Below are 72089 nucleotides of genomic sequence, written 5' to 3'. Positions count from 1 at the left end.
GGTAGAATTAAAGATGTAGAATATGATCATGCTGAAAATGTATAAGTACATATAAACACATTTTGTTAACAAGAGGCATGCTGACAAACACCTAGTCAATATTGGGAATTTCTAGAGCTACTAAAGTATTAGCATAAAAATTAACGGAAACAAAGAAATCGCCACAATGTTAGTTCATCGTTGTGAAGTAAAGATCTCAAAACGAAAGTAAAAAAAAAAAAAAAAAAGTGTCCTTTTTTGTTCCCCTTATGTCCTTCATAAACAAGTAGGACACAACTGGATCTCTTACACCTTTCAGATCAGCGTTGGCTTTTGTATCATGACAAAAAGGTTAAAACTTAGATAGAAGAAAATGAATCCTCGTGGGATCATCAGTTGGCTGAAAAAGTACTAAAAAACGTCCATGCTGCAGAAAAAAAGTGACATATTGACCCCGTCTTTTCAGTCAAACAATATCCAGTTTTATGTTTGTAAGAAAAAGCCCCAGAGGTCAGGTCAACTAGTCTGATTTACATCACTGAGGAAAAAGAGGACACACACAAAAGGGGAAATTTGTATGTACATTATACTGTTTTTGCCCAAAGTAATGTATAGAAAGGCTCACGGTGCCCTGGAAAAAGAAGAAATGGGTCAAAGCAGGTGCAGGATTCATTAGATTATTAAAGTTAGAGGTGAAAGTGATGTAACCTAAAACACGTGGCCATCAACCGTCCTTCAGGCCTGAACTGAAAGTCTGTTTGGCTTTTAAAATAGGTTATCAGGTCAAGGGTATAGAGGGTGCTTTAATAAATTCTGAACAAAAGACAGAAGTAGGTCTGTGACTAGCAGGAACAGCAGAGTTGGACAACATTGTTCAATTTAGTCAATTCAGGAGATATTAGGAGAAGATACTTAATTTTCAGATTTATCTTAGAGTTCATACAGTGATACCCAATAAATATCTGGAAAATTACGACAACAGCTTTTACTGCCAACAACATACAATCCTTTAGAAAACCCAGGCAGATCAAGAAACCTTTCATAGTTTAAAATATACAATATAGGATTGAAAATAAACGCTGTTGGGCCAGACTTGGGTTTAGTTGGGTCTAATTTGATTAAGTCTGTCTTGAGTTGGGTTTTTCTCAAAAAAAAAAAAAATAAAATAAAATATTTTATATTAAAAAAAAATGGTAACACTTTTGGTCCATTTGTTAATATTAGTTAATGTATTTACTAGCATAAATAAAGTATGCAAAATCTTGTAAAGCATTTATTAATCATAGTTTAACATTAATATGCATTATTAAAATACAGAGTTGCGCTTGTTAACATCAGTATAATGCAAAGCGGGTTAACATTAACTAACATTATAACAAAATACATTAACAAATATGAAGAAAAACTGTAATAAATGTATCACTAATTGTTTGTTAGTGTAAGTAAATACATTAACATTGACAAATGGACCACTATTTTAAAGTGTTACCAAAAAGATATTTGGTAACACTTTATTTTGATGGTCCATTTGAGTATTAGTCGACTGTCTGCTTAACATCTGCTGATACTGCTCCTTCAACAGACATTTAACGAACTATAAGAAACTTTGCAAGAACATGTCAACTCACACTAACCCTAACCCCAAGCTAACAATTTATTTATAATCTAATGAGAAACAGTTGGCATGCAGATGCAATGTAACAAACGGATCATCAAAATAAAGTGTGACCAGATATGTGGGTTAGGTAAACATTTTTACCAGAGAAAAGTAATGTCTACACAGTTCTACTACAAGAATTAAAACAATTTCACCAAAAAGCCAGCCAGAGCTCATTTAAGGTGCTAATTTTTCCTGCACAGAAGCACCTTTCCTTTATTGGAGTGGAAAGATGGCAGAATGACCACTGGTTACTCAGTAGAAATCATGTTGACTGCCTTTTTATCTCTGCTGGCTATCTCCACATTCAGCTTGTGGCTTTCTCAATTTGAAAGCTTCTAGCACTTTCTCAAGAGCCTTGAATGAGCTTCATTCAGGAGTCTCCCTAGGTTAATACGCCACACTGGGCAGTATATTTGTCACTCAGAGTGTGGACCTGAGAGCATTTGGAGGCAGACAGCTTTTGAGATGCCAGTCAAGACTATGCAGAAAGCCAAAGAAACTTGACTAAAAGTCTGTCTAAAAGACATTTGAGGCAGTTGCGTATTGGCGGTTATAAAACACAAGCCACTAAACTGAGCCTCAGCTACATTTGTTATGCTCTTCTTTGGAGCAGCATGAAGATTAGACAAACAGGGAGCCCTGTGCTGTGTACATGCTGTGACAAATGGAATTTCCACACAAAATGTCCTGAATGTGCGGATACATTCAATATAATACACGCTACACTGGTGTTGACAACACAAAACACAAACCCATCCAAAAAACAAAAAAAACAAAAAAAAAAACACCCACATACACGTGTCAAGACCAAATCTTGTATCCAAAAATGTATGGAGAAGCTATATATATATATATATATATATATATATATATATATATATATATATATATATATATATATATATATATATATATATATATATATATATATATATATATATAGTTGAAGTCAGAATTATTAGCCCCCTTTTGATTTTTTTTTCTCTTTTAAATATTTCCCAAATTATGTTTAACAGAGAAAGAAAATTTTCACAGTATGTCTGATAATATTTTTTCTTCTGGAGAAAGTCCTATTTGTTTTATTTCGACTAGAATAAAAGCAGTTTTTAATTTTTTAAAAACTATTTTAAGGACAAAATTATTAGCCCCTTTAAGCAAAATTTTTTTCCAGTAGTCTACAAAACAAACCATCGTTATAGAATAACTTGCCCAATTACCCTAACCTGCCTAGTTAACCTAATTAACCTAGTTAAGCCTTTAAATGTCACTTTAAGCTGTATAGAAGTGTCTTGAAAAATATGAAGTAAAATATTATTTACTGTCATCATGGCAAAGATGAAATAAATCAGTTATTAGAAATGAGTTTTTAAAACTATTATGCTTAGAAATGTGCTGAAACAATCTTCCCTCCATTAAACAGAAATTAGGGGAAAAAATAAACAGGGGCATTAATAATTCAGGGGGGCTAATAATTCTGACTTCAACTGTGTGTATATATATATATATATATATATATATATATATATATATATATATATATATATATATATATATATATATATTAGCAATATTACATGAGTGTAGCAGTGCAATTTGGTTGTATATTGGCAGTGGTGGAAGGTGTACGATGGTTTGAGGCATCAGGCAGAGTGCCTTAGTGTATGCAGCCACATCACACTGCTACTCGTGTGATATTGAAATTATACTACAGTTCGACAGCATAATCGAGTATAAAAAAAGAAAATCCTCAAAAGGAATTTGAGACTCTATTTTTTTGTAGATAACATTTAGTTTTATGTATTTTTCTATATTCCTGACGGTCACTTTTAGGTGCACATGTTCAACAAAGCACCAGCCAACTACATTAAGAAAAGAAAGAAAATAAAATTACTGTTAAAACAACAACAACAAAATCATGCTACTAAATGAAGTGGCCAACCATGGAGGGAGTGAGAAATGGGTGAAGGTTCCAACTTTCCTGCAACATTACAGTTCATAAGATACATGGTTCGGAAAATTGATGCATGGAAACACGTCGCTTCAAATGTTTATAATACATCACTGTTAACTTCGCCGCATGGATGTGCTACATCTCTGTGGTTTGCAAACTTAACTGTGAGTGACAGATTAAATTGTGACGGGTAATGTAATGACAGCAGAAAATCCTTCATTTATTACAAACTGAATTGACTAGATGTGACTGGACTCAGTTCTATCTTGCATAACTCCCTCTACACAGTTTTCATGAAACTCCTTGACATTCATTTCAAGCAAGTGACTTTCATGTGCATGCTATTTTAGCAATATTACATCTTTAAAAAGTACTTTAGTGTCTCTAGTGGCTGCATTAGCTATTCTGGGCAAGTTACTTGTCAAGAAGTCCAGGAAAAGCTAAAAGAGTTCTAGACAAACATGCTGTGCATCTATATGGCCAGATTAATAATTATTTTTCTTATTATATTATCATTAGTTTTGCACATTTTTAAACTAATAATGATCATCCTTTACATTTCATAAGTTCATGTTAGTAATACATTAACTAACATCAACCAAGTATGAACAGTACTTGTACAGCATTTATTAATCATAATTTAGCACTGACTAAAATTCAAGCTTGTTAACATTAGTTAATGCACTGAGATAATGACTATTGACTATTTTCATTCACTAAAAAATGTACACAAATACTGTAATAAATGCATTGTTCATCGTTTGTTCATGTAGTAAATAAATGCGCTAAATAATGCAACTGTATTGTGAAGTGTTACCCTATTAAAAATAGTAAATTAATCAATCCAATGCGATTGTCAATAATAAGCAAAAACATTGATTCATTCATTTATTCATTTTCCTTCAGCTTAGTCTCTTTATTCACCACGGCGGAATGAACCACCAACTTATCCAACATATTCTTACGCAAAAGATGCCCTTCCAGCCGCAACCCAGAACTGGGAAACACTCATACACTCTCAGTCACACAAATACACTATGGCCAACTTAGCTTATTCAATTCATCTATAGCGCATGTCTTTAGACTGTGGGGGGGAAAACAGAGCACCCCGAGGAAACCCACGCCAACATAGGGAGAACATGCAACAGAAATGCCAATTAATGTAGTTGGGACTTGAACTAATGACCTTCTTGCTGTGAGGCAACAGTGTTAACCACTGAGCCACCGTACCATCCAAAACAAACAAACAAACAAACAAACAAACAAACAAACAAACAAACAAACAAACAAACAAACAAACAAAAAGAAAAGTGGTGTGGTTCAGTCCCACACTTGCGTTCCAGCATGCAACATAAAATGATTCATTTTCTGGTTTGTAATTTTATTTACACTGCTGTTTTTTATTTAGTCCTCATTTTTACTAAATCATGTTTTCATGAATTTATTCTTCCATCAAAATCACCCTTTTATGTTTCATAATCATGTCATTTGTTCTCTACATAGAAAAAGCACGCTATTAAACCAGGTTTATTTGATTCCAAGTTAATTATTTATTTATTTATTTATTTATTTATTTATTTATTTATTTATTTATTTATTTATTTATTTATTTATTTATTCTGTTTTCTATTGGGCTCATTTTAAGGGTTATACATTTAACTTTAAAAAGTCTGACCAATTAATTCAAATCATGAATATTTTTCAATTTATTAAGACTTTAACTAAAAGTTTAAATTTGTTTCATGATTTAAAAAAACAATTGCATAATTTTTGCTAAAAAAAGAAAACTTTAAAGGTTCATTATGATAGTTTGACACCCAGAGGTTAAATGAGGTAATGCATTTCTGGATCAAAACAAACACAAGCGCAGGTTGCCAGATTGAGGAGAAAAAGAAGGAAGTCTAAGGATCGAGCCTCAAGGCTGATATAAAAGCAATGGCAAGCGACAGAAGTAACATTTACCATATTAAAAGGAGTTTTTGTCTCGAGTTGATATATTAGAAATGGCTTCTATTTCTCTCAGGTGAACAGCAGAAAACAGACAATGATCCCCTCAGGTACACCTCATGTGCTTTATTCAGTGTTAAAAGCTAACAATGCAAGTTTGAATGTAATTTTACATGACATTTATTGCCATATTACTGAAAGCAGCAGCAGATATTAAAAATAAAATCGAAATTTAACTTTAGATATACAACTCTGTAAACAAAGACATAGTGATTTAGCATGTACATTTTAAAATGTTAAAGAGGTTTAATATGTATTAGTTTATAAACCTTACCACAAGTGAGTACATATTGGCTGTATTTAAGTTTCTGTTGTGTTCCATCTGGTGCAAAAAGCAAAAAATTGCTCAGCAACTGCAAATGTCATCATGAAGCGTGTTGTTATGACACGCAATTACAATGTAACCTGCTCACCTAATGTTTATGTTTGGAATATTTATATTATTTGCTAATTAATAACCTAATGTGGAACTCTGAACCTGCATCTCATTTCAGAGTCATATTTCAGCGCATGCTTTGAGAACCTTCTGAATAAATGAATGAACTACGCTGTTTTCCAACTCGGGGGGCTATAATACAATTGGCTAAACTGGCATTAGTCAGGTTAAAAGAACCAAAACAAAGACAGCGTTCCGGCCCATAACAGACATTTTCAAAGCAGAATAACTGACTTCAGCATTGTTTTTCCAGTAAACAAGAATGTTAACTTGGCATGTTTCTTGACAATTTAGTCAAAAACTTACATACAGCAGCTTTAATTGTTAGTAATATTACTTAAAGTACATTACACTGAACAACAGTGATGCAATTGTCTCAAATGATGCATTGTAAATGTTTCGTCACCCTTCAATGAACACTTTGTAATGAAAACAATCATCGACCAAAGTGCTCAAAGCTGGCCACTTTGAAAGGACTTTTGGGGTGAAGGATTTTGAAATGTACAACCGACAGACACTTTTGAGTCCCCTTGATCTTATGTGCAGGAAATGTGTCACATACTAAATTTCATTTGGAGGGCTCCTCCCTATAATCCTTTTGAAGCAGTCACTCCAGAAAGTAAACCTTTAGGGATTTTCCGAATGGAAAGCATTGCAAGTTAACTAACCCTTCATTCCTTGATATTCATGCTAAACTGCAAATACACTTCCACACACCTCTTACATGTGACATGAGTTGCAGAAAATTCACAGAAATGGTCGTCGAGAAGCAGATTAGAGACACAAAAGTGATCAACAAGCTGACTTCACTGTGGTTCCTGTGGATTGAAAGCTTGGTCACCACATCATAGCCTCCATCACTTGCTGATACGGACACTAATTAAAACTGAGGAGTCTGTCCAGGACCACCTCATTGGACCTCAGTTCCCATCACAACCTGTCTCAGAAATGCTCTTTTCCAACATATTTGGCATCTCTGCTCCACCCTTTATATCTCACTGCTGTCTCCCTGGGTCTTATTTTCTCCAGAAGTCTCTCACCCCTGTCGACAGCAGCTCCGCCTAATTGGAAAGGACAGCATTTCTCCCAGCACCCAATAATTGCCCTTGACGGCCCCAGAGCCTGGCATCCCTCACCGCCCATCCTGCTCTGCATTTCACAGCACTTGCATTTAACATAAACCAGCCTTAATTACCCATAATCTCTCGTGTGCCTACCTTTCAACCAGTTTTATGGGTGGAAATGGGGAATGAGCTATTCTTTTACAAGGATGAGTACAGATTTAATGATTATGAAACATTTTTCTCAGATAACATATTTCTAAAGAGGCAGTTGACTTGGAGATTTCATCAGATGTCAGTAACAACTAAAGTAATAAATACATACAAAGAAAAGTATGTGAGATACAATGAATAGACACTGGGAAAAAGTATGTAACACATGAAAATGGGAGGTGTAAAAAGGCATGGAAAGGCCAGACAGCAGATACAATTTTTGACAAGACATAGGGTTGCTTTCTATATACAGTGAAAATTAATATTCACTGCTTCAGTCTCCACACCTAGATGATGAAGATGAAACTAGGGTGGATATTTCAGCAAGACCGTGATCCCAAACACAGCAAGGAAATTCCCAATTGGCTTCAGAAAAGAAAATAAAGCTGCTAGAATGATCTACCCGACTTGAATCTAATAGAAAATAAGAAGTAAAGACCAGTTTTTATAGACAAGACCCACAGAACCATCAAGATATATGGGGAAACATTCTCAATATAAGACATTCTCCATACAAGAGATGTCTTCAATCTGTCATTACCAAAAAGCCTTTTATACTTACTAAATACATTTCTACTTTCTGCTTTTTTCATTCTGTAGTTATTACACAACTCATTTTTTTGTGTAATTTTATTTGTATGTTTGAATTTTTTGGGGAATTTACCAAAATCTGGGTTAATTTCATGTCAACAGCTCTTTTAAAAATGCACTTACCCTGAAAAATTATGACGCGTTTAACACTTATTTTACCTACAGTATTGTTCTCGAATCTGATTGCCTGAAATCTATGCAATATACTATCAGCATGCACTCTTCCAGTCTCTTCACTTGTGTGTATTACTCCATCTGCAGCAGGTGGTGCAAGAGTAAAAAAATGAATCCCACATTTCTTTTAAATGTATAGTGACCCCTTTTCTAAATGCCAGCCACCCAGACCGTACTCAGAAAGTGGAAGTTAGTTCTCTGTCATTTAACAGATGCCTTTCATTTAACGTAAATTATGGCACGTTAATTGCAGGGAACAGTCTTTCCCTGGAGCAGCCTGGTGTTAAATGCCTTTCTCAAGGGCACAGGACAAAACTCCAGCAGTGAAGTGATGCTATTTCCAGTCAAGATGACCCTGTTCATTAAATCGACAAATAGTTTCAGTAATATACAGCAGTTCTTACAACACTTCATGTAGATCTGCCTTTGAGTTAAAAAATAACTAGTTATATAATTTTTTTCCCTTTACTAATTTTTATACTCAAATTGCTGCAGACAGCAGAATTAACCTTCAGTATGGTCGAGCATTTTGAATTTAGATGTTGAATTTGTTGAAATTGTTGATAGGAATTTTATATTAGAAGCAATTTTTTAAATCTGTAGGATAATACAATAGATAATAGTCATCTGTTTTATTGTATGGTACTGCCTGTACCATAAAAAAATAAATACAAAAATTAAAAAATAAATTTTCAGAAATATGCAAATTACTTAGCTTTAACATATAAAATATATGTCATATTGATCTGTCAACCCTACCGTTTTTCCGGCATTCTCCAGCATTTTACAATTGTATCCCACTATCATCCTGTGAAGATATTTTCCCGTATTTCTCTCATTTTTTAATCTTTCTATGAGAGGTGGCAATAGACATTAAAGAGCCGCTTATCCCTATACGCAACGAAAAACCACCGAACCACCAGAGGACGCCCCTTGGTCTTAAATGTGAATCTGTTCTGTGCTTCCATTTTATCTAGGCATAAAAACTCTTTGAAATAAATATAAAACAGCAGTATTTCCCTAATTTCCATTACAGGCGTTGTCACCCCTCCTATGTAATGCTTAAAACAGTCAGTTCATTTAATGGTGCGTGACTGGTCAATCGCGCTCTATAGTGATAAATAGATATATAGTGAGAAATATAGTGATAAATAGTTTCCAAAACAGATTCTGTAACGTTACATACTATTTGAAGTGGAGCGAAAGTGGACACTCTGGGTTTTGGGTGCGTGTTTGAACAGACATAATAATAATAATAATAATAACAACAACAACAACAACAACAACAACAACATCTAAACATGTCGTTCTTGATGGGTTTTCTTTTAAAAGCAACTAATTTTGTCTTAACTGAGCATAAACAGTTAGGAAAGCACTTGAATGCTTTCATGATGTGTGCATTTTAAAGTGAAACTGCTGTTATTAAAGGTAATAACACAAAAAATCTAAAAGAGAGATGCATTCGCTGCTCTTTAATCAGTAAAGAAATACAGAAAAAAAAAGATTAATGAGATTCGATAACCGGATTAAATCCCTTATTCCTGCACCCTTATTTTCCCATCCCAATGTTGATAGGTATGATCATTGGTAACATATTTTATTATATTGTCCCAAATTACCAATTATACATACATTATTATATAATAACTACTAGGATTACAAATATGAACATATAGGAGCAATTATTTAAATATATATTAGATATAGTTCAACATATGACCAAATATCAGATTTTAACATGAGAGAATGAAACAGTTTTCTTAAAAAATAATTTCCCAAGCAACCTAAGGGTTTTATAAGTTCCAGCAAGCTTTACAGCATGATCCTGCAGCAGTAGGTTAATTATTGTTTCATAAAGCTACACTATCAGCCCCCAGACACAAGACAATTGTTTCTGGGTGGACAATAGAGCTGGAATTGAAGTTACATTTTCTGTTAATCATGCTATTGTTAACTTTCTGACTTTTAACCAGTGTTCAGAGTTTGTCATGATTGGCGTTTGTGATTTAAGGCTGTTGTAATTCTACATGAAAGCAATGCAGCATGAAGCGAGTGCTGTTGTGAATACCTGCAGTCTCCTTGACCTGCATGGCTTACTCTATAGCAGAGAGTCGCTCATTAAAAGACATGTTCTCCCCTCTGTAAATAGACACAGGTGGGAACAAGAAAAAGGACACAGGTGTGCGCTTTGACCACTTTAAAGAGGCTATAGTGGGAATTCTTTGCCTGTAATACAAATCTCTTCTAGCTAGTGATAAAGGCTTTATGTCAACTGAGTGAAGGTCAACTACAAGAAAAAAGCAGGACTTCTGATTTCACTCAATTTCTGATTTAAATTCAAAAGTAGTACCTAATCAAGTAGTATGTAGTTGCATCCCAAATGACATGCTATTTTATTAAGTTTACACCAGTTTGCACTCATATACTCAAGCATGTAGAGTAAGAGTTTAGTTTTGTCCCAACCTTTAATAATACAACATCAAATTAGTAGCTGTGTGTGTCTGGACGAAGCGTCTTATGCAGAATCTCAATTTAAAAACTCATTTGATAGTTTGCACTGCAGGAGTTCCAGGGCTGACTTTATAACTCTTAAATTAAGTACAATAATTGCAAAATGTTCAAGATCCTTTCCATGCCTTCAAGTTTCAAAATTGACAAGAATAAAAGTACTCTTTATTCAGCCCAGTCTTAATTCATGTAATTAAAAAATAAAAAAATTAATAAATGAACAAACAAACAAACAAACAAACAAACAAACAAAAAAGAATAAATGAATAAATGTTAACAGCCAAACAATAAAACATAAAAACAAACAAATAAATTAATAAGTAAACAAATAAATGAACAAATAAACAAATAAACGAATGAATAACAAATAAATGAATGAAAAAAACAAATAAATAAATTAATAAAACAAATAAATAAATAAATAAATAAATAAATAAATAAATAAATAAATAAATAAATAAATAAATAAATAAATAAATAAATAAATATTGTTTGACTTGTCAAACCAGGTTTGATGTCAAGCACTGCTATTTCTAAGGTTTCAAATAATCAAGTTTAAAATAATCTACAAATGAAATCATTTGCAGCAGAATATGAAATAAATAAATAAATAAATAAACAAATTTTTAACCCTTTAAAATGTGTTCTTGTACAAAACTTGCTTTCAAATGGCTTGGGATGGAAAACAAGTCATTTTTACAGCTTTAACATTAGAAAATGGCAAAAGTAGTTTTTTTAAACATATTAAAATGTGTATTTTGATAGAATGGAGTAACCTTTATACAAATGAAAACATCTGTTTTTTTTCCTCCCTAAATCAATTTTTCTTTTATAGAGCTCAGTGGAGGAACACATTTCCCACAATGCTCCAATTTACCCAAAATGAACATAAACAAGTTGGCTCACCAAAATGGAAAAGTAAACAAAAAACAGTCTGTTATGTCCCGTTTTATGTTTGCAAGAGTCTTCTGTGTGACTGTTTTGAATTTATTTTAATCCAAATTGCATAGGATTTCATATCGATTTCCATTTCAGCATCTTGAATGACCAGTTTAATTTAAACTCATCAACTAAAAAAAAGCCAGTTCTTTAATTCAGAATGTACTTCAGTATTCATAGATCAGAGTTTTAAGTTAACAAATGCTTACATCTATTATTATATCTAAAAACATTGCAAGACTTAGGACTTAGAGAAACTTGTTCATGCTTTTATCAGCAGCAGGGTGTATGACTGTAATGGACTCCTCACTGCCTCCAAAAAGACAGTCAGACAGTTTATCCAGAATGCTTCAACAAAGATTCACCAGAAAATCAGAGCACATCACCTGTCTTTAGGTCTTTACATAAGCTCCCAGTTACATTCAGAATAGATTTTAAATTATTACTACTTCACTAAATGGCCTAGGACTTCAATACATTACAGGTATGCACACTGAATACATGTGTACATGTGTGAATACATGAAAGTCAATTAGAAATTCTAAGGGTTCAGTCAAAGCAGGGAGTCCTGAAGAAATTGTCTTCAGCTACTTCCCCCAGTGCTGGAACCAGCTTTCAGAAATGATCAGATGTGCTCCAACATCAGGCCTGTTCAAATCAAGACTTTAAGCATCCGTTTAGCTGTGTCTTTACCAAATGAGCACTGTGCTACGTCCGACAGATTGCAATATTATGTATTTCTTTTCTTTTTCATTATTTTATGTTAACACATTTAATCCGTTCTAATCATTTTTAACTTCATCAAATAATTTTTATTTTTTGGTTTCTTTTATTCTTGTTTATGTAAAGCACTTTAAATGATCCTGAAATGTACTATATAAATAAACTTGTCTATTATTCCTTTGTGAATTTTGGAGTTTATGAGAGCTTAAATAACCATTCACTATCATCATACTTAGAAACGAGCCACTCTTACATTTCTTTTTGTTTCATAAAGGGAAGAAATATCTAATACGGCAACTAAATGACATGACAGTGAGTAAATATTAAAAACTTCAAGAAATTTGACACATTCTGAAAGCTTTGTGCTCCAAAAACAGCACATTCTGAATGATGTACAAATCACAGAAAATTCAATTACTTTTCAATCTCAAAAAACCCAGGAGCAAAAGCACAGAAGGTACTGAGACAGATATGCAACATAAACACAAAACAATATATCTAATTACGTTTCCATTCAGTCATCGGCTTGCTGTCCCAGTTCATTGTGAACATGCGTGTACAGGCTGTGCAGTTGGGCACATTTCTGATGAAAGGGTGATGTGGAAAAGAACATGTCTTCATTCATGTAGCAATAGAAGCGAATATAAAGATGAAATGGAGAAAAAAACAACACTATCATAGTCATATCGTATGTTTGAAGGGGAAATGTGTGTGTGACGATGTGTGTTTGTGTTGGAAAAACACCAGTTTGACGTGGATTTAGGTTTTACGCTTCAAAAGTTTAAGCCAACTGATGCTGAGTGTGTGTATGTGAGTGAGAGTCTTTACACAATGTGAAAGTTAGAGGTGGCGTTTATCCAGAAAGAGCAGATGTGGAAAATAAATGACTACAGTTGTTAACTTACACCTTTGATCTGAGAAAACCAGGGTTGGGTAAAATTCAGAATTTAAGTATTGGCTCTTTTTTTAGTGTGTGAGTTTGTGAACTGGTCACACAAGACTGGAAATTGGAAATTGATATCAAATGCAATAAAGAGTTTACTGAATTGCAGCTCGCATAAATTTAAAAGTGTTTTGTCGATATATTTACATTTCCATAATGTAAGGAATTGCCAATTTTCATATAATGAAAAAATATATAGCAGAAATCTTGAGCTTGTCAATTAGAAACATGCATTGTTCTCTTAGGCGTCTACCTTCACTGTCTTTCTCACATGCGGGAGAGTTATGTGTGGAAAATCCCCAAAGAAGCATGCCACCCAGACTGTATGTCCAGTGAAGAATCGGTGGTGGATCAGTGATGGTTTGACCTGCAGTATCATGACAAATTGTTTTTCTATTTTTTGTTTCTCTTGACATTCCTTTTTTTTTTTTTTTCCATTTTTATTTCATCTTTGGACTGTGGGGTGACACCGTGGCTCAGTGGTTAGCACTGTCGCCTCACAGCAAGAAGGTGGCTGGTTTGATCCCCAGCTGGGTCAGTTGGCATTTCTGTGTGGAGTTTGCATGTTCTCCCGTGTTTGCGTGGGTTTCTTCTGGGTGCTCCAGTTTCCCCCACAGTCCAAAGACGTGCACTATAGGTGAATTAAATAAGCTAAAATGCCCGTAGTGCATGTGTGTGAATGCATGAGTGTGTTTCCAAATGCTGGGTTACGGCTGGAAGGACATCCACTGTGTAAAACATATGCTGGACAAGTTGGTGGTGCATTCTGCTGTGGCGACCCATGATGACTAAAGGGACTAAGCTGAAGGAAAATGAATGAATGAACTTTTGAACTATTATTGTGAGATGTTTTGTTAGATGAGCTCCAGATTTGGCTTCAGTACTGAATAATCTAATGGATATGCACAACATATAAAAATATATTATTGTAAATATGTCATTGTACATATAAAATATATGGTAACACTTTATGATAACTACACACTATATGAATCATCTATTAAGCATTAGCGAATAGTTCATTCATTTTCTGTTAAGCAATAACTTTACATTATTAGACATTAGTAAGCAGTTTATATATACTGCACACAGACACACACATGCACATTTTATTTACCCACGTGGGGCGTGGGCGGGGCTGTGACTTGCGCCGGATGGCTGCTGGACCAGCTGGCTGCCCGCACTCAACGGACTGTTCTCCATTACCCCTGTTCCCATCCCCTCTGTCTATGTTGTGTCTTGCCGGTTTGCTTATGCTAAGATAGGGCTGTTTTTCTCCCTTTTCTCACTTTGTCCTAATCAAGGGCAAGCTGAGGGGGTGTTTTTTAGCCTAACTGTCCAAATATATCTTTCTTCGTTTCTAAATGCTACCTCCTAAGATCTGTCTCCCCTGAAAAGTTGTTTGTGATGTTTTGTGTATGGTCTGGGGGTCCAATTTCGCTATACGAAAGTGTAGTGACAAATAAAGGCTTGATTGATTGATTGATTGATTATTCAGGCATAAAGTAATGGGTACTATGTATGTTAATAAATGCGTTATTAACTCAACTTTATGCAGTTTTATGACCAACACTATTTATGCTTTGTAAATCCCCTATAAAATAACAATAAACGGCTTAGTATCAAATGAACAATATTCTTTGCAATCTTATCTAACAAATAAAATTACTGTAAACTTTAAACATTGCCGAATAACAGGACTGTCAAAATACAATTAGCAATAAATATAATTTTAAAAAATTTGATAAAACAACAACAATATAATAATTGAACAATATATTATGATTCAACATTTTAAAGTTATTTAGCAAAGTTGAACTGTCCTTTCAATTTTTTTTTATTTTATACAGTTTAATATGTGTATCTTCAAATGAATAGAAATTGATAAAGTCGTTTAGTTTAAAATATAGCTGAGCCTTTTGTTGTCGTTTATAAAGCATGAAAAGTCCTCTAGATTAAGGCCCCGTTTACACTAATGCGTTTTCGTTTTAAAACGCATAAGTTTTGCTACGGTTACGGCATCCGTCCACACTACGCTTGAATTCTCGAGCGCCAAAAACGGAGCGTTTTGAAAACACTGGAGAGGCCGTTTTCATTCTAAAACGCTGCTGCTCCGTTTCAGTGTGGATGAGGAAAAATGGAGACATCTGAAATCGGAGGCGGGACAGCTGAGATTCGCTACCTGATTGGGGCTTTTGTGTCATTGCGTATCCTTCCTTTATTCATTAAGTCCCTATCACATGACTATAACACATGGCTTTAACGCTACCGGAAGACATACTTTAAGCAACAACATGGGCACAGAAATGGGAGCGTTGTTTGCACTATTGTCTGTTTTAGGCGCCATTGTGCATTTATTCATTTGTTACGTTTAGTAACAACTCGACCTCGTCATCTGTCCACAAAAATACCTCTCCTGCTTTCTTTGCCATCGCGTTTAATGTTCAACTGGCGTTTGTTGACTAACAATAACCAAATGCGGAGCGAGATGCATGCTTTCTGTTTATACTAGAACGCGCATTCATAGAGTACGTGAACGGTCACGTGATATACGTTTTTGGTGGCGTAATGTGGACGGAGATATGTTCAGAGACGCTAGGTGAAATGCTAGTGTAGACGCAGATCGTTTTTGATCTAAAACACCGTTTTAAAACTAAAACGCATTAGTGTACACGGGGCCTAAGTCACAAAACTGGATGAAGTTGCCTTATGCTGAGTTCATTCCACATGATTTTCAAAGTAGTTGTGTCACAGATGTTTTCACACCGCATGACTATCTGGGTAGCGTTTTGTCGCTACTTTGTTTACACTGCATGATGAATCGGCAACAGGGGCTTTCACATTGCATGACTTTACAATAGGAAGAATCACTGACAACTTCATCCAACCTACGTCTCACAAGCAAAAACACGTAGTATATCGTTTGTTATTAACTACATAGCGAGAAAGACGCCTTTAATGGGGTAGAAAATTTACATATTTGCTCACCTGGGTTTAAAAGGAATAAGCAATTTCTCCTCAACTTTCTTTTTTAACTTTCTGCATGAAATGTCAAACAGACACGGGTGCTTCTGTCAAACCTCCACTAGTTTTTCCTCCATTTCTTGGGTCTAAAAAACCCCGAAAATTAGCACTTTTCCCTCAGCCTCCCACTGGCCTGCAGGGACACACACACACACATAAGTGAATGCTGCTCACTCATTGGCTGTAGGCGATCGGCGATGTTATTTTAAGTCAAAACGCATTTCACACGGCATGATTTGAATCGCCGACAGCTCTAGATATTTAGCATGCCAAATATCTCACAGGCATCAGTGACTCGTAGGCGATTCTCTCAGATCACATCGTTGATAGTTCATACTGTGTGATTGTCACTGACGTGCACCAGCACCGATTTGCCTGTGATTTCAGGCATTTGTCAGCGATTTCTCAAAACTTATCGGCGAGTCAAAATCAGGGCTAAAATCATGCAGTCTGAACTGCATTATAGCATTAAGTAACAAATGAACTATTATTCAATTATTCCTTCATTAATTTTTGGCTTTGTCCCTTTATTAATCAGGGGTCGCCACAACGGAAACATCCATACACTCATTCACACACATACACTACGGTCATGTTAGCTTATTCAATTCACCTATAGCGCCTGTGTTTGGACTGTGGGGGAAACTGGAGCACATGGAGGAAATCCATGCCAACATGGGGAGAACATGCAAACTCCACACAAAAATGCCAACTGGCCCAGTCTGGGCTCGAACCAACGACCCACTGCATCACCATGACATCCTACCTATTAGTATATGCCTGAATAATAAGATCTATAAAATGGTAATTCTTAAATAAGTAGCTTGTAAATAATGCAATACTTTAAGTTAATTCAAGTATGAAAATACAATCATTAAGCACATTATAAATGTGCTTATAAGTCACAGCGTTTGTATCTGCAATTATACACTGCTTACTAACGTCTATTAAATGTAAAGTTAATACTTAACAGATAATGAATTAAATATTTACTAATGATTATTAGATGATTCATAGTGTGTAGTTATCAAAGTGTTACCATATACTTTCCATGAGATGCTTTACAATAATATATTAGTTTAAAAGAGAGATTTGTGAGGGGTGCATTCATAAATGCAGAGCACTGTATGTATTATTGATGTGCAAAAAACATGCATTTGTAAAATATAAATGATCTAATTGAATGTTTCAATTATAATATGTTATATTACTGTTATATCACTATATTGTCAATGTTAGATGGATTTTTTTACATGACTTGATAACCTCTAATATTTTTTCTTTTTTCTTCATATATAGTTTGTTTTTGATGGAAGTATATGTTGCACCATCAGAAAAGAAAAAGCTCAACATGACATGAAATGTTGACTTTCACACTTGTCTGTGTAATCTGGACTGGGCTTTCAAAACCCTCCTTCGCTTTCTCCTCTGACATATAAATTAATCTCCGCCTGCACATATTTGAAAGGTCACCGGCACCGGCTCATTGCTGGATAATGATGACTTCTTCACTTCCTTCTGTGCTGTTGTGTTTTGTGTGTTTCTCTCCAAACAACCACAAAACCACTTCTTCGGTAGAAGAAAACATTTTTTTCATGTCTAGAGGATTATGAGTTGTGCTGTTTAAAATTGTGCTGAACATTTACTATGTTTTACAATGACCACTTCCTTTCAGTAATGAAGTGAAGCCATCAGTTTAATGATGTTTAGGAACTTATGAAACTAAATACATTTTTAGAGCTGCTCCCACCAAGTTTACATAAAAAGTCAAGCTTTTAAAATTTTTTTAATGATTTATACTGTATAAAACAGTTTCTTATAAATAAAACAATCAAGGCAGAAATAATTTATACCCCTGGTCTTAAAGGTAGTCAAAGAAATGTTTTTACTTAATGAAATATTTTTTTCAGCAATGACGTCTCTTGTACATAATCTTATTATTATTATTAATATTATTATTATTATTATTATAATTATTTTTTTTGGAAATAGTCGTCATTTCTGGTCAAAAAACAAATACTTGCTGAAAAGCAACTTTAAGTCAGAATTTGCCAGAGTATGAATAATTTCGGGGTTGTCTGTAGGTACATGGATATATAGATACTGCATTGTCAAATCTATTTATACATCGATTTTTTTCTCATTTATTTTAGTACATTTCTTTTTTGTAGAATGAAGGATATGAGTAGTGACAAAAGTCAAAAATGTAACTGCATGGATTTACTTCTTTTGGTTTATCACCACTGATTTAAAAAAATATATAGTGGACATTTGATTAATTGTTTTACATAAGAAATAAATAAAAATAAATAGCTAAATCCATTGCCTTAAAAGTGACAAGCTGACTTTACATAAAAAGTAAACCCATTGTAACTTGGAACAGTTAAGATGATTATGCATAGTTAATTTACTTGATCATTTTAAGGGAATGGGTTTACTCACTTGCAGGTGCAGTATGTAAGTTTTAGACCCAGTGGATGAATTATGTATTGCATTTCTGGATCAAAACAAACACAATTGTAAGTTGCTAGATTGAAGACCAACAGTGTGCCTGACTATCAAGCCTAAACGCTGATTTAAAGGGTACCTATGATGAAAATCATCTTTTGTAAGCTGTTTGGACAGAACTGTGTGTAGGTAGTGTTTACAGTCATATTGAAGTGATTGAATCACAAGTCTCTTTTTTTAAATTCTTGACGTTAAAATAGGATTCAAACCCCTCCCATTTTGAGGCCAACCACAATGTGACACTGGAATGCGGTTTCTCCGCCCACCGAATTGATTGGCAGCCGCATATTAACATGTCTCCGTAGTAACACATATTATCAAATAAAAAATACAGGATGTCTGCACAGCAACTGGGATTAAAAGATCTGTTCAGCTCTCTGTGATCATCAATCATCATCAAATGTGATCAAGAATGACATTTACAAGTTTAAAATGTTTTTAAAACGGTGCATGTTTGTAACCATTTAAAGCGATTTTACCATCTTTACTTTTTCACCACAACCGCTTGTCAGTACAATACTAAAAGAAGACGCTTCAATCCCGATTAGTGGACGTTAAATCAGGTTTATTTTGTACATTAACATAACGGATATCCATACAGCTGTGGATATTAACCTGTATCCTATAACATTTGCACATAAAAACAGTACCACTGTGTGCGTGTTTGTGTCTGTGCGTGAACTTTGTAACAACATTGTGTGCGACTCATCGAAAGGCTTGAATTAACTCCACAACAAATACATCAAATAATCATTGGGAAAGTTCTCACTGTAGTATTTCTCACAAACGTTACGCGAGATCTGTTCCCTTTATGTCTATCACGGTGCGGTTTATCTGACGCAGCAGAGGCAGAGATTGAGACACACTCTGCCAGCCATGTGGGAACGGTGGGTGAGGACAACTAGCATTAAAAGGCATAGGAATAAAAAAAAAAACAGCTACATTGTGCTCAGAGCTAAAAATTCTATTTTTTTGAATGGTATAACTAATATTCTGATAGGCGTTTTTGGCTAAAACTTTACAGAAACATCTCTTGAAAAAGGGGTAAAATAGGCCTTTAAAGCACTCATTTTGAACACCGTTACTGTCCACCAGAGGTTGCATTTTGGTCATGACGCATGCTTTGAGAGCCTTTCTGACTAAATGAATGAATGTAATACGTGATTTTCCAACAAGGCAAGGCTGAAATATAACTAGCTAAAGTGGCAGCCAGTTTGGTTAAAAGAACCAAAAAAAAAAAAAAAAGACAGCGTTCCGGCATTTAACGCACACTTCCAAGCAGAATAACTGACTACATCATTGTTTTTCAAATAAACAAGAATGTTCACTTAGTAGGTTCCTTAAATATCTGCAAACATATAAAGTACAGCACCTTTGCGTAAATTAGTAAATTTTATGCAGCATAATCCTCTTGAAATGAACTATTTTAACCATCTTTAAAAATAAAACAAACAATGATGAATTGTGAACAATGAACAGTATCTTTTAATATTCACAATATTTTCATGTAATTATATTAAGACATGGATTTTTTATTAGTACTTTATATATCTTAGATTTAAGCCTTGATGAGTTGTGTGAACAGGCATTTAAATTAAAAGTGAAGGTCATTCAAGCATATTTATTTTTTCAGCTTTACACGCAGTCTTTGCTCTAATCTCAGATACACCCCCGGCTGTATTCTCTTCTAATTTTCATTAGGTGATTTGTTCAGGACTCGCACCTTATCACTGCTATTTTTCCACCCACTAGAAAAGAATGAGACCAAGTGAGAAGACAAGAGATAAAAGAGAGTGTGATTGCAGAATGCGTCTCTAATTGTGAGGAGAGCAGATGGATTGATTTTGATTTATCTTTTTTTTCTTTGCAAAGGTGCAATCAGTTTCACAAATAGCCTAAGAAATGTAGTGTTGCTTGAGCTAGACAGAGCTCTTTTTTAATCTTTTAAAGAAACAAAAAGTAACCAACTATCCATTCCACAGAACAGAAAATGTCATTTTGATCATGTTTATGTTGAAAATTACTTTTAAAGTACATCATGTGGACAAAATCACTACTTCATTTAACTTAAACTGTGAGCACACCTTCATTTTTCATTTTTCAATTAGAACAATTTATACAGTGCTCAGCATAATGGAGTACACTCAATTTTGAAAATTAATATTTCAGACATTTTTTTGTTAATATAGGCAATGTATTTGAATATTTAAACAAAACTGATACATAATAATTAAAAATAATATTTTCACTAAACATATTTAGAAATGGAAAGATAATACAATTAAATTTAAGCAAAATATTGCAAAAAAAAAAAAATTACAACCTACAAAATTTCAACAATTTTTTTTTTTTGCTTCTCTTGATTTTTCCCATTTTAAATTGATAATTAAAATATTTCTATAACATATACATTTGGGTGTACTAGTTTATGGAACGTTATCAAGTTATTTTGTTAGATAAAGCTCTAGATTTGGCTTCAGTACTGACTAAACTAATCTATATGCACAAATATATTGTATAGCTTCCTATTAAAAATATTAAAAATATATATTTTTTGTAAACCTGTAACTATTGACTTAAAGTATTTGTGTTTCATACAATGGAAGTCAATAGTTACTGGTTTCTTTCCTTCAAAATCTTCCTTTAGTATTTAGCATATTCTTTAAAAAAAGAAGAACTCGATGAATGAAACCAAATAAGGGTGGGTAAATAACGTTTTTATTTATTTTTTTGTGATGAACTATCCCTTTAAAATGAAACAATAATACATGTTAAACATGCACAAGACGTATACTTGGAAAAAGGTATGTGTTCGTACACATATTATTACATTGTAATTTTACTTGTAGATCTGCTTAACACTATACTCTGAGACTGAATGCGTTTCACAAATTTAATTTAATTGCCTTTCATCTCAACGGCCTTTCGCTCCCTCTCCATTAATCTCTTTTGAATTATTCATGTTGTTTTTTAATTATTTCAAAGCAAAAAATGCTCTCGAATGAGATCAAATATTTTATCTGTAAACACTTTGGCCCATTGCTTTTGTTTGTAAAATCAACTAAAATGCCTAGTTTGTCTCATTTTCTTCTTTTGCTGAGCTCTGACCAGTTTAAAACTAATAAATCATTGCTTTGTGAAGAATATAGTTATTTGAAATGTTTCAAGGTCTTTCAGCAGAACACAAAATGAATACAGTAAATGTTGTTGAAAAAATTTGAAAAACATGAATAAATAACAGATAACACAAATAACACAATCTGGAGATTATGATGCATTACAAGAAAGTACATCTATGTTTTAAAGTATACAATTTTAACCATTTAACAGCCATTGTAACTGCCTAGGTTGTTAACCTTTTGTCAAAATAGATTATCACCAAAACAAAAAAAGCTAAAATTTGCTTAGAGTGGTGTCAGGAACCTAATTTAAGCAAATAAACTGATCAAAATGTATTTTTATTTGTAGATTAGAAGGTTAACGTGTAAAGGGGTTAAAGGGTCTTGAAACACCAAAACACGCTTGAGATGTTGACAGACTATTTGTCCCATGTTGCTAAAAACAGTATTAGGACACATGTTTCACTAAAAAGTGAAATTGGTTGTTTGTGTTATTTTAAGCAAATTAGTTTTTCTGGTTTAAACAGTATTTTTGAAGGAAAGTCACATCGATGAAATCATTGTGTACATTAAGCGTGGAGATTGGCTGTGTGTACCAGCCGGTGATGTCATTGAGTTTTCAGCACATCTGTTCATTAATTAATGAGAAAGACTTGGTTCGAACCAATCAGCGTGCTCTATTGTGAACGAGATGCAACTTCATTAATATGCATGATTCAGCTTTGATAACTTTTTACCTGTTACAGTGTTTAGACAATGTTGCCCACCGTAATTTAAACAACAACAAGAAGAAGAATTGTTCGGAGACATGGGTTGTCAGGGTTGAGTTTATAAATGTGCCACAATGAGGGTTTTGTTTTCATTCCCCTGTGTTGAGAGCACAGTTTGCGTGTGGACCCACATGTGTGGATTACAGTGGTCTGTTAACACGACAAAAATATGTTTGTAAAGAAAACTTTTTTTTTTACCCGAGAGCATTTTTACTCATCTCAGAGTGGAAGACGCGGTTCCAGTTTGTGTTGTTTGTCCTGTTTCTTCGGATTTGGTATGTGTGATCAATGTTTGTTGTTTATGTTTATTCAGATGGCAAAGTTATGGTCAGCAGTAGATCAGTTTTTGAAGACCTTTTTACAGTTTACAGTGATATCACTACAATATTACAGACTGAAAATCCTCCACTTCCACACAACTCTCAGGTCCACTGCAACTGCTACTCTCCGAATCACCATCTCCCCTGCATTTGTGTTGCCGGTTTGAAAATCAGCTGTAGTGCACGTAATGAAACTCCCCTTTTCACGCAAACGCAACCAGACTCTCCCACCCAAACAAAGCTGGACTCGGCCACTTTCCTGACTTTTTATTTTTCCCAAACTAGGGGTGTGAAAACACCCTGCAGAGCCGGAGGATGGGGGAAATTCATGGCTTTTAAACAAGTGGACACTTGTCTATTTACTTTACACTGTAAAAATAATCTGTAAATTAACAGTTGCTCATATTTTGTGTTCTGCTTTTGTTCTTCCTCTTTTCTTTTATTCATGCTTTTGAATTCAATTAGTGATATTTAACCTTGTTTTCAACAACATTTGATTATAAAAGTGACTCTTGTTGACATTTTCAATTAATAAACTAATAAAGCTAATAAACTGCCAGTACTTTGTTATTTATTTCTGCAATTTATATATATATATATATATATATATATATATATATATATATATATATATATATATATATATATATATATATATATATATATATATATATATATATATTTTTTTTTTTTTAATTTATTTTTTTTTTTTCATTTTTTTAAATTTTTATTTATTATGTATTATAAGGTTTCAAACTTCTAAAATGTCAATCAAAAGTCACTCTGTTAAAATGTAGCGATGAATTTCTAACATCAAAAGTTGACAGAGCAGAGATCAAGGTTCCATAAAGCAATTCATAACCATATATTTTTTTTCACATTTTTCACATTTTTTTTTTTTAAAAGGAAACATTGATAAATTTCTCAATTAAGAAAAATTACAGTATACAGGGGAACAAAATAGGAATAAGATGTTGCTCGGTTGATTGCTCTTTTCAAAAACTCAGAAATATTACTTAGCGTTTCATAAATAATTATTTTAACAGATGACTTAGTTTTCACTTTTGCATGATCTTCCTTAGCATCCTAAAATAAAACCAGATCAAAATCAAAACATCCATAAATAATGATTCATTTTGCAAAAAGTTAATCTAACCCTAAAACACTAAAGCAATGCAGGGCAAAATTCATATCATACAGAAAAAAAAAACAAACAAAAAAAACTAACAACTGAGAAAACATCTTCATAGTTTAACACACGCATGCAAATCTGCACCACACATGCAGAAATGCTCACACATAGAGAAATGCTCACACAGAGAAATGCTCTGCAAACAGTGAGGACTCTAAGAATGTTTGTGTGTGTGTGTGTGTGTGTGTAGTTAATCTAATGTAGATGTTTTTATTTATTTATTTTCTAAATATTTGTCTTTTTCTAATTTGGATGTGATGTCTTAACTTGTAACATGTTTGAGTTGTCAGCCACCATATGCATTAGTAAAATGTTCAAAAGTTTCCTGCAAGATGTTTAACTTTGCCATCATGTTTCAGTGCCTTTCAGCTTGTCATTTCTTGTAGCTGCGACGTTTCATTTTAAAAGCAAAAAGACAGGATTTCATCTTAGAGCGAGACTGGAAAAAAAGTACCGCACAGCTACGCACATACATTCTGGCATACATACAGACTTTTGATGAATCAAATTATGCTGCTGAAATAGATGTGTGACTGAAGCAAAGTGCATAGCATTTCCTCCACCCCACCCCCAGTGTTATTGTATTACACACAATATTTCACCTCTCTGATTCAAACGAAAGTGAAGAGGAGAGAGAGGGGAAAAAAAAAAAAAAATCACCTTTACCTTCTCAAACACTGCCTTTCAAATTCAAATAATGGTTTCATGCATTTCTCTTTAAAGCCTCTTGACTGAGATTGATGTCTTGAAAAGCTATATGATGAAGGGGTTGACCTTTCTTTTAAGAAGCAGAAAAAAAGAGAATCCAAACAACAATTTCCCCACCTTTTCTGTTGTATTCTCTTCTTCCTCGGTGGTCTGGGACTTTACAAAAGCGATCCACAGATGTGTGCGAGCATGTGAGAAATGATCAAATTCGACATGCAGGAAGCCTTCATTCAGATACAATAGATGGCTACACTGGGTGTCAAGAGGGTGTCAGTCGGCTGAGGATTACGGTTTGAAGTGTTGCTCTTCTGTAGATAAGATATCTCCAGGCGACAGCTGCTTAAGGTGATCGGAGAATGCTGCGGAAATTCAACCAGAAAAAAAAGAAAATTATACAGTGGCGAGAATGAAACACGAATGAAGGTTTACAAAGCAAAAAGGCATGCTTTTGAAAGTCATTTCGAGGGCTGCCGTATTCTCTTAGGGGTGATTTATTAAAAGAATATCTGATGAAACATCAGATACTATTAAAGATGACTAGGACTTGGCTAATTTATTATTGTTATTATTGTTTTTGAAATGGTCTACACTATTTTCTAACTGTACTACTCGATAGAAAATATAAAACACATTTGTCCAAAATACAACAATTAATTCATCATAAAGTGGCTAATAATCATGAGAATGCTAGTAAGAGCATTTGCCCAAGTATCTCTAATATATCTCAACCATTAAAACATATATTGATTAACATGCTGTATGTTGGTTATTTTATTTTATTCAATTCAATTTTATTTGTATAGAACTTTTACAATGTAGATTGTGTCAAAGCAGCTTCACATAAAAGATCATAGTAAATTGAAATGGTGTAGTTTAGTATTTTACTGTATTTTCATAATCAATAAATAATGAATAATCACGATCAGCATTTTTTTCAACAATCTATGTTCCATCTGTGGTAAAATACAAACAAACTAACATATCAAACTAACATATGTTAGTTTGTTTGTATTTTACCACAGATGGAACATAGATTGTTGAAAAAAAATGCTGATCGTGATTATTCATTATCTATTTACAATTCAGATGCAAAACCCTTTAAATGCCAAAATCTCTCTTTTATAATAAGCATTTTTTTCAGCCTCATATGTTTTTGATTGGCTATTTCAATTAAAAGGCAATGAAAATAACGTTCGAGGTTACAGAAGTAACCCTTCGTTCCCTGAGGAGGGGAACGGAAGTGCTATAAGTGGATTTGATTTGAAAATCCACGAATGGGAGGATTTGGTTCAGAAACCGCTTGTCTGAAAGAGTATTGAACGGGCCAATGAATGCAATGAATTGGCAGGGTAAGCTTGCACAGGTGTGCTTCATTGCCAATTATCCCAGCATATAAGCACACCTGGAGCGAGCAAACGCCATCCTTTTAAGCTGAAGAGACTTTCAAACAGCTAAGGGACAGTCATTATGGCGACGGAGTATAGCACTTCCGTTCCCCTCCTCGGGGAACGAAGGGTTACTTCTGTAACCTCAAACGTTCCCCTTCGGTTTGGGAACTTCAGTGCTATAAGTGGATTTGATTTGAAAATCCACGAATGGGAGAACTATGGAAAGCGCCATAATGACTGCACCTTACCAACGCCCCCGATGAGGGTATAGTCAAGCGAGCGTGACGCACCCACATCATGGGAGTCGCGGTCCTCCAACGTGTCCCTGGCCCTAATTTAGCCTACTTCAACAGAAGTCTTACGGATTTAGATATATTTTTTGCCCGAGTGCCCGCTGCAGAGCAGGGGACAACTGGGGTGTTTCGCCCTTTTGCAAAGGCCAGCCGCGATCTTTACTGCGCAACAGTCATGGCATCGCAATGACGACATGAACTGCCTGCGAGCAGCACATTAACATGCTGGATCCCCCAGGCATGTAATGCAGTGCCCGTGCCCATCATCCGAGGACAGAAAACCACCGCATCCAGAAACGCACAGTCGGAGCGCCGTCCTGAAAAAAACGTGCTGCACAAGTGTGTTGCTCTTTCTGTGAAGTTTGCAACTTTATACGCACTGCTCTGGAGGACCGGACCCAAAGAACGCCAGGCAAGGGAGAAACCCAGCTCGACCGTCTGCCACTGCGTGTACACACTCTGTACCGGGAGAATGCTCTCATTCGCTCAGAATCGCTGGTCACAGCAAGAGGAACCCTCATCGACTCGATCAGAAAGTCTCTGAAGCAAAAAGGATGGCGTTTGCTCGCTCCAGGTGTGCTTATATGCTGGGATAATTGGCAATGAAGCACACCTGTGCAAGCTTACGCTGCCAATTCATTGCATTCATTGGCCTGTTCAATACTCTTTTAGACAAGCGGCTTCTGAACCGAATCCTCCCATTCGTGGATTTTTAAATCAAATCCACTTATAGCACTGAAGTTCCCCAACTGAAGGGGAACTTGTCATAAGTGATATAACTGGTCATAAACACAGGATCCTGAATAAAAAGGCTCATTTTAGAAGAATGTTTCAGACGGGACATCACACTGAAATCCTCTGATCTGAGCCAGTGTAACATTAAAGATACTTGGACATACTCTGAATGTAACAGTAAGCAACTACCTAGAGCAGATCTACTCTGAGATTTTCATGACAGTGTTATGCAGTTGTCACTGAAAAATCTCATCAAGAAAATATGAAACCATTAAAAAAAAATAATAATAATCTTAATAATTATCAGCTTTCAGCAAGCTTGCTGCCAGTTCTGCTCAGCAAATCAAAAAATCTAGTATCTCGAGATCTGGGTAGAGACTGAATGGGGTTACACACAGAATCTTTCTGGTTACGCAATCTCTGGTTACACAAATTAAGATGACTTTCGTTGATGTTAACACAAGAGGACAGCACTACAAATAGCTGTAAATGTGGTCTAAGTTGAGTTTTTCCCACTTTTAGCCAATAACAAAAGGTTAAAAAAAAAAGAAAAAAAAAGTGCATTCAATCTGCTATTGTAATGTAAATGCTCATTTGAAAAAGTCACAAAAGACTATACCTGCTTTCTGTCTATACGGACCTAACTCATGATTGCTTTAGGTTTGTTTTTATTTTTATGATATTCCCTTCAGGATGATATCTTCAATAGTATGATGTTTCATTAGATATTCTTTTAATAAGAATATAACTTTGTTAAAAAGGTTTAATTATTATTGTTTATTATTGACATATCTACACCATTTTATAACTGTACTAAAATCAAAAGAAAATATAAATGGATAAATTGTTTACATTTATTTAAATCACATTTACATCAAGAAACCTATCATAAAGTGTCTAATAATCATGAGAATGCTATACAAGCATTTTTCCAAGTTGATTATTTTACTTTATTTTTTATAATTAATAAATAATGAATTAATTTAATAATGAATCATCACTATCAGCATTTTTTCAACAATCCATGTTCTATCTGTGGTAGCAAAATACATAAACATCTCTTTATGTATGAACAGTTTAGATGCAAACCCTCTAAATGCCATCTAAAATTATCTTTTAAAATGAGCATTTTTTTCTTCCTCCTATGTTTATGATTGGTTATTTCACTTTAAAAGCAATGCAAATGACACATTGATTGTCATAAAAGTGAAATAACTGGTCAAACACAGGGTCCTGACAAGAAACTTTTAGACGACGCGTTCACATCTGAACTTTTATATGTACTGATCAAGCCAATGGTAATATCTGATACTCAGGGCATATGCTCTGAATGTAATAGTAAGCAACTACCTAGAGCAGATCTACTCTGAAAACTGCATAAGAATACTTTGAAAATCTCATTAAGAAAACATGAAACCAATCAAACCAAAAAATAATCCCAATATTTATCAGCTTTCAGCACGCTGGCTGCCAGTTCTGCTCTCCGAATTAAAAAGTCTAGTTAAGTATCTGCAGATCTGGGTAGATCCAGAATGGGGCTACACACCGAATCTTTCTTAATCTCTGCTTAAACTAATTAAGATGACTTTTTGTCTGAACACAAGCAGACAGTGCTACAAATAGCTGTAAACAGGGTCTAAGTTTGAGCTTCTACACTTTCAGCCAATACCTAAGGTAAATAAAAGTAAATGCATTAAATCTGCTATTGTAGTGTAAATGCTTATTTAAAAAAGCCACAAAAGACTTTTCTACACTGACCTAACACATCGATTTAGGGTTTTGCTTCTATGTATACTGCTCATGTCTACATTTATAGTATTTCAATCAGTTGCCCATTAAAAACCAGCTCATGTGGATTTAAAAAAAAATCTGAATCTGTGTGCTAGTGTCCTCTGGAGGTTGAATTTTTTTGGCCATTCCCACATACATTGACTGAAATGAAATATGCTTTGTTTCCTGCCAAGGCAACAGAAAGTGCCAAAATATAATTGGGTAAACTGGCGGTGGGCGAAGTTATATAGACCTAAACAAAGACAGACATTTTCACATGGAACAAAGATTTTCAATAACTGACTTCAGCATTGTTTTTCAGAGAAACAAGTACGTCTACTTAGCATGTTTCCTAAACATCTGCATTTTATAGTATTTTTAGCCTTTATACAAATGTAAAAAAAAAAAATCTGTTTATAAATTAATAGGTGTTTTTTGTTTATTTACGGAATGAAATGCATTATGAGAGTTTTATCTCTGCTCTGTTAAACCGCAGTATTGCATTTTCAACATCAAAAGTTGACTGTGACTTTAATTAGCATTTTTATAGTTTAAGAAAGGACATGGTTTAAGAAATAACAAAGGAAGTCTGTAAAATAATAGAAAAAAAGTGTTGGCAGTTTATAACCAGGTTTTTGTGCCATTGAAAACTGAAATTACCAAAACTAAAAATGGAATTTTGGTCAAAAGACTAAAGCTGCGTCCCAAATCGCATACTTATGCACTATTCTACGCTATTTTGTAGTATAAATAGTGTAAGTAGTGTGTTCACACTGAAAACTCTAACAATAATAAGTGCACTTTAATTACCCGGATGTTGCACTTATTCAGCCAGTAAAATGAAGTGTGTAATGATGGACACTTCACGCACTCAACGACCGCAGGTTTGCCTACGTAGCGGAAGGGGCGGAGCTATCAGACGCACATGTTGGATAACTTTATTTATTTTGGATAGTGAAAGCAAAATTCTCCTACGAGAGTGATTATAGCTTCCCGATAGTGAATGCGGTAATACTCATGGCAGGTATTATTTCATAATTCGGTTGTTTATTTCACTGATTGATTTGGCAACTGTCAAACGTCATTAGGGAAACGGTTTGAATTTCCGCTTAGTAAAAAAAACATAAGTGTGCCATTTGGGACAACACTACATACATATACTATCCTGTTGAGTGTGTAAGTGCATAAGTACATAGTGCATGAGTGCATAGTGTATAGTGTGCCATTTGGGACGCAGCTTAAGACTAAAATGAAATCAAAAATTGCTGTCAACTGGTGATGAGGTGTATGACCTTAAAGGGTCAGGAAATACCAAAACACATTTTTTGAGCTGTTGACTGTCATATAAGTGTCCCACACTGCTAAAAACACTATTAGGACACATATTTCACTAAAAAGTGAAAATTGGTTGTTTTTGCGTTATTTCGAGCAAATTCGTACTTCCGGTTTAAAAACAAATTTTTGAAGCTACGTCATGGCCATGAGATCTTAGCATTTCTCATCTGCGAATGGTGAGATTTGGATTTGCTGCTCGTCTCCTTTTAATAAAGATGCTGCTCTAGTTGCTGTTGATTGTCCTATATCTGTAGATTTGGTAAGTGAGTGACCAGTGGTCTTTGTTTATTCAGATAGCAAAGTTAGTTCGTATCGAACTAACCATTACACAGAGTGCAAACATGTTAGCACCACAACCAAACTATTACCGTCGTGTATGGATTTTCACCGTACTTTGTGACCGGAATAACACACACTGCTTTCTGACGTTACCTGCCGAGTCCATCTAAGTTTCCGGGAAATGCAGAGGCTTTTTTTCTCTCATTCCCCATGCGGTAACAAACATTGCATGAAAAATACACGCTTAGAGCAGTTCCTCGAATCAAATATCTCGTTTGTCGAGAGGGGCATGAATGAAATTCCTGAACAAAACAGCCAAACTGCGGTTAAAGTCCACCATTTAATATTTTGTCAAATAATTCGATTACTGATGTCCAAGTAAACACAGTCACTTTCTCCCCTGTGTGTGTGTGTGTGTGTGTGTGTGTGTGTTTTGACTCTTTTGGCACGTGCCCAAATCGACAATCCCATATCATCTCCTCCAATACTCCCCCCTAAACAGAGCTGGATATGCCCACTTTTTCTGACTTTTCCAAAATAGAGATGTGAAAATACCCTGCTGAAACAAAGGGGTTTCATGGCCCCCTTAAACGATAAATGCACTCTATAAATACACTGTAAAAAAAGTCTGTAAATGTGTAATGGTGTAAGAGTCAAAAGCATAACTTTAATCTTTTTTTTTTAAATGCCAGTAATTTGATCAATATGATTGTAATTTTGGGTCCCACTTTATATTAAGTGTCCCTAACTACTATGTACTTACATCAAAAAAATAAATACAATGTAGTTACTGTATTTATAATGTATTTGAGAACACTTGTGGGGCTTTTGAGTTGGAATAGAGGTTGGGTTATGAACAGGTTTGGTGGCATGGGTAGGTTTAAGGGTAGGTTAAGGTGTAAGGGATGGTCAACAGTGTATTTACAAATGTAATTACAAAAGTTAATTACAGATGTAATTACATACATGCATTTAATCAAGCATAAGTACACAGTAAATACATGCATTTACACAATAAGTACATTGTAACAAACGATTAATTTCTATGTAAGTACATATTAGTTAAGGCCACTTAATATAAAGTGGGACCTAATTTTGTTACCCTCATGCTTAGATTTACTTTCAGACTAAAATACACAAAGTGCACATATCATAATAGACAATTACCAAGACAGCCACCTAAGCTGAATGAGTCGTGCACTCTGATGTTGATGCACTCAAGCATTTTATGCACTCAAGTACAATATAGTGTATGATTAAAGTTGTGCTCATTTTTGTACATAGACACACAAACTGTAAACTATTATTTATCATTGACCATCATCATCACCATCAGCGTGATAGTGATGCAATCTAGGTTGACAGTAAATTTGATCTTTGGTAAGGTAAGGTGATAATCTGTCTGTGAGTGTTGAAATAGCCACATCTGTGACTGGTTACAGCATTGATCTGTGTGATGTGAAGCATGATTACAGTGTCAGGACCTTTTAAAATACAGTTGGAAGCTGAATGAGATGGGTTTGTCCATAAAATCATCAAGCTGGGGAATGGACAGTAAGAGCCTTGTGATTGTCACTACGGTAGTTTTGCGAATCCATATACCAATTTCTACTGACTGAAAAAGCTCCTTTACAAGAAGATGATTGGCAATGATGTAAGGTGCCAGGAAATGACCTTGAAAGGCAATGCAGTCCACACAGATCAAAAGACAGATCTTCATTTTAGACTAAAAGCATATAGGTTTACGGCCTTCGTTGAGAAGGAAATGAATGCTTTTGCCTTTCTGTGATGTGCAAATGCATCACTATTCTACACTACGTCTCAGGTACACTTCTGTAAAAAGCAATTAGTTACTTTATGTAAGAATGGGAGGAAACTTGTTTTAAGAAAAGAAACAAGTAGACCATTTTAAAAAGTGAGTAAACGTGACATGCCTTGGAATGGTTCATTTGACATAAATAACTGACTTCAAAATAACCTATAAATATTGACTTGCAAAGGAAAAGCAGGTTTGCAGCTTTCTAACATTTTTTAAAATGTTATATATATATATATATATATATATATATATATATATATATATATATATATATATAAACCTGCTGTAATTCATTACAAACACACACTGTTAAAAACATTAACAGCTTCTGAAAGACGATTTTTATTATAGGTTCTCTTTAAGTAGGAAAATAAACAAAAATTATCTTTTTTTTATATTTGGGTGACATGGTTTAATTTAATTTGATTTATGCTAAACTAAAATTACTAAAGTTAATCTGAACTCATACTAAACAATAATGTTTAATTTCAGAAGTCAGTTCTGAAATAAACTCAGAATTCTGCTGAATTACTTTCAATTCACTTTTGTCATCTGTCACAACCTTTTACAATTTAAACAATAAAACTTGTTTGGATTTGTAATAGCTAAGCTTTTTCTGGCTGTGTACTGGCTCAAACTCATGTCTAATATTCATCAAAATACAGACACAGTGCATGTATGCTTGTGTGTAATGTTATATATATATATATATATATATATATATATATATATATATATATATATATATATATATATATATATATATATATATATATATATATATATATATATATATATATATATAGTATGCATGCATCAAAAAAAAAAACATTGACAGTGCACACAATGAGGTTACTTTTTTCTAATTCATGAACACATTTATATTACACATAAGATAATTGTACTGATTAAGCAATGTTTATTTGCAAAAGTACATTGGAAAAAGAGAACAACTTAAGTGTCAATTAACCATTTAGAAAAAGTTGTGGTTTATTCTAGCAGCTGTGTTCCCACATCTCCTTAAAACAAATCATCAGTTAAAAAGGAACCGAAATTAATATACTAGGCTAACAAAAAATTATTTTCCCAGGCAGGGTTTGCTTTCTTTGCTGTTTGATGGATGATTATTTTTTTTAAGGACACTTTTACATTATAAGCACCTAGTTACATGCTTTCAATGGCAACACTGCTTGTAATTGCTTCCTCTTAGCAGCTCATTTGCATTTAAAAGGGACACAAACAAAACAGAATGTCATTGCTTACACCTGAATAGGTGCAAATTTTACAAGATATGATCTGTGGGGTATCTTGAGCTTAAATTTCACAGACACATTCTGGGGACACCAAATATTTAGTTATTTTTTTTTTTATAACATGTTCCATAATATTTTATGCCATAGGCCGTCTTTTAAAGAAGTGTTTTAATTATCTTAGCCACCGCTATATGCCATTTCGATCTCCCTCCCATCAGAAATCCATCAGCGTGCGAGTGGCCAGTCGCACAAGCACAAACCAAACGAAGCCCTCTGCTTTCACACCAAACAACAGCATCCAGATGGCTGTTAGTCACAGTCACTTCCTTTCATCCAAGAAAACTGCCTGATTCTGCTCTTCTGTGTAGCTGCCATCCATGCGTAAACACTCTTCGACTCTGGAAAAGACATCACAACTCTGTGACAACGGGGTCTTTGATGGAAAATATGGGTTTAAGCCTCAAACAGCTTTGTGGCGAAAACCAGCGCTGACAGATTTGGGAACTCAGCTCTCAGTCTCTGACAGGCTGACTCTGTAAAGCCAAGCTGCTAGTTTCCTTTAAATGCTAAATTAATAATAATAGCTCTGACTTCGCTAAATGACAGGCCCGATTTTCATGCCGACTGTATCCATTTCGGGGGATATTTTGCTGGGATAAGAAAAAGCAGATGCGTTTTATTTTAACATCCCGAATAAGTGAAGGGGCGTTCATTTATTTGGAATTTATTACTTCATTCTCAAACACATTTTGCAGCATTTCTACTTGCCATTTTCGGCTAATCTCACTTGAGCCTCTACAATCATGTTTCTTGATATGGAAAGTGACTTTATATTACAGTCCTATATTACATTATACCACAGTGTACTACCCAGAATGCTTGCAGCAGGGTACAATAAACAGAACAAATTTGAGTGGTTGTTCATGTTTTACATTTAATTACATGTATGGAGCTTTTCACACTATGCTAAACCTCATTTCAAGAGTTCACACTTAGCTGATGATTGGTCATAAGCTAGTTTGGCATGCTGTCCCGGGAGAGAGCCCCGAGCTCAAAAGATCCTCAAGTCCGGAGCTCCCTCCCGTTGCAGGGCGAGAGGGGAGTTTAAACTTGGGTAGATCTCGAGAACCCCCCCTCCTGTGCGTAAGGATTGCTAAGGTGATGTGTTGCTGACAGAAATGAATTTGGTGCTAATTTAGTTTAGTCAATTTACTTAGTCTCATGTTTTTGGGGGTGTGGGAGGAAACCAAGGGACCCGGGGAAAACCCACGCAAGCACGGGGAGAACATGAACTCCGCACGAAAATGCTGACCGGTTGGGTGGATACCCGAGTCGGAGGCATTTTTTGCTGTAAGGCCACTAGTGCTAGCCACTGGGCCGCCGTGCTGCCCTGTAGAAAAAGAGGAGAAGGTGTGGAAGGGGGGGATTCTTCAAGACGAAGATGACTAAAAGTAAGATGTTTGGTTATTTATACTGGGTTAGGAATAGCCTGATTGGTGGTTCGTACATTAGCTTGACTTAGAGCCAGCCGTGTCAATCATTAGCACGTGATCCTCTCAAAATTAGTTTATGAATAAACTTCACTTGCTGTTGTAAACCCTTATTGTAACCTGGGTAAAACTTTTCACAAGGTTGCTCATTTACAAAAAACATGCACAAATCATCTCAAAAAAAAAAAAAAAAAAACTCTGTATTTTAGCATTTCCTCACACTCGTCAAACATATACTGCTCTCTATAGATGTCTATAGATGTGACTTGATAGATTCTCCAGCAATGTCAAGTGTGTCATTCTCAAACTCAGTTCAAACACCAATTATATATAGACACACAGCACAACCCTCACATAAAATCAGCTGCAAATGAAGAAACACACATTTAAATTAAAAAAAAAAAAAAAAAAAAGTAGGTTGAGATAATTCTTTTCTTGCAGTAAACTGTACAGGTTATCATATATTTAGGATACATTTTTTTGCAGAATGCAAAATGCAGTGCTCTGGTGTGTTTTATTGCACGTTTCATAAGGCAAAACCACTAGAGGGTGCTGTCTATATTTTTAGATTAAAGCCTGGTTTATACTTCTGCAGAGTAATCGCCGTGACCCATGGTGCATGCCCAGGGGCGCAACTGCACATTTACTGATGGTTATGCGGCTTCAACTTTTGCGCCCCCCCCCCCCCCATCTCATACCAGCCCATATTTCTTTTCAATTTAATTTTCCCTCACTAAAAGATTATAGCACCTTGACTAGCCTTGCTTTTGCTTTTTGTACTACATTTGTCAAAACAAAATGATAGACATGGTAATCCTAAAGGGCAAAAGAACATTGCAATTACTTCTCACATGTATACTTTGAGAAGTGTAAGGTCTGTCTTTGCAAGAACAATTGACTGAAACTGCTAAAAGTGAAATAAAAAAGACTGTCAAATGTTTAGTGTAAAAAAAAAAACAGAAACAAACTGTGTGAAATGTTCTATTTAATTGAAATGTTATGACTTTGTTTGTAGCTAAAATTAAAATAGTTTTGAGCTAAGAAGTTACCAAAAGGCCTGATGAATTAATATGATACATAATAAATTCATAAAAACATGTATATGGTATGAAAAATGGGGGGAGGGGTGGAATGATTTTTTTAATTTAATAAAATACAATATTATACAAGTATAAAATGCTAAATAAACATTTTTAACAAAAAATATATATATATATATTATTTGAAACTTTTAATATGGATAATTTCAAAAATAGTTTTGGCACAATGGCGCCCCCAGTGTTTGGTGCCCCTATGCGCCGCATATACTGCATACCCCCTTTTTGCGCCACTGTGCATGCCTTGTGCTTAGCTATGCATTTATACTTTTGCGTGCTGTATGTGTGGCTCTGCAATAACACTTCCGAAACGCTAGCTGGTAGTAGGTTATGTTCATCTGTGTCAAGTTTCTTCACAGGTGTTTTGATTTTTTCTGAACTCTATCTAAATGTACAAGTAGCTAAAACTCTCTCATTCTAAAGCAGGAACTGGCATACGTGCAACAACATTCATAAAGGTAAACACAAAACAAAAGTTTCCATCAGGAGCACCTTCATGGGACTTGGCGCTCTCAGCATTGCCTACACTTGGCACAGCTACCAAGCTGACAAATCACAGAGCTTGCGCCGCTACGTATGGTTACCATTTTTGAGAGGCACGTGTCAGTATCAGCCACGGCAAGGGCTATGTGACCGTGAGAAGGCTGTGCTAGACCATACACTGTGGTTGAAGCAGAATAAATCAGCCTTTAGCAAATCTGTAACGCATAGTCGCAGTCACACTTGAGTTTGGGCAAATCATGTCAGACAGTGCTGCGTAAAGGTATGGAATAAAAACGCACACATTTTACATTTCTGCACAGACGGGTGACGTTTACACCCTCTATTTGTCTCACATGTATGTGACGCCCAAAAAAAAAAGAAAAAAAAAGGCTTGTGTTTCGGCTCTACAGCATTCGCATGCCTATGAACCATTAAATATTTAGACTATAAATGAAAAAAAAAAAAAATCTCACTCAAACTAAATTAATAATAATAATAATAATAATAATAATAATAATAACAACAACAATAATGTTATTAATACTACTATTAACACTACTACTACTACTACTACTACTACTAATAATAATGTTATTAATAACAACAACAACAATAATAATAATAATAATAATAATATTGCTGGAAGGGCATCCGCTGCGTAAAACATACGCTGGATAAGCATTTTATTCCGCTGTTGTAACCCCAGATTAATAAAGGGACTAAGCCGAAAAGAAAGAAAATGAATGTAGAACAACAACAACAACAACAACAACAACAAACAACAACATGCATTTCTAGACACTCAAAGAGCTTTACACATTTTTGGGGGGAATCTCATCCATAACCAGGATGTACAGTACATGTGGATTTATTTTTGTTGTTGTTAGTATATGATGATTTATTTTTGTTGCTGTGATTGATTCTACATGTTTTTATTGCATGATTTATAATTAATGGTGCCAATTAGGTTCCAATTAATTTAAAAAGTTTGTGGTTGTTTTAAAGTGGCGTGTTTCCTTTTCCAGCCAGAAACAGTGACAGTAAGGGTAAAACAGAGTCCATACGCTATTTCTGTCTTTGCCCAATTAAAATCAAAGACTTACATATGAATGGAAGTCAATGTGTCAAAATGTGCAATGTGACAATGGCTTTATTTATGGCAATGTTTCTCAACCACGTTCCTGGTGGACCACCAATGCTGCAGGTTGAGGTTTTCTTTGTCTATCACAGGGCTTTCAGTTAATGAGCTGACAATCTTAATCTGGTCTGTTTGGTTAAGGAAACAGTTGCTGTGTTCCAATTTGCATACGATCCATCCTGAACTACAACCTCGAGTAAAAAGTGTAAAACTACAAACATGGCGAGACCAACTGTCAAGTAGAGATGCTTTGGTATAGGTGTTTGAATGTCTGTTAATTAATATCTAGCCAACTATATTACAACAGTTATATTCCATCTGCAACAACAATGTGAACTTATATCAAGATATGTTTGGACATTAACTTTTAAATGAATTACCCAAAGACCTGAGGAGATTTCTCTGTATGAAAGGCTCATGAATGGGAGATTACCCTGCTGCTGCTTCTGCAATAAGGCAAGTCATTAAATATGAAAGAAATGTGGATGATATTTCGAGATGATTGACAGGGTACATAACTAAACACAACGATCTGTTAAGATACGTTTAGATACATCACTTAAAGTACTTAAGTGTTAAGTTAAGCATATTAGGATTATTAGAATCTTTATAGTATAAAAACTTGAGGGGTTACAATTCAAAGTATAATTTTAGCTGTAAATTTCCATTAAATTCCCCTTAAATTGTGGTTAAAATTTTTTTGTATGTTTATTCTGCATTAATTTATTTAATTGTATAGATTAAAACCATCATTTAAACCATGGTCACAGTTGTTTGTTCAATGTTGACAAAGCAAATATGATTTCAAAAGCAGTATTTGAAGAATATTTGGATTTCTTATTAAATCATGAGGTCACAAAAGTTACAAAACCCTTCTGACAGATGCCATGGAGAGAAGCAAGATAATATGACAGACATTCGTGACGTTCAGTGCGAGACATTTAGACTTTCTGCACGTACCTAATCATAACCAATGGACATAGCAACATGATTTAATTTAATGTGCTGTAAAGCTTTAGTGCCTTAAATGCATTTTAGTTGAAAGCTAATATTACTCACAGCCTTTATTTTTAATTAGGCAAAGACAGAAATAGCGAATGAACTCAGTTTTACCCTTACTGTCACTTTTTCTGGCTGGAATATAAAAATGCACCACTTTAAAACAACAACAACTTTAACAAACAAATTAATTAGTTGGAACATAAGTAGTGGCATTATAAATCATGTAATATATTGAAATCATAAAAAAAATAATAATAATAAATTAACAAGGTTGCCTATTTTTTCTAGCCAATGTGTGTTTAACATGCAAAGAAATGGATAGATAAGATTGATAAGACCAAGGAAGGACATTTAGATGCAAAGTTTCGGTATAAAATGATTAACGTTAACCTCATTCCGTCACCACAGTATCCACATTTTCATGTAATTTTGGGCGTTTCATTTTTAATTATTCGACTTTAACTGCATGTTTTTAGCAGTTTCACTTTCACTAGGCAACATAATTGTTCATGCCCTGATGATAAACTAAAGTATTGGATGAAAATATGATTTATGGACCGGTGGAAGGGTGTTGCTTTAATAGAATTTGATGTCCCAATATGAATGGAAAGAAAAAACATCCACATATGTACCTTCAGTGGACCTCTTAATGCTTATGTCCTTGTGGCACTGAAATTCAAATGCTGATTCGGTAAACAAGGATCAAACTAAATTGTTTCAAATTTATAATTAATGTTCTCAACTGTCAGCAATACAACTTTTTAATGAGTACAATTGTTTGTAATCATTAATTTATTATTATAATTTTCCAATTTCCACATTTGTAATGCCTGTATTTTGGACATTTATTTTTTTTTTTGCGGTTCACTTAGAATCCTATATGGAAATCATTAATTTTTTTTTTCATTGGCATTGATTGTTTTGAAATTCAAAATGGCATTAACATGCCTGTGTTTTTTATTTCTGTAATAAATAGGGTTTTAAAGCCAACAGTTTGAGGATCTTGGTTTATTGCAGGTACATTGTTTACATAAAGAAATGGATTACAAGCTAAACAAAAATGCTAATAGACAATCATATTTTGCATTTAAAAGTTTCTTTGTCTGGAGTTTACATAAATTTGACATTTTACTTTGGAATAGCCAAAATGACAAGTTTTAGTCAAATGTGAAATTTAATTTAATTAGTTATTTTTTTTAATCGATTGACAGCACTAATTATAACTAAATATATTTATTCAGTTTGAGTGAGTTATTATGTTGTCCAAATATTTATCCAAATATTAAATTCTTAAATCAAGAAGCATTTTCTACACAAGTAAAAAATATTTATAATAAGAAATAAGTCAAAATAAAATCAGGTTTTTCATTTAAATAGGCTAAATTATCAGCCAGCAGGCTAAATAAATACATGTTTGAAATAAGTATATTTCACTTACCCTGTTGTCACATTATTTTGCTGGTGGTTTTGATTTAGGAATTTTTAGATATTTGGAGTAGAAATGAGACGAGTAAAAAGCATTTTTGCAGTGTATTGTTGCAACACAGGCTCATTGTGAATACGTAGCCCCGTATACATTTCTGAAGATTGCGAATTATGTATCCAGAGGTCTGGACAGCTGCATTTCTTCTTTAAAATTAATGCGTCGAGGCAGTATGACAATGCCAACTTCTGTTTTTTTTCTGAAAGAAAAGTAAGCTGACTGCTTCTGTTTGCATGGCTTTTCCGCTGTTAATAGTTTACCAGCATACGTTGGCAAACTAAAGACACAGAGAGGACTTGATCATGGAAACAGGGTTCGAGATGGGTGGAGAACAGTTCCAGTAAGCAGGTAAAACAAAAAGGCAAAAAATTAAATAAACAAGTAAATAACAGGGTTATGTGATATGATCTGAATACATGGTAACATCACGCAAGGGCTTTTTTTCTGGATTGCTTTTTAAAACACTTTTGGTTGCATTTAGGAAAGTGGGTGGGCGGGTCAATCAGTGCTTTTGAAAACACTATCGGTTGAGTATAGGGAAGTGGGTGGATCAGAGGAATCAGTCAATCGGTCAGTCAGTCGACATCGGCCTCTGGAGGATTCACGCGAGAACAGTAAAGAAATTTAAGATCTGACGAAGGGTACACAGAAGCCTCTGGTGGATTAAAAAAAAAAAATAATAAAATAAATAATAAAAAAGTACCTCCTGGGACCTATTTCACGCTGTCAAGAAATGCATGCAGAGGTATGCATCCATAATGAGCCTTGGTTGGTTTTATTAACAACCAGGCACGTGCACACATAGGGCTCAACCTGTGCAGTGCACATGCCCTTTTTAGTCTTGGATAGAAAGTGCCCTTCCAAAATGATCAAAAGTGCCCCCGCGACGCGGCACACCTTCGGTCCCGGCCTTCAGTAGGCGCGCGACAACACCGCTCTTGAGTACGCGCACGACAACACAGCTGATCAGTACGCGCGCGATAACACCGCTCTTCAGTACGCGCGTATCCCCCTGCTGTTCAAAAAATTTTTCCTGCACATGCCCTTTGGACGGTCTCTGCACGGGCCTGTTAACAACCATTGCATTCCAAGAAGCAATGTTAAATAGAAGTTACATACAGTATTGTGGATATAATTTGTATTCGTTTGCTCTTCGACTAGTCTTACAATGTAGGTGTGACTTGAAAATCAGTCAAGCGATCACCCTTTATACCTCCAGCCAAATGTTTCCACCCTGTCTAAATCCATTTTGAGATTATGTTGTCACCAGACTGATCTCATAACGCCTGAATCTATAAGACAACTAAAGAGACTGCCTTTGTCAAATCTACCCGTGCTCATGTCAGGTCTTTTATTTTTTTTGTATCTATATTTTTTTTTACCCCAAGGATAAACATTGGAAGTTTCTCATGTGTATAAGAGCTCAACAGATGGCCCTTGTGTTTGTCATTGAGACTGCTGGATCTGATCCAATCCTGGCCACCGTCCCGGAGCCTCTTCCAACCTTCCTTCATCCAGTCATCGCTAACAGATTCACCAAAGAAACCCTGGAATGGCCATTCATGTTCCTCAGAGAGCGCTGTTTCATGGCACATTAGGAAAGTACGGTCTCATTTGAAGAGGCTTTGAAAGATTTCTTACGAGTATAATTCTCACTAAATGGAGTTGGATTTATGCTCAAGACAAAAAAGAACTGATTAGCCTCTGGGGCAGGGTAATTATGGTTAGCTAACTTGAAATAGAAGCAAAAAACTACAACTGCTTTTAGTATTTAAAAAATAATTGACCTAACGCTAGCAAAATTTTTAATTAAAATGTAAAATATGAGTTTTAAATTCAAGGGATTAAATGACAAACATTAGTATATCAAGCAAGACTGCTGCACTGTAAAAATGCTGGGTTCCACACATTTCCCTCTTGTTTTCTAAATACATATCAAATTGAGTTAACTTAAGTGTTTAGAAATTTCAGTGGATTGAACATAATTTTTTTTTTAAGTTGTCCCAAAAAGTCAAGAAAAGAAAACATAAGAACTGTTTGTGTTTTAATTAGGCAGTTTGAACAAGCAGCAAAATAACTGTGTGTGTGAGTAATGAATATAATGCATTTAATATACTGAACTGCATCTTCATTTTGTAGGATCTCGTAACTTTAAATAGTTTGGATTTATTGTTTATGTTGGAAAGCATCATGAAAATGTGCTGTTTTTAATTTAAAGTGCACTTTTGTGAATTATGTGTTACATTGTGGAGTTTTTGATATCCACCAATATCATATGTACTCTCATGTAATTTTTCGCAAATAATTATAAATAATTTTATTATAAATAATTTAATTTTTATTTTTATAAAAAAAGGTTTTATTTAATTTATTTTTTGAATTATGCACTTTTGTGAAGTATGTGTTGCATTGTGGAGTTTAATATTTGCTTTTATCTTATGTACTTTGATTCTTTGAATTTTTTTTTTTTTACAAATTATAATATTTTATTTATTAGAAATGTTAAATTTAATTATTATTTTTTTTAATTAAGCACACTTTTGTGATGAGTTGCATTGCAGAGTTTTTAATATTTGCCTGTCATATGTACTTTGATTCTCACATAATTTGTAAAACAAATAATTGTAGTTAATTTAATTATTACAAACAATTACATTTTATTATTATTTTTTAAATAGTCGTTAGCTTTTGTGAAGTATCTGTTGCATTGTGGAATTTTAAATATGTGCTTATATCTTGTTTTAATTTTCACATAATTTTTAAAATTTGTATTTCACATTATTTTATTATACAAAGGTTTTATTTAATATAATTTAATTAATTTTGTCCTTTGTGAAGTATGTGTTGCATTGTGTAGATTTAAATATCTGCCTATAACATATGCATTTGATTCTCACATAATATATATAACATTTTTTATTTTTATTTGATATAAATGTTTAATTCAATTTAATTTAATTACATTTTTCAATTTATAGCTGTAAATGTGAAATGAAAGGTTTGAGTTGTAGCCCAAGTAGTTGAGCTGTTTCCTGTCTGCGATCTTGTTCAAATAAAAGTGTTAAACAACATGAATGATAAATGATATCATAAGTGCCCCACAGGACAGCTCTTAACCTTTAGACATTCTTTAGTCTTAATCCCTCTGATCTCAGTCGTTTTAGTAAAATCACACAACACAAAGCTCTAAAACTGATGAAATTTTAAATGGCTGCATCTCAAGTCGGAGAGGAAATTTTATTTCTTGTCAGAAAGTCAGTTTTACACTTGGAACAGGTCACAGAGAAAAGGTTTTTAAAGTTGTAAATAAAAATTATTAAAGCACATTTACCAAAACAACTGCTTTTTATCTTAAAATTATGTTTAGTTGTCAGGTACTAACAATTTCGTTTGTAATTCTGAAAGATTAACTTGCAATTCATTTTCCTTTTCATTTTATATGATTTATGGGAGCAACTTACACTCAGTTAAAATAGCTGGGTTAAAAATATCCCAACATATAACCCCAACATATAAGTTACTATAGCACCTTCCCAACTATGGGTTATTTAAACACAGTGCTTTGGGTTATTTTGATTAAATGTTTTTGTTTTTTTTTCTTTCCATTCTGGTATTACTATTGCTACTATTACAATATAGTTTCTTAGCAAATGGACAGTGTTGTTAATAAAAAGGCAACATACCTCAACCAAGACAGGACGCGACATCGGGTTGATGTCTCCACTGGGTCCTAATGGGAAGAATGACGGACTCTCAACTAGGTGTTCCATTTTCTTAAAAAAAACAAATAAATGGTAGAGATGAACACGGGACGTAGAGAAAGCAGTTTGTCAATTTTCTATAGGCTTAAGCACGCGTTTGTGTCATCAATAATTAGAGGGCTTGTGAAAGGGATATAAAAATCATGACACGGAGAGTTAATTTAATAAAAGACAATAATATTATTGCGTTAGAGCTTAAATAAACTTTATAACGCAAAAACAACACACGCATAATAATACAGCTGTTTTGCGTCCGTTAAATTTGGTGACTGTTAAATATTATATTAAATAAATAACCCAATAAAAGTTAGAAATAACCCAAAAAAGCACCAAATATTTTTAACTCAACCATTCAGTTAAATAAATAACTTAACATTTTTAATGTATTAATGCATAAGCAATCAATGAAGTGTCTTAGAAAACGGAATACAGTATGTGTTATTATCTTTCGTTGTCAAACTATTGTATACCACAATTTTAAGGAAACTTGTTAAAATTAACTAATTACTTTCAGCAGATCATGAATACTGATATGGCACACAAAATATTAATATATAGTTGGAAAAGCAAAAAGAAAAGAATGTACAGAAAAACAGTAAACTCAAAACAGGTCTTGTAATTAAAGTCAATAAAACACCAAGAGTAAAGCTGCGGTCACACTAGAGTTTGTGCGGAGTCGTGTGGAGCTGCGAAAAGGGGTGGGATTAAACAAGATGAAGACATTAAAAAAGCGAGCGAATGCTCCATGTTTAAAGTTTCTGTCCAGAGAGGTCATTTTTTGATCCTCGATTGGTCTCCCGCAGTCAAGTGACGCGATTTTGCAGGTCAGAGTTTACCAAGCTCGAACTTTGCACCACAGCAACCTGCGAAACTTGACGCATGACCCTGCATTTCCGGTCTGACGCATTCGTGTGCGAATGAATGGAAGTCTGTGGGTGGAAAAGCCTAGTGTGACCTCAGCTTAAGGCTATTTCATGACATAAAGTACAAGTGTAAACATACCTCTTGTTAAATTTCCACTGCAGTAATGGGTTGTCATGCAGGCTTGTTTGTTTGAAATGTTTCTGTTCCTCCTCTTTTGAATGTGAGCACAACATCTTGGACAAACGAGACACAGGTGAAAGCAATCAGTACACAATGTGACAAACAAGGGCTGTGGACCCTTTTCACAAGACTGTTTTAACGGTCATCATACTCTTAAATTCTTGAAAGTTTTTAATATTTCGATTTTTTAAAAAAGCATGAACATTTATATGCATTCATGTATATATTATATCATCTTTGTGTAAAATTACAAAAAAAAAATAAATAAATTACCGCGTGTGAGGTGTTATGCAGCGTTTATGGGGCTGAGAGTAAATTTGATGTTATTCTCTCCTCTGGCTGCAGTTATCAGTCTCACAAATTTTTTCCTTTTTCTGAAAGTCTTGATAATACCATCAAGGAGTTTTTCTTTTATTGTTTTAGCAAATAGGGTTGTAAAAAAATATTTGTTGTATTCTCCCATTCACACTGCACTCTAAGTTTACCCAACTATGATGGCTTCAGCTACTGAGAAACCTGAAAATGTGAAAGGGATCCATTAATCAATTCCATTTTTAGAAATAAATAAAAAATACAATTAAATTACATTTAATACAATAAAATTGCAAATTCCCTGTCAATAAAACTCTTTTGGACTATGCCAATACAAACACATTTTAAAGTGTTTGTATTTTATATTTTTGTTTTGTTAATTCCTAACCCTTCTGCTCATATAGATTTTTTTTTTCTCTGTGATGATATCACATTAAGTTTACAGTTTTCAGTAGTGATCTGCATTTTAGGAACAATAAAGTTTTGGGAAGTAGAATAAAGTATTTATTGTAAAAGACGTTTATTGATTAATTGGTTTGTTTGTGTATTTATGCGTTAATAAATAATATGTACTCACACTACATTCTGTTACACATCCTCACTCTCAGAAATAAAGGTATAGGAGCTGTCACTGGGCCAGTACCTTTTCAAAAGGTACACATTTGTACCTGAAGGGACCATAATGCTACTTCAAAGGTACTTTTTAGGTACATTTGGGTAATACTATGCACCTTTTAGGCACCACTGTGGACTTTTTGAGTACAAATATGTATGTTTTGAAAATGTACTCCCAGTGACAGCTCTTGTATCTTTATTTCTGAGAGTGTACTGTACAAATATATTATCAAGCTGGATGCAGAAACATACAATATTTATAAGAGATGTAAGTGTAAGATTAAGCCCGAGCCTGATGGACAGTAGTGCAGGAAGACACTTTTTAAACACTTTAATTCTGTACAGCTTCGACATATCTGCCCAATCTTATTAAAAAAGGCTTTTACTTACTTTGGCATCTAGTGCCTGGAGCATTATTGCAAAAAAGAGAGGAAAAAAAGTTGTTTAAGTTTTAAAAGGTTTTATGGAAATGTGTTCTGTGGGTGTAATTGCACTAACTGCATTGCACTTTAGATGTTATTGTCTAAATCTCAGAGGGTTGATCCTTTATGGCCCTTGCACTGATTAATTTAAAACTAGTAATGCAACAGTTAGTTCCGCTGCTTGAATTTCAATATCCAGGATGTTCAGAGAGTCAGCGCGTACAGTTAAAACAGCATTAGGACTTTTTATTGTTTCCATCCTGAGCTTTGGCATTTGACGAATTCCAGACTAAAGTATGTAGGTGTTACAGATTAAAAGTTTAACAGAAACCAATTATTCTTTAGTGTTTACACTGATAACTGAAAGTGGGTTTAGTTGATACTGAATCCGAGGGGTACATCTTTTGAGGTTATTATCATTATTAATGCAACGACTTGAATATAATGCTCAATTATAAAATTTATAAATGTGTCACGGTGGCGCAGTGGTTAGCACGATCGCCTCACAGCAAAAAGGTCGCTGATTCAAGTCCCGGCTGGGTCAGTTGGCATTTCTGTGTGGAGTTTGCATGTTCTCTTAGTGTTTGATCACATTTGCACACATTTTGATAAACGGTCTTGGATAAAATTCAAATGTTTAGTGACAAGGCAGCACTGGCAATTTAAAAATAATTTTTAACCAGCCAAAGTGGCTAGTGGGCTTGTCTGTCTAACCCACCACAGGTGAATTCTTCCTGCATTTGGTGGGTTGGTGGGTGTTAACGTCAATCCCTGGACGTTAGTCATGTTTTTGAATCTGCCACTACACTGACACATAGGCATTTGTAGCTCCACCCTCTTTTCAAAAGAGGACTGGGAGAGCGATCTAATTTGAATTTAAATTAAAAGTCACCAAAATGGTACAATTAGGATCAAAGCCTGAAAGGGGCTGTTTCAAAGAGTTAGAAAATATTGTTTTTGGGGTATTTTGAGCTGAAACTTCCCATACACACTCTAGGGACATCAGACACTCATTTTACTTCTTGTATAAAGGGGCACAATAGGTCACCTTTAAGTAAAAAGACTTTAAAATGCATTAAAAGTTTTGTTACTTGCTTAATACAAACATTTATCTCAATTTTGAAAATTTTGATGCAAAATCATCAAAATTGTAAAGGGAAAATATTTTTCTGTCTTGTTTTCTTGAAAAAAGAATGAATACAAATAGTTAGATTTATATATAACAAGAAAGAAAATCTGTTTGTGAGGTTTTATAGATTTCAAAATGTTCTATTTCGCATACTTACGTTTTTAATTTTTTAAAAAATTATTTTATTTTTCCCAAATAAACAAAATTAAAACTGTTAAACATATATTTGCTACACAGTTAAATACCCCTATGACACCTACACTTTAGATTTAGTTGTTGGAGTCTGTGAAGAAAAAAAAAAGGTTAATAGCTTGTTCACACCAATATTGTTAAGTTGTTGTCATATTGTTCGTTTATTCATTCATTTTCTTGTCAGCTTAGTCCCTTTTTTAATTCGGGTGATGAACCGCCAACTTATCCAGCAAGTTTTTTTTACGCTGTGGATGCCCTTCCAGCCACAACCCATCTCTGGGAAACATCCACACACGTTCACACACACACTCATACACTACGGACAATTTAGCCTACCAAATTCACCTGTACCGCATGTCTTTGGACTGTGGGGTAAACCGGAGCACCCGGAGGAAAATCTCCACGCGAACGCAGGAAGAACATGCAAACTCCACACAGAAATGGCAAATGAGCCGAGGCTCGAACCAGCGACCTTCTTGCTGTAAGGCGACAGCACTACCTACTGCACCACTGCTTCGCCCTTCATTTATTCATTCATTCATTCATTCATTTATTCATTCATTCATTCAATTTCTTTTTGGCTTAGTCCCTTTATTAACCAGGGTTGCCACAGCGGAATAAACCGCCAAATTATTCAGCACATGTTTTACGCAGTGGATGCAACCCATCATTGGGAAACATCCATACACACTCATTCATACACATACACTACGGAGGAAACCGGAGCACCCGGAGGAAACCAACGTGAACAAGGGGAGAACATGCAAACTCCACACAGAAATGGCAACTGACACAGCCAAGGCTCGAACCAGTGACCTTCCTGCTGTGAGGCGATCATGCTACCCACTGCGCCACCTCAACATGCTCAACATGCATTGCAGTTTTGTAATCTGAAAGTTTAAATATTCAAATTCGTTAAAGCAGGATGGTTCTTACTGTCTGTTAATGTTTTTTAAGCACTCAATCCAAAAAAAAAAGAATGATTTCTAAATTGAACATCAAAAGTTTATATTTATTTATTTATTTTTATTTATTTATTTATTTTTTACTTATTGTGAATGTCTGTGGTTTCTCTTAACTGCTTGCCAAATAATCATCAGGATATCTGCCTTGGTGTTTAATAGAATAAAGATACTTAGGTCTGAAACAACTTGAGTACATTTTCATTTTTGAAACTTAGAACTATTTTAACTATATCTTAACTATACATTAAATATATATATTTATTGTTATTGTTTAAACTCTCACAAGAAAAGCCATTAAACCAAGTACTATTTAAAACAATGGAAAAGCAAAACAATTTTGTTCTATGAGAACGAGATGCTTTTCTTCCTGCTGTCAGTCAGTGTTTTGATTAGTCATGACTGACGTGTGTCTATATTGGACATGACAGATAACAAACAAAAATAGGACAGAGCAAGTTACAGGCAAAAATAAATTGATAACTTATTTGACACTCATAATAAAACCAGATGAGCCTAGTATTTAACCATGTGTCATCCCTAAAAAGCACAGCAATGCTTCTCTTTCGCGGACAGTTTCATTAATGTATCTTGGCACGCTCTATTGTAACATTTGACCCATTAGGCTTTGAATTTTGGTAAATATAAAGTTGACTCAGTTGTTGCATCACCGCTTGACCTGTCCAAACAGCTCCAGTGCAGTCATATTTCTAACTTAGCTGTGGCTGTTACCTTAATTTACTGTGAAATCTCCCATTATTTTCTCTCCAGTCTGTGGGGCTTCAAACAGTCGTGTGGACCTGTTCTTTCACAAAGGGCCATAGAGAAAGACAGCACTGTTGCGAAATAAACCCTTCTTGGTTATTTCTAAAGCCATTGTCTTGTGAATGACTGCTGTTGTGCAATAGTTTTCAGGAATGTATGATCCTTTCTGGAGTAACAACGAGTATGATAGCAACATAGTTAAGTGATATTAGGAAAGTTTGAAAGGATAGTTCATCCAAAAATGACAATATTTAGGAATACTTGCTCCAAAACAGTTGGGTTTTTTGTTGTTGTTGTTCTGTTCTGGAAACATTGGCCATCATAGTATTTGTTTTACCTACTTTGGAAGTCATGGAGTAAAGCTTCCCAACTTTCTTCAATATATGTTCATTAGTGCTCATCAGGAAAAAAGAAAACTGGTTTGGACAGGGGGTGAGTAAATGTTGACAGAATTTTCAGTTTTGGGTCAAATATCCCTTTAAGTAGATTTGCCGCCATAATATTTATATTCAAACAACAACCCATTATTCTTTATTCTTCTTGATGTCCAGCAACTTTTACGTAAAAACTAAAAATGATTAAATGAATTTGAATGTATTTATATTCTTATGGAAAGTCATGTCAAGTGTTTTCCAGTGCTGCAACAGTCAATTGTAGGCGGTTGTTCTCTCTGTACTCTGAAAGCTCTGATGGGTCATTTATGGACAGAATATGATAATGTAAAAATGCAAAACGCTTGATGCACCATTTGGGGTGCTTCAGAGTGTGGAACAAACAAGTTCCCATAAGAGCTAAACAAAAGTGAATGGTTCACTCACTCACACCTACAGTATGTTAATTATTTCAGCACACATTTTTACAGTTAGAATAAAGTACACTCTCGGAAATACAAGAGGTACAAGAGCTGTCACTGGGGCAGTTCCTTTTCAAAGAATACACATGTGTATCTGCAGTAAAAGGTCCATATTGCTACCTCAAAGGTACATTTAAGTACCTATATAGTATACAAATGTGTACACTGTAAACGATTTCTTGTTAAATTAACAGTAAGTTACTGGCAACAATTATCCAGTAGCTGCTGTATTTCATAAAACAGTAACATTACTGTAATACTAATTACATTAGTATTACATTTACTGTAAAATGTAATACATCATTTTACTGTTGTTGATTTTTACTGTAACACCAATTACAGTAGTGATACACATACTGCAAAACTGAAAACAGTATTTTATTGTACATTTTTACCATGAAGAACTACGGTATTTTAACGTTACTTTCATTATTACTGTATAGTATTTTACAGTTATTAAATGTTATTTTATTTTATTTAATAGTGCTACTTTATAATGGGTAAAAATGTTCAAAACTTGCACAAGTGTTATTTTAACTGTTCAAGAAATACAAGAAAAATAAAGAAACTGAAACTTTAACTTCACAATAAAGGTTTATTGTGTAAACCATGCTAAAACAGTAGCAATTATTCAATAAAACAAAGCAACAGAACACTAATGAACAATTGATCATTAAAACCAGTCAACAATTAATGCATCAAAAATTATTACAATTTTAAAAACAGGTGAAAATACTGCTACAAGACAGGAAATGATGAAGGCCAAATGATGTGGAAAGGGACAGTGAAAAAGGGCAGCAGCACTTCTGATGATCCTGCAAAAATGACACGCAAAATCAATCACTGGAGTAAAAACTAATCATCCCTAAAACCATTTAATTCATTCAGAAACGAAACACTGCACTGTTGTTTTTATATATATATATATATATATAAATATATATAACAGTTATAATATATAACAGTTTTTTTTATTGTTTTTGTTGGTGAAATACAGTTTGTTGTCAATTCACAATTACACTAACGTTAATGGGGAAAAGATCAGCGGGCATTGTTCTTGAAGATCGCTAGTCAGGTGTCCACACAGGTGTGTAAAAAATAAAGTCTCATCTTAACTTAATGTCCGACTCTGTATAGCTCGAATATCTGATTCCATGATCACACTACTAGTTCTTCCACGGATTTAAGAGGGGTAAACACAGTTCATTCTCACTTTAAGAGGCTACATATTTAAAATTAAATAAATAAAAATAATCTAATTTAACGTGACTAATGTTAATTAAATACTTTTAGGCTTTTAACACGTATAAATCCACTTCTAACTTACAGATAAGATTGCGTTAGAGAACATGAAAGCCGTGGGTGATTTTTTTAAAATAATGCTAATGATGAGTCACTGATATTTGGTTTGCATAAAACAAAGTAATTACTAAGCATTCATTTTTGGCAAAATCTGCAGAGAGGCTGAGCGACATGAGGAAATGTGTTAAAGTTGAGTAGAGAACTAAAGAGCAGTCTAGCCTACTTCATTAAATGTTTGTGGTAATATTCTGCTGTCAATTCGTATTACTGTATTTTAATATGCAGCAGTAATGGCATGTCAGCGAGACAAATAAACATTTTATCGAGTCATTTCATACAAATTTATTTATTTATTTTTTATACGAACACCTCTCCAGTGACATTTCCTCAAACTAAATCATCACAACGTTACTGTGCACAGCATTAGTAAAACGTTGAGAATAATTTAAATACTTAATTTTTTAAAACAGTCACTGCTGATTAGAAACTAACATTAAAGCTAAGCTTACAGAAATCCTGTATGCATGACAATATAAAGATGTATTACTCACTGATGTCGAAGCACTTCCAGGTCATCAGAGATGTAGACAGGACAGAATATGTGCTATCAAATGAGCTCTTGTGCAGCCTTTGTTGGACATCCAGGTAGTATGTTCACCCACACTGTAAGAAACAAAAACAGAAACAATTTATTAAAATGTGGGGGACAGTAAACATGTTTGGTCTACAGAGAGAAGAAAATGTTTACTTTAAGCATTGATCCTAATGAATCTATTTCTGATTTACATTTAACCTTATCACGGAAACAGCATTTTTGAGCTTTTAGACCAGGGGTGCTCAACCTTGTTTGCTTTAAATTAGAATTAAAACTATAAATCTCTATGTCAAATAAAATACTTCAGATCTAAATAAAGCAGGTGCTTTTACCTAAAGGTTCCTTCCCTCCAGTTAGTTTGGCTGCAAATCCCTCCACATCTGTGCTTTATTCGGTTCTTGTCTTAAGAGTAACTGGTGTCGCATTCCAGGTTCATCACAATCTGAGCTAGAAAGACAATATGGCAAAAGACAAGACATATATAAATAAGTCTCAGAATAAAATATTTAAAAGGATAGTTTACTTTTTTGCCACCATTACTCCATGTGTTTTAAATCCATTTAAATTTCTGTTAAACACTAAAGCAAATATTTTGAAGAATGTTAGTAACCAGTAACTATTGACATCCATATTTGAACCAAATTTCTTTAAAAAATACGAGTTTGTGTTCAACGGAACAAATTAAATGTATAACTATTTTGAAACAAGTGGAGGATGCCAAAGATGCTATTATTTTCATTTTGGGGTGAACTGTCCCTTCAATTCAAGTGTCAAGCAATAGTCATAAAAACTGATGTGTCGCTTGAGGAAAACTAAATCAAGTACCTTCTGTGAACAAGCAGAATCATTATGCCATTGTATTCAGTGATTCTCTTTTACATTTTCCCACTATAAAACGATAGCTTCAACATGCAATCCATGTTAAGACAAAAATGAATAGCATAAAATAACATATTGAACTAAACTTACAGTTTCCAGGCTGTTTGAAAAACAAACAAACACATACGCCCAGTAAAATTGCTAATAAACACAAAGACAACAGTTATAGAAAAAAATGTTTGTCTAATATTTACTCAGCACTTGGTAGGCAAATAGCATAGCCGTGGCTGTTTTAACCCCAGATTTTTATCTTAGGAACTGCTGGAAGAAGAAAAAGAGGTTGTACATGAAACTCCTCACAACAAATCTGTGAACAACTCTACATTTAAAAATCTAATCAAAATGAGGAAGACATCAACATTACCTTGAATAATCAAGTGAGGAGTGATTTGTTGCATCAGTTTTTCAATATCAATTACTGTAGCTGAAAAACAGATAAATATAATAAGAGTAAAATAAGACTTAACATTAATTAATCTAAATCTATGGTACAACCATACCAATCTGTATGGGGTTAAAATACATTTGTACACAAATCATTCCCTGACCCCATCAATTTCACTTAGAATAGGATGGATAGATATATATATATATATATATATATATATATATATATATATATATATATATATATATATATATATATATATATAGTGATAATGACTTTGGCTTATATCTGTGTACTCAGAATGTACACTCACCTCAGGTACACCTGAACACCAAAAATTAAATGTACAATTAATGACACACTATACATCAAGCTCATTAACATTATTGAGAAATAGACAATTAATATGTATTTTGTAATATTAACGTTAGCTTAAAATAATTCAACTGCATTTAATTTTCAGCTCCATTTAATAAAACAGTTAAGACTCATTTCATTATGAGTTTAGTTTAAATAACTAACTTACAGTTGAAAAATATTACCATAATGATAGCTTAGTCATAATGACTATGTGAAAACCAGAGCTTACCTTAACGGTAAACGTTTAACTTTTCATGGTGACTTCGCCTTCATCTCAGTGTTGTGCTGAAATAGAGAATTCATTAATGCAGTTACAATAAGTTAAAGTTATGTTTTTTTCAGGTAACTTAGCGTATGGTCAAAAACTCACTTAAGATAAACTCACTGTATCTAATACCTCGCAAACACTACAATGACCGCCTGGCGTCTGTTATTTCTTGTTTAAAATACCGTTTGTTAACGGATAGCGTGACATAACATAAGAACAACTAATGTCACTTGGTTAATTCTTTTAAATTACACACACAATACACAGAAATACTTATAAAATAATCCTTTAACGGACAGAATTTGACTTTAAAACACTTACCGAAGATGAATTCGCTGGATGAAAGACGACAGGTGAATTTCAAATTAGGAGAGCCGTTGCCTGCATGTCGAGTCGTGTCCGTTCGGTTCTATATGAATCGGCTCCTTAGTGAACAGTAAAGAATCGAATCCGCCTAAAACCGATTCCTTTTTGTATATGATTCATTACTATTTCGTTATACTGCTTGGCCACGCGCATTTATACACTAATTATACACTAATTGCATATTGCAGAATGTGCTTGTCAACACGTGTGATCAAATAATTCCCGAGCAAACGGTTCAATTCGGTTCAATACGATTCAGAGTTGCTCGAGTGCTGAACCGAACCAGTGCAAACGTGATATTGATTACAATATAGTAACATTGTTTTTTATTCACTTTACCAGCGAAATTATTACATATATCTGACCTTGACAATAAGAATAAAGTTCGTTTGAAGTGTTTTGAGAATTATATATAAATATATATATATTTTTTTCTCCCAGAATTCATTTCACATCAACAACCATTAAATGGTAATGGCGGATGAGAAAGCCCAGCTAATATTATAAATAATGCGTTTAATATGTCACGAAATGAAATTTTAACAGTGTTTCATGCGAGAATGTAGTTCTTACAAACTCAAATCTGTGGTTTATTTATAGATATCATGTGTAAATTTTAAGCGTGCTTTGCCGATAGCGGAGATTCTGACCTCCAGGGTGTCCATCATCACTCATGTATCCGGCGAAACGAGGTTATAATCGGCTAGACATGTGAGACTTGCCCCGGTCTTAGATGGCTCTATAATGAATGTGTTATGAAATTTAGTTTTAACCGTTTTTCATGCGGGAATGTAGTTGTTTTAAACTCAAGTCTGTGGTTTATTTATAGGGATGGTGGGTATTTTAAAATATTGTTTTGAAAATGCGGAGATATGTGACCTCCATGGTGATGACGGGTGCCCTAACCTCATGAATCCGTCTAAAGCAGGCTGGTCATTATGACATTTAAGCTGACTTTGGTTTCATGAATCAATTACTTTTGTTCCAGTTTACGTTTTGGTTAAGCACAAAGTTATGTTGATTAAAAATGATTTAATATTTTCATGTTAACCTTATAAAATTAAGGTGCAGTACACCCAAATATGGAAAACCAGGGGACAGTTTTATGCACTGAACAGTCTGAAGAAACTGGTTAGTTTATTTTTCTTCACAAAATACTTTGTCAAAAAATAAAATAAACATAATAATAATAATATAAAGTTTGTGTAGTTTTTCATGATCGTTTGCAGTACTGTATTTAGATGCACAGTAACTGATTTTTTCCCAAAATTCATTGTAAAATCTGCAGTAGCATACTGTTAATCATGTTCACAGTATGGAAATGTTGAGAATACATTATCATGCTGTGAAAACAGCAATATATACAGTAACACACTGTGCACAGCTTATACAGTAAACAACTGTTGAGAATTGCAGTATAATACCGTGAAAACAACAGAAATCGTTTACAGTGTACCTCTTGAAATCAAATAAAAATTATAAACTAAAATATGTGGTAACACTTTATTTTGATGGTCCATTTAAGCATTAGTAGACTGTTTGTTTAACATCTGTTGATACTGCAGCTAAACAGACATAAAGGCCCAATCCCAATTTTACCCCTTACCCCTACCCCTTACCCGCGTTCGTGTTTTACCGTCATGCTTTAAAATAAATAGTAATAAAAAAAACTATAAAAATAACCGCTAAATATCGCAATCTATAATCTCTATTAAATAACTCCTGTACAGCAGTCCCACAGCATGACACTGGAATACCCTGTCAGTAATGTCTAGTGGCTGTCAATGGGCTTTTTACAGTGTCTGCTATAATGTTAATGTTGTTTTTGGTGCGTTTACATTATGAATATGGCCACTATTTAAATACACAGTAAAGTTACGATCTTATTGCCACATTAGATCGTTATGATAACATAATATATGCCTTCAGTGATCTCCTGAAGATAAATACCAAAAAATAACACAACTGGAATACACTACAACAGTCGCCATCGTCTGATCTCACAGGAGAAGCAGGAGATTGAGAGGACATATGATGACGTGTGCAGGTGCTGTAGTGCTATCCCAATTCTTAGGGGTAAATTTTGAAGCCCTTCCCCTTAACCCTCGGTTGTAAGGGCCAAGGGGAAGGGGTAGGGGTACAAAAATAGAATTGGGATTGTGCCTTAACTGACTATAAGAAACTCTGCAAGTACATGTCAACTTACACTCTAATGAGAATTAGTTGGCATGTAGATTCAATGTAACTTTATTTAACAAATAGACCATCAAAATAAGTGTGAACAAATAATTTTTAATTATATTATTGACATATGAATCAAAAGCATAACATTGAGGAACAAATGTGGACCCATTACTGTATACAGATTAGCACCCTTTGTAAAGGTACCACATCGTTGACAGCTCTTGTACCTTTATTTGCAAGTGTAGAATTTAAAAATGTTATATAAAAATAAATATATTGAATATATACTCACTATTATTAAGTAAACTTTTCTTCTGGTTTTGTCTTCAAACCTGCCTAAATGCTTTGTGGAAAAGATTCAACAAGGTGCTGGAAACATCAAGTTGCCGTGATGAGCACACACACAGCCAGAGGATCATTACCAACTAATTACATGGACTGTGAAGTTTATTTATAAACTAATTTCGAGAGGATCACGTGCTTATGACTGCTTGCAGCCGGCCCTGCATTATTCAATTTCTTATTCACCATTCAGATGATTCCTTAGCCATTATAAATACACTAAGTTCCATGTGACAGCTATCTTCGTTTTAAAGAATCCCCCTTCCACCCTTCCTCCTCCTGCCTTCCTAGATGGGTGGCATGGTGGCCCAGTGGTTAGCACTGTTGCCTCACAGCAAGAGCGTCACTGGTTCAAGTCTTTACTAAGCCAGCCGATTCATCTGTTCATTCAGTTCATCGGTCAAGCTAACATTACAACGCGCTTCCTTGCCTTGTTTCGCAGTGTTAGACCCTTGCTTTGTTTTATTGTTTGTTCTTGTATGCTGCCAGCCTTTTAACCTTCTGCCTGTTTCTGATCATGACTCTAGATTTGCCTGTCTCCCTCGTGACAATTAAAGCCCCCAAGCAACCATTTAAACTAATGCATGAGACTATTTTCTAATGCATTTGGGTGCTAGAAGAGATCACCGACAATATAACAAGAAGGTGTAGACAATTTAAAGACCATAACAACAATGAAGGAGTTGCACAGGTAAAGCCAAGATCAGCTTGGAAGTTTCAGAGTAGAAGTTGTCGCACTGATTGCATCATTAGAGCTCCTACTTGTACTTGGTTTGACGCTGTTGTAGCTACAGTCGCGCTGCATGAAAGTGTTCAAAATCTACTGAACCTGCAAGCACTGTATTGACCATTATTCAGCTATTAGTGAACCTGTAAAAACAACTTCAGATTAGGATTATAGGAATTGAGACTGAAACCACAAAAGAGGTAAAAACAACACTGGCAAGACACGACAGCCATCGTGTCACTCAGCAGGTATTTATGCCAAAAAGGCATCAAATTGACACCTAGCATTGGCTTCAATAAAAAAAAAAAAACCCTCAAAAATCGATTACAGGAAATGTTAAATGTCAATTTTATGTTGTTTTGACTTTAAGGTAATTTACATACATTATTTGTATACAGAATGCAGTGTAAATTTGTGATTTGGTTTTGAAGTTTTCAGATTAACAAATCTTTTTCTTATAATATATTTCTGTGTCATTATTTTGGTTTTTAAAAAGGCAAGAATATGTGAATATATCAATTGGACATTACGGTTTTGACATTTATATGCATTTATTACATGTTTACTAATGTCATATTTGATGTCAATATGATTTTGTTTGTGTAGCTAATCAGCTTCAAGGTTTGACTTACGGAAAGAAGTGTTTTTTTGGGTTACTGCTGACTTTCTATCAGTTTAACTAGTGTAGTTATGCTCCGTATACCTCTAGCATCAAGTTTTTTTTCACCAACTGATCTTACAAGATATTGCCGCATGATTTTCTCCTATATGGCTTTGTATGAAAATCCCAGAAGATAAGCAGTTTCTGAAAAACCACCACCCCATGCTCGGTTTGAACCTCAGCAGATCATCTTGACCAAGTCAACATAATGAGATGCATTGAGTTACAGCCACATGATTGGCTGATTAGTGGCTGCAGGAGACTCCAATGTAATATTAATCAAACAATGACTCTGATCAAGCAGAATTTCCATTGCTTCTGTAAAGAAAACAGGCCTTGTTAATCATTTTATTAACTTGGTTGAGGTCCTGTATTACAGCACCAGGCAGCCATTTTAACTAATGCAACATTCTAATGCATTTGGGTGCAGGAAGAGGTCACCCCTTGTCAATCTTCTTGGTTTTTACAGCAATTGAACTCTTGTCATTAGTCTAACACTCACTTGTTTGATGATAGGCATTACGAGATAAGCCTATGAGCACTTTCAGTTCAGACATTTGTACCAGCTTTGCTTAGTAATATAGATTCTTAGCACATTTTCTCATAACAATGCTTTCTTTGATCATTTTTAAAGTTAGAAACCATTTCATTGGAGAGTTCCAATGAGGTTTTGCTCTACAAAGTGTCCAGATTAAATTATAACTTTGTGTTTGGGTAAAAGTAGTAAAAACAAGCTTTGCACAGAGGTTAAAGTCAGACTTTTTTGTTTGAATTACGCAAATAGATAAACATTAACTGGCTCTACACTAACAAAAACTTGTTTTCAAATACAGATACAGTCTGCCTACTTCATAATATATTAACTGGAGAAGCAAAATGCTATCAGATATTCACAAAGTAATTTACATTTGCTGTCATTTTACAAACCTTTAGGCCACACAAGAAAATATAGCTGACTTTATGTCATTAGTAGAATGTTAAAGAGGATCCAAGCTGACCCTTCATGATTTATAACACATTAATAGCTGGCAGCATTTTGATAGTCAATAAATAAAAAATAAAATAAACATATAAACAAAATAAAATGAATACCACCTGATTATACATTAAGATCTGATCATGTAACACAATCAGAATGTTCGAAAAATTGGGTAAAATGTGCAAAATATTTCAAAATGATGCATGAGTTAGCTCACAATATATGGCAGTGTGCTGAAAACAAACAAACAATAACCTTATTTTCTATTGAATAATAAAGGTACGTGTCACAAGCATTAATGATTCTAAATAACTTTTGGCAGATTGATGATATTTTGCTTCTGGCAGAATTAACTCTCCGGGGTCTGAGGTCTGATTACATATTATTGGACAACATGCATTTTTTTTTGTTTGTTTATTGTATTCAGCCCAAACTGTGCTACAATAATATGTGAGAAATATTAATGTACATGACTGTGTTTTTTTTTTTTTGAGGAAACTACTCGAAAAAAAAGTACTTCTGCACAAAAATCTGTGGTTGTGCAGAAGTTCAGGCAGCTATTGTCATCATTTGTGTTAATGGCGGACACGGTGGGGAACAGCCAGCGTAATGTACACTCTGCGGGGAGAATTCTATGGATTAGCGAGACGACATTAGTTTTCAAAATAAAAGTGTACTTTCCAAGCTTTATGCAGTTATTTCTCTCATGGATATCTGACAAGAAGAGAAGTAAAACGCCAAATACAAGAAATGCAAGATGTAGATGTAAAATATTGTTATTATTATTTTTTTCTTCTTCTTCTTCTTATTATAAATGTATTATTATTATTATTTGTATCCTCACATCCTCACTTAAGTGAATGTGTGTATATACAGTATATATATATATATATATATATATATATATATATATATATATATATATATATATATATATATATATATATATATATATATATATATATATATGTGTGTGTGTGTGTGTGTGTGTGTGTGTGTGTGTGTGTGTGTGTGTGTGTGTTTGTTTGTGTGTGTGTGTGTGTGTGTGTGTGTGTGTGTGTGTGTGTGTGTGTGTGTACTGGAAAAAAACACAAGTACACAAATTAATTTCTCCCCAGACAATTTTAGCATCAATACCACCATCCTGAAATGGATGTTCAGGTATTACCCTTAATTGTTCTCTTTCCTGTCTGATATATTACCTAATGGGTCAAATGCAATAATTACTTCTTACTGTGCCAAAAAATAGATTTATAAGGCATGACTCACTTTCATATTGAAGAATAATGCAGTGTGCCCTACATCTAACCAGCTGTGCACATAACAAATGACCACTAATGTTTCAGGTGCTTCTAAATTTCATTTGAAGGCTTTTGTTTATTAATTTATCTCCAGGATCACTGTCAAATATTAATGTGTCATAGCTCCAGAGTTGCACATAAAGTAACTGCAGTAAAACTCTTTACTGGTCCGCTAACCTTCCTCACAAGGATTTATGTATTCCGCTGAAAAGATTGCTATATCACCTCGCATTGTTTCTATTTATCCTCTTTTGATTGCGTTGCTTTAAATAATCAGCACTCCAACAGTTATTCATGCTGCCGTCTGAGGTAAAATGCAATCTCTTGTATAGTAATTCAGACACAGGGGCTGATATTCTGTGCTTCCAGACACACACACACACTTAAGTGGATTCATGAGGAATGTAATGCCTGGTGACATTCTCTCTGATTTGTACGTTTAATTTTTTTTAAGAAGTTCAGAAATAGCTCCAATAGGTTTATTCCAATGCATTCCAGTGATGTTAGGAATATTACCGTCTCAGGCTGGATCTTGTATATTTTTCCTCTTCGAATCGTTCCCTTGTGTGATATCTGGTGACGGAATGTCAGAGTGAGTCTGTGTGGTCATAAAAGCTGTCAATCAAAACAAAGCAAAAACAAATGTTACGAATTTCCAGCCATAAAGAAGCTCTAAAAACACTGCAGCGCTGAAACATTTTACATGCTTTTATCACAATAATACGTAATATATTTTTTGAGGATATATAGAGTTGAGGTCAGAATTAAAGTGTCTTAAAAATATCTAGTAAAATATTATATACTGGCATGATGGCAAAGATAAAAGAAATCAGTTTTTAGAAATGAGTTATTAAAACTATTATGTTTAGAAATGTGTCATAAACATCTCTCTGTGTTAAACAGAAATCGGGGGAAAAATAAATAAATAAAAAAGGGGGCTAATAATTCAGAGGGGCTAATATTTCTGACTTCAACTGTATATATGTATTTAATTTACACATACATCATAATTCACAGTAGTCAACATTTGAAGTGGATTAAAACCTTTGAAAACCCATAAACTATTCAACACATTATTGTCTAGGAAAATTTAAATTAAATTAAGTTCAATTCAATTCATTTTTATTTCTATAGCACTTTTACAATGTAGATTGTGTCAAAACTGCTTAACATAGACATTCTAGTAAATTGAAACTGTGTTTGTCTAATTTCCAGGGTTTCGTTTAGTTCAGTTTCGTTTAGTTCAGTTCAGTTCAGTTCAGTTCAGTGTAGTTTAAATTCACTGCTGAAAGTCTAAACACTGAAGAGCACAGCTCCACAAGTCCCAAACCTAGCAAGCCACTGGCCACTTAATATATTTTATCTTATTAAGATATTTTATTATTAGCAAACTTTGTCCCTAGTATTTTAAGCATTTCACTACCTTCTTAGGCATTTAACTGCCTTTTTTTTTATCCTTTCTGGAGCAGAGCTGACTTCCCACGAGTCTGCTTCTCCATCCACAGCTCTCAGCTTTATCTGACAATCTCCATCTGCAGCGATCGACCAACCGCAGCAGTTTAATCTGTGAAACAGTGTGCCTCCTAAAACACAGCTGGGGTGTTTGCGGCGCTTGGGAAGATAAGATGTGCTTTCAGACCAAGGCCTGCACCTCCAGCACTTAACCTTATCTACGCCTGAGCTTTGCGCTGCATGTCTGGAGCTCTCGCGCATGTCTCTGGCACTGCTATGAGCCAAGATGCCTTCAATTAGATGATTATGGATGAAAAATTGCTCTAAGCCCAGTTAAAGAGGTCCCTGATTATCATTTAAAGTTTTTTTCATTTTAGATTGTGTGTAATCTTGCTGTTTGAGCATATGCATCTGCAAAGTTACAATCTTACTAAAAAGATTTATTTTCTTTACACAATTCAGGTTTTAAGGCTTATAGACTGGAAAAAGATTCATTGAAAGTTTTTTTTTTAAAGAGCCCCTATTATGTTGTTTTGACAATCTTCCATGCAGTGTGTAACATAGCTCTAAGTGAATGAAAACATCCAGCTGAGGTTTAAATCTAAAAGTGCGCCATGTTAAAACTATTGATTATTTAATGAAAGATGTCAAATGAGAGTCGAATTAATGAATCATGTTGTAATGACGTCGATACGGTACAGATCTGGTAAAACGTGAACATGCTTTTCTCTTCAGACCAAGTGTGCCGCAAGCCTGCGTTTGAGGGAAGGTCTCGGCCGTTAGATCGCCCCCTGGGGGCTGGCTGCAGTACAAGTCATAAAGCCCGCCTCCTCCGTGTTAATGAAGGAGACTTGAGCCCAAATAAAAAAATGAATTACACTTGCAATAAAATGTCCCGAAAGATGGTTCTGGTCGATTAAGGCACTGGTTATTGTGCTAAAATTGGTGCAGATCTTCATTTTTGTAAAAAGTTTGTTTTTATCAGTAATTTATTGCTGGGCGTGTCATCGTTTCTCAAAGCAGCGCGTCTGAGCTTCGGCAGAAGACTGAAATGTTATTATTCGAATTCTGTGTTATTTTACCATGACAAAATGAGTTCAGCAGTAAACTACAGTTTCTGACATACATGATCCTGGTGGAACACTGTTTATTCGCTAAGGTCAGGGCTTTTTTCGGGCTTTTTTAGTTTGCTGATACACGTACGCCTAGCCACCCAGATAGCAAAATACACTCGGGCCAGTTCCAGCTAGATTCTCGCCTGCCGGAGACTTACCCCTCAGAGCTCAGACTGACTACCTCTGCTGGACCTACTCCGGATGCCTGGACTCACTGCCCGATTCCAGCCCGAGTCAATCGAGCCAGATGTGGCGGCCGAGCGAGCCGGCGCTGCTGCATGCGAGCCGGAATCAGCCCGAGACGCCGCGAGTAGGTTATGCGCTGCGGCCCGGAGCTGACGCGATTGAATATATAAAACCATCAAATTTGTTAACGTTATTACATCCATTTGTGTTGATATGACGGCAAACGCATGCTGAGAAGTTCGGGGGGCGTTGTTGATTTTACATAAAGCTTTTGGTTGGAAGCTCGACTCCGCTCATTTTCGCGGCTCCTCCTCTGGCTCCATCAGACAGTCCTTCTGCGCATGTCAAGGCTCCAATTTCAGCAGTCTTTTGCGACAGTTTGTGCCCATCAAGCAGGCGTTTTGCCCTCAAGGCGTTCAATGGAAAAAGGGGCTGTCGCGTCGTCCATATTTTTTACAGTCATTGCTTCAGACACTAGCAAAGCGAAGGGGATCACAGGATTGATCATGATGCAAAGATGATGATCACTGAAAGATGGAGATTCGGCTGTGGGGAATAAAGGGTTAAAGTTCATTTTCACAACAAAACTACAGTCTGGCCAACCTAGTGCTGTGTTTGCGCCTTTCATTTATACTTTTTCGTGGGATTTGCCATCGGCTGTTTGTTATTAATGGAAGGAGTAGCAAAGTTTTTATATATGGGACTTTGTCAGACTTTGACAGGGAGTTTGTCATTAACTGTTACAGTTCATATGAACCAGTTTCTTCCTCCGGTTCACAACATGTAAATGTGTAACACTTTATTTTGATGGTCCATTTAAGTATTAGTAGACTGTCTGCTTAATATCTGCTGATACTGCTCCTTCAACAGACATTTAACGAACTATAAGAAACTTTGCAAGTGCATGTCAGCTTACACTAACCCTAAACCCAACCTAACAGTCTACTTATAATCTGATGAGAATTAGTTGGCATGTAGATGCAACGTAACTTAAATTCCACAAACGAACCATCAAAATAAAGTGTGACCTGTAAATGTGACCTCAAAAATAGCAGAATGATCACCTTCAGCCATGTTCATTTTGTCACAATTGGCAGATGTAAAGGTTATAAATGGAATGTTCCACAAATGCACCTGGAATTTCATGTAAAAATAGCAGCAGGGCTTTTAATGGATGTATAGTTCTCATAGCATCTGTGAGGTCCTCTTCTGGGCTGAAGTTTATAGGTGTGGAGGTGCCGTAACATAACTGGCTATTTTTATTTCTAACCTGCTCTACTATAGCCCGGCCAGAAATAAATCAGGTAAAGGTGACCCAACAGAGGACAAAAATATAAAGCTTAATGTGGTTCAGTGAGGAACATTTATGTTGTATACCATACTATACTATGCCTAATACTTTTATTCCACTAATACATTTTTATTTTTATTTTAAAGTTATTATTAATATTCTCATCATTATCATCATCATCCTTCTTCTTCTTCTTCTTTTTATTATTATTATTAAGTAATTTTATTATTAGTATTATTATTATTTATCAACAACAACAACAACAATAATAATATTAAATAATAATAATAATAATAATAATAATAATAATAATAATAATAGCTTGACAATTAATTAATGCAACAAAAGAATAAGGCATAGTACAGTATGGTAAAATGGTAAAAGTTTACATTTTATTACAAGTTTGACAACAGAGAATTCCTTGCAGCTTAATATTAGTAAGACACAAGAAATGCGTTGTGGGAAAAACAAAATACCAACATTTTGTGACCCATTGCTAATTAACGGGGAGGAGGTTGAACAGGTGAGTTCTTCTAAATAATAATAATAATAATAATAATAATAATAATAATAATAATAATAATAATAATAATAATTCCTTACATTTATATAGTGCTTTTCTGGACAGTCAAAGCACTTTACATAATGTGGGGGGAATCTCCTCATCCATCATTAGTGTGCAGCATCCACCTGGATGACGCGACAACAGCCATATTGCGCCAGACTGCACACCACATACCAACTGATTGGTTGAGATGAGACAAAGTAATGAAGCCAATTATGATAAGGGGATGGTTAGAAGTCCTTGATAGACAGTGGGTAAATTTGGGATTTTTACAGACCACAGAGAGTCAGGACTTCGATTGAATGTCTTATCTGAAAGATGAAGCTCACTGAGCAGTATAGAGTCACCTTTACTATACTGGGGCATTAGGACCCACACAGGTTGCAGGTTGAGCGCCCCCTGCTGGTCTCACTAACACCACTTCCAGCAGCAACCTAACTTTCCATGTGTTCAACCGTGCTTGGCTTCAGTGGGTGACCATGTGAGAGTTTCAGAGAGCTAGCTGCCGGCTAGCTAAACACTTAGGTGTGGAAATTGACTTTGAATTCTCTTTTGAGAAAAACTCAGATAATGTTTTTAAAAAGGCTCAGCAGCGGTTGAGTTTGTTGAGAAAACTGAGAGAAGTTTTTATATTGAGAAGAACATTTTGACTGTCGTATATGAATTACTTATTGAGTCTATCCTTAAGTTTAATATTGCAGCCTGGTTTAACTTCCTCTCTGTTAAAAGCAAAAAATAAACTTTTAAGTTTGATAAATGTAGAAAGTAAAAAAAAATGGTGAGAGACTAACACCAATCCCTGATTTATTTATAGCAGCAACAAAAAGAAAAACCTTCACTATCGTGGAAGACTCTTCCCAATCTTTACATTATTCCTTTAAGTTTCTTTTTCTGGTAGTCTGTTTTGCAAAAATGGGTAAGTACAAAAAGACATTTATTCCCACTGTCATTGTTAAAAAAAAATAGGATTTAAAAAAAAAATAGTTGTGTAAGTATATTTATGTTTTGTTGTTGCATGTGAGCCTATGTCAAAAGAATTGTATAACCCTTGTGGGATAGACAATAAAGTTCGTTAAATTGAATTATATAATGTTAACAATAATATATTTGCATTGAGAAGAACAATACAAGTCATTGGAGAAACAAAATTTAAAGGGCACATAGTTTACCCCTTTTTAATGATTAAATATTAATATTATGGTTCTTCCAGCTGCACCTTAAGATCACAGGGAGCTTCTGTGACCGCGAGAAATGCAAACAGCTGAAGTTTAAGTCAGATGCAATGAAAAATACACATGTTTGCAAACCTACCTAAAGTTACAAACAATAATTCCGATTAGAGCGATCATGTGATGAATGAGGATCTTGTTTTGAGCTCAATGAGCTTTACATCTAAAAAGAGAGCAAGGGTGTTCCTTTAGTGATATCTCTTTGACTCACACGCTGAAAATGACGGACGAGAAACAACAAACTGAGGATATAGTGATGCGCGCCTGTCAATAAGTATTGGTGGGCAGGGAGACCGCACTCCTACGTCAAGTTGCGGTCGCTCTGAAAACCGAACCACCGTTTTTATGTTGTTAAATTGAAAAAAAGGACTGGGTGTGTTTATATCACCCCAATATTAAGGTCTTTACACTATACCTACACACATGTCTGTCCAAACAGCTTGAAAAGTAGATTTTTCCCTATAGGTGCCCTTTAATACAATATTAAAGTAAAAATGTAAGATAACAATATTTATTATATTTGATATGTTGATCTTATATTTAGTTTCTGAAATAAATAAAATAATTAAAGACTTTACAAAAAATGTACACATTATAACTTCCACCGTCAACAAATAAATGAATCACTCACATTGCCACTAAATGTCTGTTCATGTAATGAAACAAACAATAAATGAATGAATGAATAAATCAATGAATAAAATAATGCACAAATAAATGTATAAATAATAAATAAATAAATAAACAAATAAATGCAGAGAAACAGAATCATGTTTTTCAAAAAATCCTGTCATGTTTTTAATCATCTTTATTAGAAATGAAGTCATTTTCTGAGACATTTCTGATTTTAGCCTAAACAATGGAAATCAGACCACTGCTTTAAACTATAATAGAAGTATTTAGCTCTGGAGAGCATACGTATTTGTTTATTGGCTTTGAGAATGTCTAATTGCTGCCAGCTTTTTACAATAATCTAATAAAGATGAATAATGATGTAGTAAACAGGAAGTGTGCATCCTTCTATCTGGCAGTCTTGAGGGCATCGTGCCCTTAGGCAAAGTCATGACGGTACTCCTAACATCGAGCAAGGACAGAAGGACTGTTAAAAGCTCCGCTGCCACATTACAGCATGTAAATTTGTCACAAACGCCAACCGTGAGCTCCCAAAGCTGCCATCGTCTTGTGCTATTAAGTGAATTTATGTGAAAAATGCCACATCTTTTAATTGTTGTGCATACTTAATGGGTGACAGTAAACTGTTTATATGCGATCTTCCTCAGCATTAAGTTGACAGAAATATCGTCTTGTAACATGGGTCAATTTAAATTGTTGTAAATCAAAGTCAGATTCACTGGATTAACCATCTGTCACAAAACATCCAGTTCATAACGCACAATAGGCAAATTCCAGAAGTAGATTCCACATTCATTTTCTTTAGAGGAAATATATATATATATATATATATATATATATATATATATATATATTAAATAATGGAGACCTGACAGATTCAGAGCTTCATTAATTAAATATGGGTGATTCTAAAACTGTTTGTACATTTTGTGTCTCCTTGATAAACTTATACTATAAAAAAATGTAATAAAAGAGTTTTGAATAACAAAAAAATATCATAGAGTAATTAAAAAAAAATGTTTGTATGTGTATTCAGGGACTTTTGTCTTAATTATATATTCTCCAGAGATGGGAAGTAACGCAGTACAAATACTTCATTAATATACTTAAGTGGATTTTTCTGGTATCAGTACTTTACTCCACTACTTATTTTTCAGACTACTTTGTACTACATGCATTTTTAAATCGGGGTCATTACTTTCATTTTAATGTGTTTTGTGGGACGACCTATATTATTTCTATTTTTTCTATTGATTCAATCTTTTCTTTGTCATTGCGCTCCTGCATGCTGCTTTGTGGGCTTTTTCAACCTTCGATCGCGCACGGTAAGCATGTTTATTAAGGCTGATTTATATTTCTGCGTCAAGCGCACGTGTATGCTCCGGTGCAGCCTACGCATTGATTAATAGCACTCGTCGTGGCCGTTGGCGTTGCTGACGAGCACCTCTCAAAAAATGTCACAACGATGTGTAGCGCAAGCTCTGGGATTGGTTGGCTAGGTAGTGATGACAAGTGTGGGTGGAGGTGAGAGCCCCGCGAGCCCGATGGAGTGATTGTTTACAAGCGTGGAGTCTTGTGAAGGAGCTCCAGATGGAAATTGATGTTTTGTGTTTACCTTATGATTAAATTTGTTGTACGTCCGCCTATTCCCGCCTTAAAATGAGCGAGTTTGAGCCACGTGTACAATAAAGTAGTGTTTAGAAAAAAACAAACAAACACCAGCGGAGAAACTCAACACAGAGGAACATAAACATCTACTGCCCTCTCGTTTTTTCGGAAGTGTTATTGTTCTGCAAATACAAACAGCGTGCAGAAGTATAAATGCACGGCTATGCACATTGCATGCGTCATGGGTCATGCTGATCACTCGAAGCAGAAATATAAACCAGGCTATAAGCTTACCATGGGAATGGCTTAAGGTGCACGTTAGCGTCGTGGATGGCCACGACGAGAGCTATGCGGCCATGCGCCGGAGCATTCGCGTGAGCTTGATGCAGTAGTATAAATTAGCCTTTATGTGGATGAGACAGAGGGAGTCCGCAATTATTTGTCATGTTTATACTGGGTAATACGATGCGTTTTGGTTGATTGGATCACAGGTAAAACAAGAGACACATTTCTGTTCAAATCTGGCAACTTTTGACCATGTTGTACTGTACTCAGAACTCTTAATCTACTACCATGGAGGGAAAAAACCTATCAATCATGTGCTTTTTTTTGTCAACATTTGAACAGTTAGTACTAAAGCAATTCAATATTTGTTCAATTATAAATACATTATGCAATGAATTTTATTTCCTTTGTTTCCAACAAGTTCATATTTCCAAGTACAGAACATACTGTATACTGTTACAGTTTTAACATGTTTATTATATACACTGTAGTCTTCATTTAAATTTGTTAGATTGTTGTTAGATACACATTTTAGAACATCATAACTGTTTTTATAAACTGAATTTACACTGGTTCATTTATAAATAAAACATACACAATGCTCTGAAAACACAAACAAATCATTTGAGCTGCATGACTGTTGCTGCTTGAAGAAAATGAAGCAGCTTTAGCATAATGAAAAAAAAATTATTAATAAAAAAATAATAGTTAAAAACATTCAGTTTTTATTTTATCAAAAGAAAAAAAAAACTAAAATATGCTTTGGGCAAAATTAAGTGTTAAATTTAAGACATGTATCAGTCATTGTTGGACAATATTGTAGAATGATGTTGTTTTGCTACTTTGCTGTTTAAATTTGGCAAAAAAGAAAAAAAAAGAAAAGAAATGTAAGTTATTTTGTATAGATGCATACATGATGTGAGGTGTAGTTATCGTGAAACTAAAATAGGTCTATTAATGAATACTTAAGTACTTGATTCAGGTCATACTTCCTTACTTTTGAGTAGAAAAGTGTAGTCAGTACTTCAAATTTTAGTCGTTTTAAAAGTTAGTATCTGTACTTCTACTTGAGTAAAGGATGTGTGTACTTTTGCCATCTCTGATATTCAGCTTCAATTATCATAAAATAATCAAGTCTAACTTTCATCTCTTTTGTGTTTACTAAATAAAACATCTGTATGAAACATATTTTTCTCTGTTCCATATTCCCTATACCCCTAAAGCCTTTTGTACCTACCCCTACGTTCTGCAGTTAAAATAACACAGCCCTCCTTTTAAGGTCAATATTATTAGCCGCCTTAAGCCATATTTTTCCCAGTCGTCTACAGAGCAAACCTTCGTTATACAATGACATACCCAATTACCCTAACTAACCAAGTTAACCTAATTAAGCTAGTGAGGCACTTTAATCTGAATTGTCATCATTCATTCATTCATTCATTTTCCTTCGGCTTTGTCCCATATTTATCAGCGGTCGCAATAGCGGAATGAACCACCTGTACCTGTTATCATGGCAAAGATTAAAAAAAATATATATTATATTTAAAAAATATATTTAGGGAGCTAATAATATCAAATATGTGAAAAGTAAGCCTAATACAATTAAAGGCTAAAATTATAACTTCATTCAAAGTACTTTACAGATTTTGGGGGAATCTCCTACAGTGTGCAGCATCCACCTGGAATATGCAACAGCACCAAACCTCACACTAGCTTGTTGGTGTAGAGGAGACAGAGTGATGAACCCAATATACCTTTAACCTTTTCAAATAACATCCTGAGATTTCCACCAAACACATGTAGTCAGGACCTCTATTTAACCTTTCATCCAAAGGCAGTACTTACTGACAGTATAGTGTCCTTATCACTATACTAGAGCATCAGGACTCACAGAGGCTGCAGTGTGAGCACTAACACTATGAAAACTCAACGGCAGGCCTCACTAACACCATATCTGGCAGCAACCTAGTTTTACAGCTTTATCTCATGAGGAAATAAAACTATTTTATGTTTTGTTAGTTTAGTGGCTAATTTGTTTGAATTCGTACAAGTTCAGTCGTATGACAATGTGTGATTTTTAAAAGGAGGCATGGCACCAAACTCCAACCCTAAACCCAACCATCATTGGGGGGAGTTGAAGCAAATCATACTAAATTGTACAAATGAGACCGTACGAATTCATTCGAATTAGCCAATAAATCAAAAAGTTACAAATTGCTGAGATAGCAAATTTTAGGTTTTCATGCATATTCTCATGTAGCTGCAGGGAGCTATAGTTGCGCGATAAACAATCAAAAAGCATTCATAGAAAACAGTATGCGACTTTCTTAAAGTGAAATCACTTGCTCTGGCGGGAAACTCTGGAAGGCATGGAGGAATGTTATTATTGTTCCCTCATTAATTTGTACCAAATGTTTAGGCTACAACAACAGTAGATTATTTTGTCAACACTGTTATTGTGGTATTTATGGGAATTTCTCATTTACTTTTTTTTAAGCTCTGATATCAGCGGAAATATGTAAAACTTTGATATCTGGTTTGATGTTAGTGCACTAATTTTAATAAAATAATATTGAGAGTAGCATGTGATTAAGCACGACTGGCTGCTCATCTGTAATCAGTAACTATCCAATCAGATTGATCCAAGTTTACAATAAATGGACCAATTTTTTTACCTACTGCCCTGTCTTCGTTTTGGAAGAATTCCTTCTTCCACCCTATCTCCTCCTTTTCCTCCATTTTTTAAGGGGAGCTCTCGAGACCCACCTGATTTTAGACGCCCTTATATGTTTATTGACCAGGTGGGAGCCTTGGGCTCAATTATCTCAGAGCTAAGCAATCTCGCCCAGGACAGCATGCCAAACCTGCTATTTAATGCCAAAATGTCAACTCATTTATTGTCAACTTTGTTTGTTGTTTTAAAAATT

General features: G+C 34.5%; 2 long non-coding RNA genes across 6 annotated transcripts; both read right to left on the bottom strand.

Annotated features, from left to right (window-relative positions):
• Positions 1-23772: 23772 nt before the first annotated feature.
• On the bottom strand, positions 23773-57215 carry LOC141381182 (uncharacterized). 4 transcript variants are annotated; one of them, XR_015480673.1, is made up of 4 exons: positions 57081-57215; positions 45155-45249; positions 44075-44164; positions 23773-25185 (listed from the first exon to the last, which is right to left on the bottom strand). It is a non-coding gene; the product is annotated as an uncharacterized LOC141381182 (long non-coding RNA). The 4 variants fall into 4 exon arrangements; XR_015480674.1 differs by lacking the exon at positions 57081-57215 and adding an exon at positions 49456-49650; XR_015480671.1 differs by lacking the exon at positions 23773-25185 and adding an exon at positions 33342-34096 and having other exon boundaries at positions 57081-57178.
• LOC137490542 (uncharacterized) lies at positions 51022-55730 on the bottom strand. Of its 2 annotated transcripts, XR_015480669.1 has the most exons (6): positions 54560-55730; positions 54200-54255; positions 53587-53646; positions 52676-52790; positions 52300-52411; positions 51022-51261 (listed from the first exon to the last, which is right to left on the bottom strand). It is a non-coding gene; the product is annotated as an uncharacterized LOC137490542 (long non-coding RNA). The 2 variants fall into 2 exon arrangements; XR_015480670.1 differs by lacking the exons at positions 53587-53646; positions 54200-54255; positions 54560-55730 and adding an exon at positions 53417-53475.
• Positions 57216-72089: the final 14874 nt, after the last annotated feature.

The sequence above is a fragment of the Danio rerio genome, chromosome 3, assembly GCF_052040795.2.
Source record: "Danio rerio strain M-AB ecotype USA chromosome 3, GRCz13ab, whole genome shotgun sequence".
NCBI lineage: Eukaryota > Metazoa > Chordata > Actinopteri > Cypriniformes > Danionidae > Danio > Danio rerio.
The sequence above is the reverse complement of the archived record's forward strand: the minus strand, read 5'-3'. Positions and strand labels throughout refer to the sequence as shown.